General features: G+C 41.2%; 1 long non-coding RNA gene across 1 annotated transcript; it reads left to right on the forward strand.

Moving 5' to 3' along the window:
- The first annotated feature begins 25553 nt into the window (after positions 1–25553).
- Positions 25554–44277, forward strand: LOC124987294 (uncharacterized). The gene is made up of 3 exons (XR_007109162.1): positions 25554–25747; positions 43011–43149; positions 43882–44277. It is a non-coding gene; the product is annotated as an uncharacterized LOC124987294 (long non-coding RNA).
- Positions 44278–72089: the final 27812 nt, after the last annotated feature.

The raw sequence follows: 72089 nt of genomic DNA on the forward strand, positions 1-72089 counted from the left end.
TGGGTGGTGGCTGTTTTATTAAAGCAGTCTCCAGTTCAGTTGATTGTTGCAATGTGGCAAAGCATCTGACTACCAATGTTGGTGCAAACCTGAGGACGCTAAGCCTGCTTTTAAGGGACAAACACAGAAACAACTGTACCCTTCAGGTGGTTCAGACCGAGCTCGGGGTGATCATTTCCAGTCCCTAGAGGAGCACTGTTTGGGGATTCCAGTGCCAAGACAGTGAACAGGTTGTCTACGGGAATTTATCTCTAGTCCTTTGATGAAAACCTCCCTAGAAACCTGAAACAGCTTTGTAGTTCACCAGTAAAACTCTGCTGTCCTTTAAAGGCTCCTGGTCAGCTTGTTAAAAATAGCAGAAGCCGGGTGTGGTGCATACCTGTAATCCCAGAGACTCTGGAGCCTAAGACAGGAGGATCCCTAGTTCAAAACCAACCTTAGCAACTTAGGGAGATCCTGTCTCAAAAAAAAATCATAAAAAAAAATGACTGGGGATGTGGTTCAGTAGTTAAGAACACCCCATCTTCAATTTTAATGCCTGGTACCAAAAAAAAAAAAAAAAAAAAAAAAAAAAAAAAAAAATTAGGAGAAAGATGCAGATTATGGTTGCTATCATCTGGAGGCAGGCATCTTGATACCTTTTCCTTTCTTATATTTCTAAACTCCTCTCAGACAGGTGGTAGATGGCAGATGCCCATGTCCTAAATGAATTATTTGTGATGGTGCCGGAATACACTCAGGGAATCACAACACATTCCATGAGCATTGACTAGGAAGCGTGATGACTTAGTATGAGATACTTTCAGTGATACCATGTTTTTAAAATTTTGTGTTTATATTACTTTTTTTCTCAATGTACAATCTTTTTGAAATTTGAAAAAAAAGAAAAAGAAAAAGAAAAGGGACTGGGGTTATAGGTCAGTGGTAGAGCGCTTGCCTAGCATGTGTGAGGCACTGGGTTCAATTCTCAGCCCCACATATAAATAAATAAATATCCATCAACAAGTTAAAAAAAAATTTTTTTAAAAATAAAGAAAGAAAGAAAAATAGAAGTTAAATACATAGTTTGCTATCACAGACTTTAAAAGAAACCAACCAACCACAGTAACTGGTTTAGGAGGGGGGTTTGTAAGTGTGTTTAAGTCTCTTCCTTTATCTAAATCCCACCATTGCTAAGGGTTTAGGCAAGTGTCCTTCTGTAACTTCTTCCCTTCATCAGTACAGTCTTTATTTGTCTTTTTTCTGAACTACCATAAAAGTTGTAGTTAATGTCATAAAATTTAGTCCTTCATTAGAGACTACCTTTTTTAATTTTTATTTTTATTGTAAACAAATGGGATACATGTTGTTTCTGTTTGTACATGAAGTAACGGCATACCATTTGCGTAATCATACACTTACATAGGGTAATGGAGTTTGATTCATTCTGTTATTTTTTCCTTTCTCCCACCCCTCCCACCCCTCTTTTCCCTCTATACAGTCCCTCCTTCCTCCATTCTTGCCCCCCTCCAACACCCCATTATGTGTCATGATCCGCTTATCAGCGAGATCATTTGTCCTTTGGTTTTTTGAGATTGGTTTAGCTAACTTAGCATGATATTCTGCAATTTCATCCATTTGCCTGCAAATGCCATAATTTTATTATTCTTTAGAGCTGAGTAATATTCCATTGTATATATATACACCACATTTTCTTTATCCATTCATCAATTGAAGGACATCTAGGTTGGTTCCACAATCTGGCTATGGTGAATTGAACAGCTATGAACATTGATGTGGCTGTATCTCTGTAGTATGCTGATTTTAAGTCCTTTGGGTATAGACCAAGGAGTGGGATAGCTGGGTCAAATGGTGGGTCCATTCCAAGTTTTCTAAGGAATCTCCACACTGCTTTCCAGAGTGGCTGCACTAATTTGCAGCCCCACCAGCCATGTATGAGTGTACCTTTCTCCCCACATCCTCGCCAACACCTGTTGTTGCTTGTGTTCTTGATAATCGCCATTCTAATGGGGGTGACATGGAATCTTAGGGTAGTTTTGATTTGCATTTCTCTTATTACTAAAGATGGTGAACATTTTTTCATGTTTGTTGATTGCTTGTAGATCTTCTGTGAAGTGTCTGTTCATATCCTTAGCCCATTTGTTGATTGGGTTATTTGTATTCTTCGTGTAGAGTTTTTTGAGTTCTTTATAGATTCTGGAAATTAGTGCTCTATCTGAAGTATGAGTGGCAAAGATTTTCTCCCACTCTGTAGGCTCTCTCTTTGCATTGCTGATAGTTACCTTTGCTGAGAGAAAGCTATTTAGCTTGAATCTGTCCCAGTTATTGATTCTTGCTTTTATTTCTTGTGCTATGGGAGTCATGTTAAGGAAGTCTGATCCTAAGCCAACATGTTGAAGATTTGGACCTACTTTTTCTTCTATAAGATGAAGGGTCTCTGGTCTGATTTCAAGGTCCTTGATCCACTGTGAGTTGATTTTTGTGCAGGGTGAGAGATAGGGGTTTAGTTTCATTCTGCTGCATATGGATTTCCAGTTTTCCCAGCACCATTTGTTGAAGAGGCTATCTTTTCTCCATTGCATATTTTTGGCACCTTTGTCTAGTATGAGAAAATTGTACTTATTTGGGTTTGTGTCCGTGTCCTCTATTCTGTACCATTGATCTACCTGTCTATTTTGGTGCCAATACCATGCCGTTTTTGTTACTATTGCTTTGTAGTAGAGTTGAAGTTCTGGTATTGTGATACCCCCTGCTTCATTCTTCCTGCTAAGGATTGCTTTAGCTATTCTGGGTTTCTTATTCTTCCAGATGAATTTTATGATTGCTTGCTCTATTTCTGTAAGGTACATAATTGGGATTTTAATTGGAATTGCATTGAATCTGTATAGAACTTTTGGTAGTATGGCCATTTTGACAATATTAGTTCTGCCTATCCAAGAACATGGGAGATCTTTCCATCTTCTAAGGTCTTCCTCAATTTCTTTCTTCAATGTTTTGTAGTTTTAATTGTAGAGATCTTTTACTTCTTTGGTTAGATTGATTCCCAAGTATTTTATTTTTTTTTTCTGAGGCTATTGCAAATGGAGTTGTTTTCCTCATTTCCCTTTCAGATGTTTCATCGCTTGTGTATAAAAATGCTTTAGATTTATGCGTGTTGATTTTATAGCGTGCTATTTTGCTGAATTCGTTTATGAGGTCTAAAAGTTTTCTGGAGGAGTTTTTGGATCCTCTAAATATAGAATCATGTCATCAGCAAATAGTGACAGCTTAAGTTCCTCTTTTCCTATTCATAACCCTTTAATTTCTTTAGTCTGTCTAATTGCTCTGGCTAGAGTTTCGAGGACAATGTTGAATAGAAGTGGTGAAAGAGGACATCCCTGTCTTGTTCCAGTTTTTAAAGGGAATGCTTTCAGTTTTTCTCCATTAAGAATGATGTTGGCCATGGGCTTAGCATAAATAGCCTTTACAATGTTCAGGTATGTTCCTACTATCCCTATTTTTTCTAGTGTTTTGAGAATGAAGGGATGTTGTATTTTGTTGAACGCTTTTTCTGTGTCAATAGAAATAACCATATGATTCTTATCCTTAAGTCTATTGACATGATGGATTACGTTTATTGATTTATGGATGTTAAACCATCCTTGCATTCCAGGGATGAACCCCACTTGATCATGATGCACAATTTTCTTAATATGTTTTTGGATACGGTTTGCCAATATTTTGTTAAGGATCTTTGCATCTATATTCATCAAGGATATTGGTCTAAAATTTTCTTTCCTTGATGTGTCTTTTCCTGGTTTGGGTATGAGGGTGATATTAGCTTCATAGAATGAGTTTGGTAGGGTACCCTCCTTTTCTATTTCCTGGAATACTTTGAGAAGTATTGGAATGAGTTCTTCTTTGAAGGTCTTGTAGAACTTGGCTGAGAATCCATCTGGTCCTGGACTTTTCTTGGATGGTAGGTTTTTAATGGCTTCTTCTATTTCACTGCTTGATATTGATCTGTTTAAATTGTGTATGTCCTCCTGGTTCAGTTTTGGAGTAGCATATGTCTCTAGAAATTTGTCAATGTCTTCAGTAGTTTCTATTTTGTTGGAATACAGATTTTCAAAGTAGCTTCTCATTATGTTCTGTATCTCAGTGGTGTCTGTTGTGATATTTCCTTTTTCATCACGAATTTTAGTAATTTGAGTTTTCTCTCTCCTTCTCTTAGTGTGGCAAAGGGTTTGTCTATTTTGTTTACTTTTTCAAAGAACCAACTTTTTGTTTTGTCAATTTTTTGAATTGTTTCTTTTGTTTCAATTTCATTGATTTCAGCTCTGATTTTAATTATTTCCTGTCTTCTACTACTTTTGCTGTTATTCTGTTCTTTTTCTAGGGCTTTGAGCTGTAATGTTAAGTCATTTAGTTGTTGACTTTTCATTCTTTTCTGGAATGCGCTCCATGCAATGAATTTTCCTCTTAGTACCGCTTTCATAGTGTCCCAGAGATTTTGATATATTGTATCGTTGTTCTCATTGACCTCTAAGAATTTTTTATCTCCTCCCTGATGTTTTTTGTTATCCATGTTTCATTCAATAGCATATTATTTAGTCTCCAGGTATTGGAGTAATTTTTGTTTTTAATGTTGTCATTGATTTCTATTCTCAGTGCATTATGATCTAATAGAACACAAAGCAGTATCTCTGTTTTTTGCATTTCCTAAGGGCTGCTTTATGGCATAACATATGGTCTATTTTTGAGAAGGTTCTATGTGCTGCTGAGAAGAAAGTGAATCCGCTCGTTGATGGATGGAATATTCTATATATGTCTATGAAGTCTAGGTTATTGATTGTGTTATTGAGTTCTATGGTTTCTTTGTTTGGTTTTTGTTTGGAAGATCTATCTAGTGGTGACAGTGATGTGTTAAAGTCACCCAGAATTATTGTGTTGTGGTCTATTTGATTCCTGAAATTGAGAAGGATTTGTTTGATGTACAGGGATGCACCATTGTTTGGGGCATAAATATTTACTATCGTTATGTCTTCCTGATTTATGGTTCCCTTAAGCAGTATGAAATGTCCTTCTTTATCCCTTCTGACTAACTTTGGCTTGAAGTCCACTTTATCTGATATAAGGATGGAAAACCCCACTTTTTTTTACTGAGTCCATGTGTGTGGTAGGTTTTTTCCCATCCTTTCGCCTTTAGTCTGTGGATGTCTTTTTCTATGAGATGAGGCTCTTGCAGGCAGCATACTGTTGGGTCTTTTTTTTTAATCCATTCTGCCAGTCTTTGTCTTTTGATTGATGAGTTTAGGCCATTAACATTCAGGGTTATTATTGAGATATGATTTGTATTCCCAGTCTTTTGGGCTTATTTTTGGTTTTTAAGATGGCTCAGTTTCTCCTTTGAGTGGTTTTTCTCTAAGGTAGTTCCTCCCTTTGCTGACCTACATTGTTGTTTTTCATTTCCTCCTCATGGAATATTATGTTGAGAATATTCTGTAGCGCAGACTTTCTATTTGTAAATTCTTTTAACTTTTGTTTATCATGGAAGGATTTTATTTCATCTTCAAATCTGAAGGTTAGTTTTGCTGGGTATAGGATTCTTGGTTGGCAACCATGTTCTTTCAGAGCTTGAAATATGTTGTTCCAGGCCCTTCTGGCTTTTAGAGTCTGGGTTGAGAAGTCTGCTGTTATCTGTATTGGTTTCCTCCTATATGTAATCTGATGCTTTTCTCTCGCAGTCTTCAAAATCCTATCTTTATTTTGCATGTTAGGCATTTTCATTATAATGTGCCTTGGTGTGGATCTGTTGCGATTTTGTGCATTTGGTGTTCTGTAAGCCTCTTGTATTTGATTTTCCATTTCATTCTTCTGGTTGGGAAATTTTCTGATATTATTTCATTGAATAGGTTGTTTATACCTTTGGTTTGTATCTCTGTGCCTTCCTCAATCTGGATAATTCTTAAATTTGGTCTTTTCATGATGTCCCATAGTTCTTGGAGATTCTGTTCATGATTTCTTACCATCTTCTCTGTTTGGGCAACTTTATTTTCAAGATTAAATATTTTGTCTTCATTGTCTGAGGTTCTGTCTTCCAAGTGGTTTAGTCTTTTGGTGATTCTTTCCATTGAGTTTTTTATTTGGTTTATTGTTTCCTTCATTTCAAGGATTTCTGTTTGGTTTTTTGAGAATCTCTATCTCTTTGTTGAAATGATCTTTTGCTTCCTGCAGGTGCTCTTTCAGCTTATTGGTATTATCATTCATTGCCTGCATTTGCTCTCTTAACTCATCCTTTGTTTTGCGAATCATCTTAATCATGTATAATCTGATGTCCTTTTCTGACATTTCTCCTACCATACTGTCATTGGATTCTATTAATATAGAATCTAGATTTGTTTGGATCATTTTCTTCCCTTGTTTTTTCATGTTGTTCATGTATCTTCCCCTCTAGCAGTGCAGATCTGGGGTATTACAGATTTCCCCCTATAGGCTTATAGTGGCCCTATAGGTTTCCAGAACCTTTTCTTTGAGGGGAGATCAATATTAGCAGTGCCCAATTCAGACACTATGCAATCCTAGACCAAATAGCCCCTATGAGGACAATAACAAAATTGTCATAATAAACAGAATGAGTTCAAATATTATCTTCAGTAAAACAAACAGATTTGCAATAAGGTCTGCAGTTTCTAATGGAGGACAAAGAGGATGCAGAGGGAGGTAGAATATGGCTGTTAATGGGATAAGAAAAGAATACACAGAAGTTCTAGAAAATAGAATGGGTGAGAGTATAATCAAAAGAAATTGGATGTTAGCATACAAAAAGGGAGAAAGAGACTCTGAGGGAACAAGTAAACAAAAGGAAAAGAGAGTCAAAAAAAGTAAAGAAGTAAAAACATAAAATTGTTCAATAAGGAGAAGAAAGAAAATCTATAGTATAACAGTCATATAGTAATGAAACCTCCCAGTGTTCAGTAGCCTGATGCATGAGAGGTACCTGACAATGAGCTTCAAGTCTCCAGCAGGCGTCTCAGGATGGGATTTGCCCCACCCAAAGATTGGAGCTCCAGCTTCCAGGATTATCCAAGATGGCCGCTCTGGCTTCCAATTGTGTTGGCAAATGGGGAGTTGCAGCTCGGGGTGTGGACGTGGTCGGCTGGAGGTCCTGGGGGCAGGGTGTGGTTGGTCAGGTAGGGGTCCTGGAGGTTGGGTGTGTTTGGTGTGGTTGCAGGATCCTGGAGGCCGGTTGCAATCAGTCAGTCTGGGGTCCCGGTGATAGGACGCAGTCAGTTGGTCTGGGGGTCCTGGCGGCAGGGAGCAGTCAGTCGACGTGAGGGCCCCAGAGGCAGGGAGTGATTGGTTGGGCTGAGGGATCCTGGAGACGGGGCTCAGTCAGTCTGGCCAGGGGTCCTATGGGGCCTGGTTGTTGTCTCAAAATGGCGGCAGCCACGTGTAACCAAATCTGCAGGTACTGTAACAGTGAACTTCCAGGCAGCAGCAGGCAGCTGGTGCTCCACTGGCGGTCTGCGGTTAGTCTGCTGGCAGCGGTCGGATGATCGGGAGGTGAACCTCGTGCGTTGGGTGATGGATAGGTGTAAGGCAGGCGATGGACAGGCGAGAGGCAGGCAAATGGCGGATGATAGGCACTTGACAGTGAGCAATCTGCACTCAAAAAAGGCGTCGATATGCTGGAAGACTGCAGGTGATCGCAGTAGACAAATGGGGTAAACAGTGGGGGATCGATAAGCAGCAAAAACTGCCTCACCAAGAAATAGATATCCTCTGCTTGAAACCATAGTTACGGAGCGACAAGGAACGCAACCTCCCTCTGGTCCACCATCTTGGATCCAGCTAGAGACTATCTTGAATCCACCACCATTACATATTTTTCTCACCCGAGTGTTAAGCTATTTTAGAAAGCATGGCTCTTGCTACACTTTGCAATAATCTGCTAAAAGCTGAACCGAGATAGGAAATGGATAACATGTACTCAATGAAAGCATTGAGCATCTAGCTGGGGCTCATTTCAGGAGCCAGTTCTAGCTCTGTGTCTTCCCTTCACTGCTGGAGGAGCTCAGGCTCTGCATGACCCCAAGCTTGCCACAGGGAGAAAGTGTGTCATGATGAAGTCCATCACTTGTTGACAGCCATGAGTAGCTGTGGAACGAGGAACAAGGGCCTTGGTGTCAGCATACCTGGACCTAGAGTTTGCTTTCCCTCTTAGCTGTGTGGCCCTGGAGAAATTATTTTATCAAAGCTTAGTTTCTCCATGTGTGAATCAGGAACCTTCTAGAACTTTTTGAGAATTAAATAATAAATAAAATAAATTATATAGAACCATATTTCCCACTTGCTCAGTTGGGTAAGTAATGTAGTTCCACTGACTGTGTCTGAACATGCCACTTGAAAGCCTACGTGCCTGGATTAGGAAGGTCCATAATTCTGTTCTTGTCCTGAATGAGAGAAAAGAGATCCTTGTGAATCTTTCCCAGCATCCAGCAGAAGCCTAGAAGTGTATCCTCAGTGTCAAGGTCAGTTCCAGTTCCTCTCACTTTGCTGGGTGTTCCAGGCTGCCCGGAGAATTCTGCAGCAATCACACTGTTGTCAAAGCCAAACGTCATGGCTGCGATACACCACAGGAGTGCAAAGCAAAGCTGAGCCCAGCCCCTGCCCAACCATTGCCAAGCCAGCAGTGATTCTTCCAGTCAGGAGAAGGCTGTTTCTGAGTTGCCAGGATCATAGCTCTTTAACAGAACTTTCCCTAGCTGCTTGGGTTTACTCTGGGTGAAGAGGAATCATAGATCCAGGTATCACCCCCAGAGTGCTTATGGAGACTGGTGGAGAGACACCTCAGCTAAAAATGCATCCTGATGCAACGTAAAAAAGCTTTAGTCAGAATGTAGCTTCAGTATGGCCCCTAGGGTTCATGACCTTGTTTTACAGGCCAACTTTTGGTGCACCAAAGGCCTGTGGATGGGTTTTGAACTCAGAAATAGGAAATAGAAAGTGAGGCTTACCTTGCTTAATTGAAAATAAGAAAATCAGTATAGATCACATGGCATTTAGGCAAGATATTTCTCTTCCTTCAATCTGGGAGGTTTTTGTGCACCCCAGGGTGTTAACCACCAGAAGGACAAGCAGGCATAGCTTGGCCTCACTCAGATGGGTGGTCTTGGAAGAAGACTAAACCTGCAGTTGGAATACCTACCCCTGGCTGTCCTGTGGAAATGCCTCTGTGTTATTCTAGATAGGATTATTTGGGTCTATGCACATCTTTGATTATGTGCCTGAAACCTCCGTTATTTACTCTGTGATCAAAGCATAACATGAAGGTCAAAATGTAATACCATGATTTGCATGTCCTGACAGACTGTGGGAGGCCTGGGGTGGGGCACTGGCAATGCAGAATCACATGGTGGGGATCGAATTCTGTGCCTCTAGAGCAGACTTTTGAATTGGCTGGATGGGGTGGGTTGGGAGTCACAGAGTCCTGGTCCACCCTGTTGGTCTTTTGTCCCACTGGGTGCCGTGACCTTTGATAAAGGGACATGGACTTCCCTGGAGTTAGATTCACACTGGGACTGATTTGCTGGGCCTGGTTTGTATGGGGTTGGCGGGGGAGGAGCATAGTGAGTGTAAACTGTGGTGAGTTGGTGGCTGTAGTAGCAGCACAGAGACCTGATAGCCAAGCAGAACCTCCTAGCTGGGGAGCTGGTGGGCTGGATGCTCCTTTCCCAGCACCCTCCGTGGCACACAGTAACACACAGCAGAGGGTTTCCAGAGCCCACAGGAGGACTAACCTCTGTGGACAGAGGATGAGCTACTCCTAAAGAGAAACCTTCTAAGGTTCCCTCTCTGAGAAAAATGGCAAATGGCCCTCAAGACAGGAAGCAGAATTAGGTATTGGGGTATTTTAGGTACTTTGTTTTCCTTTCCCTTGGATTCTGGAAATGTCCAAATTTAGTGCCAGATTTTAAGTTTTGCTCCTACATTGTAATGTTCTTTAGCAACCCCCCAAAATTCTTTACCTCCAACTGTTCACATCTGCAGCCTGTGTGGTGCTATTGTGGGGAAATGAGGAACGGAGCCGGTTGAGGGGGTGTAGCTTGCACCCTCCCCTTCATGAAGACAGCAGGGACGCCTCTCTACTGTCACAGTGAATTTATACACCTGCAAACCATTGCCTTACCTGTCACAAGTCTTGCTCCAATGCCTTTCAGTAATTTTGAATCATAAAAAAGACGGGAAGCGTTGGCTCATAAATAAAAATTGGCATGCAAAGAAAGGGGTTAGGGAATGTTATGGTTTGAATGTGAGGTGTCCCTGCAAAGGCTCATGTGTGAGAGAAGGCAAGGTTCAGAGGAGAAATGATTGGGTTGTGAGAGCCTTAACCCAATCAGTGAATTAATCTCCTGATGGGATTAACTGAATGGTAACTGGAGGCAGGTGGGGTGTGGCTGGAGGAGGTGGGCATTGGGGGCATGACTTTGGGGTATATATTTGTATCTGGCAAGTGGTGATCTCCCTCCCCCCCTCCTCTCCCCCTCCCCCTTCCCTCCTCCCCTCCCCTCCCCTTCCCCTTTCTGATCATCATGTGAGCTGCTTCCTTCTGCCACACACTTTCACCATGATGTTCTGCCTCACCTGGAACTCCAAGGAATGGAACCAGCTTTCAATGGACTGAGACCTTTAAAATGGTGAGCCCTCAAATCAACTTTTCCTCCTCTACAATTGTGCTGGTCAGATCTTTTAGTCACAGTGGTGAAAAGGCTAAGACAGGGAAGCACATCCATAGTATATAAATATTAAGCTCTGGCCAAGATGAAGATATAATCTATGACTGTTCTTCACTCAAATAGTGACTAGCTCTTACCAGAACAAAAAGCTGTGCTCTAGAGGTGAATTAATGTTTCTGACTGTACAGACTTGAAATTCCAATTGTGATGGGTTGACATATTTGACTCCATGGAAATGTTATAGGCCAGGCTATATGGGCAATGACTAAACAGACTCCACTTTACCCTGAGACTCCATGTTATGTAGGAAATGCTTCTCCCATGGGAACGCCCCACCTCTGTACCCATCAACAGTTGCTTAGCATGACTTATTTGGCAATACAAAATGATGACGAAATGACAATTCTCGTATAATGAAAATTGTTCTCTTTCTGATTTCTAGTTTCCTAAACAACGTACCATGTTAACAATGATGTCAGTGATTGTTTAGATGTTAGTAACCATTCTTTAGTTTGTACCTAAGTAAGGTCATTTTGACCCACTTCCCCCTCTGCTAATGATTTCAGAGCCCATGATGTTAGTTTGTAGCTTTGAATCATAGCAACAGACACTTATGTTTGATGTACTGATTTATGGTATAAAAACCCCTGAAATCCTATGTTGGGGGCTGTTCTCCCAATAGCCATTTTGGGGGCAATTGTGTGAGACAGTCAGCCGGCTAGCTTAATAAAGACTCAAATTTGGACTTCTCAGTGGTGATCGGTCTGTTCTTAAGTTGCACCCCATAACACAACAACCCCCCCAAAACAAACAAACAAGCAAAAAAACAAGCAACAGCAACAAAAAACTCTTAATGTCCTATAGCCATATGGTGTCTGAGCACATGTATCTGCACATCGTGCACACTCCTCAATGTGGCCAGTGCTCCAGCCCTTTCACCCTACTCCCACAGCTCTGTCTGCTGCTGTTCTTCATTTCATTTGATAATCCATGTTATTATGTCCATAACACCAAGTACTTATTAAGAGTGCAAGAATCATCTGACCTGTGGTAGAGGCCCCTTACAGCCATTGTCTCATTTTGTGGATACTAATAAAATTCCCGATCGTTTTCTGGGCACGTGGCCACTTAGGGTACATTTTGAATTTTAATGCCTTCCTTACAGTTAGGCATGGCTATTCAGAGTTCACAGTGGATTGTGAACAGATGCAATGAGCCCATCTGCCAAGCTGTATTCATAAGAAGAAGGAGGGTGCCCTCTCTGGCCCTTCTCTTCTCATGGAAAAAGGAGAAGTCTGGAAGAGGGCAGAAGTTCCCAGATGTTTTTGTTCACAGCACAGTCAATGTCTATAATGTAATTTTTTTTTTTGCCTCTAGGTCAAAAGCAAAGCATAAAAATTATGTTTTTAAGTAGTTGCATTCAAAAAATTTAATATTTTTATTATCCTAGTGACTTAGAAGCCCTTTGAAAACTAAACAAATTGAAAGAAGGAGTATTAATTTGTCACCTATTAGACATCATGCAACTTCTCAAATTCACTCACCTTTTATCAGAGAACCATCAAACCCATCCCATCACAAGAGAACGTCACAAGATCTAAAATTTAATTCTGAATCAACTCAAGCTAGTACTTCCCTCGATGTTTAACCAATGTCGAGTATTGTGGTGTTTTCTTCACGTTGACTATGGTACCCTGTGGTGCCCTGGTGTTTGGTTTGGGAACCATTGCAAGGGAGTATCCCTGCTAGCCCTGAACGGCTGATACCTCTTACATGAGAGAAAAGTTAGCTTCTATTGTCTTTACCCACTCCGATTTAAAATCTATTAGCGCATACAAACATTGGTCCTACCTAATCGATGGTTTAACATTAAAACAAAAGACCTACATAAGCCAGGTGTCATGGTTACAGCTACCAGCTACTTGGGAAACAGGAGGAATAGAAGTTCCAGGTCAGCCTGGGCGACTTAGTAAGACTCTTGCCCAAGAATAAAATGAAATAGAAAAAGGGCTGGGGGTATATCTCAATGTCGAGCACTTGCCTAGCATGACCCGCGCCCTGGGCTCCATGCCGAGCCCAGCATGATCAGCAACAAGCCACAGGGCTGTGACGAGGCAGTTTGATCACACGTGCACACCCTCCACTTCCTGCCCTGCTGCTGCCTTCTGACCCCACTGCCCCGGGGCCATTCTTAAAAGTTGTTTCCCTTTTCTCCTCATTTTTTTTTCTTCTGCCGGGTAATTTGCTCCATTTCACTAGCTGCCGCTGCCTCCCGGGATCCCTGCCACCTTCTCTTCCAGGGACCGCCGGGGGTCTTGTTCCTAGCAGTACCCTGCTGCAGGGGCCGTGGTTTGTATGGAAAACACAACAGATTGTGTGGAAAGCCCTGCAATACAGCGACTGTTTTTCTCTCACCACCAGAGGAACAGTGCTTTCCTCACTTCAAAAGAATCTTTGAAAAATTCTAAAAATCCCATTTTCCTTCAGGGAGCAATGAAAGAAGTGTGTGAACAACAGTGCCAAAGCAAGACATGTGGCTCCACACAGCCCGCACCCTCTAAGCCTCCTCCAGAGGAGCAGCGGTCCCCAGGGCATGCGAAGCTTCAGGTAAGAACTCCCGGCCAAGCCCAAGGACCGGAGTCTGAAGTTTGGAGAAGGCTCTTCCTCCCAGTGCTGCCCTTTCAGGGGCCGGTGCTGCTCCTCCCTGCCTCCCCCACCCCCCAGGCCACAGCCGGAGGGAAAGACGCCCTCTGGAGGACTCCACCACCGGGTGTGGCAAAGCCCGTGACCTTGGTTCCTCCCAAGGCCACAGGAGGTCTTCTCTCCAGTTCTAAGGTAAATTGCAACCATCACCACTGTCTTTTAAAAAAATTATGGGTGCATTATAATTATACATAATAGTGGGATTGATTATGACATATTCATATATTCACATAACATAATTTGATCAACCTCATTCCTCTCCCCTCCTCCCCTCCCCTCCTCCCTCTCCTGATCTGCTTGTTCTACTCTACTGATCTCCTTTCTATTATTATTATTATTGAAATGAGTACATTATGATTACATATATAAATAGGATTCATTGTGGTATATTTGTACATGGACATAGCACAATTTGATAGATTTTATTCCCCAGTACTTCCCCATCCTCCCCGTTCTCCTTCCCCCTTCTCTTCAATTCTTTTGGCCTCCCTTCTATTTTCTTGAGATGATCCACTCCCCCCCCCCCCCCACATTTTATTCTCTCTCTCTCTCTCTTTCTTTCTCTCTACCTTCCACATATGAGAGAAAACATTGGACTCTTGCCTTTCTGAGTCTTGCTTATTTTACTTCCCTTTCGAGGTCAAACACATGTGGTCTTTTCTAGTTGGCTTCCCTCATTCATGCAGTTAGAAATTCAATGGAATAGTAACACGGTCCCTTGGACGCTGGCTATTAATGCCCAACGGGGTGGTTCTGTTTCCTTCAGGTGTGTCAGCTTCTGTGCAGAAGATGAATCTAGCAGAAGGTGCTTTACTTACTCAGTTCTAGAAGCAGAGCAGTACTAGTAACAGAAGTAACTGAGAACTTTACTCTGCAACACTTCTTCAAACCTCTTTTGCTTCATTAAAGCAAAAGTCACATATTGGTTTCTTTTGAAGAGGGGCTTTGTGGCAGATCAGGCCCCTCCCAAGCTGGAGGTATATGATCATTTCTGTTGACCCTTGGCTACGTGAGTGTAGGTAGTGTAGGTGAGGTGGTTTTCTCCTTGGCTAGTAACAATCCCCTGCTTATATCTGGCTAACTGGCCCCCACTTCCACCCTCAATCTCTGGTCTTTGTTTAAAAAATGTAAACCTATTTATATAACAAGCTAAGAAGATACCAAATGGGAAGGAAAACACACTTTTAAAAAATTTGTTCTAATTAGTTATACATGACAGTAGAATGCATTTTGACACATTATATGTAAATGGAATACAACTTCTCACTCTTCTGGTTGTATACAATGTAGAATCACATGAGTCATATAATCATATATGCATGAAGGGTAATAAAGTCCAATTTATTCTACCCTTCCTACCCCCATATCCCCTCCCCTCTCTTCACTCCCCTGTCTAACCCAAAGTACCCAAAGTACCTCTATTCTTCCCTAGCCCCCACCCCCTTTTTTTGAATAACCATCCACATATCAGAGAAAATATTTGGCTTTTGGTTTTGGGATTGGTTTATTTCACTTAGGATGATAGTCTCCATAACCATACATTTACCTACAAATGACATAATTTCATTCTTCTTTAAGACTGAGTAATATTCTCTTGTGTGCTTGTATCACATCTTCTTTATCCATTCATCTGTTGAAGGGTATCTAGGTTGATTCCACAGTCTAACTATTGTGAGTTGAGCTGCTATAATCATTGATGTGGCTGCATCACTGAAGTATGCTGATTTTAAGTCCTTTGGGTATAAACCAAGGAGTGGGATAACTAGGTCAAATGGTGGTTCCATTTCAAGTTTTCTGAGGAATCTGCATATCACTTTCCATAATGGTTGTACCAACTTGCAGTCCCACCAGCAATGTGTGAGTATGCCTTTTTCCCCACATCCTCACCAACATTTATTGTTGCTTATATTTTTGATAATTGTCATTCTGATTGGAGTGAGTTGAAATCTTAGAGTAGTTTTGATTTGCATTTCTCTAATTTTTAGAGAAGTTGAACATTTTTCATATATTTGTTGATCAATTGTATTTCTTCTTCTATTAAGTGTCTGTTCATTTCCTTAGCCCATTATTTAGTTATTTGCTTTTTTGGTGTTAAGTTTTTAAAGTTCTTTATATATCCTGGAGATTAATGTTCTATCTGAGGTACATGTGGTGAAGATTTTCTCCAATTCTGTAGACTCTCTCTTCACATTATTGATTGTTTCCTTGACTGAGAAGAAGTTTTTTAGTTTGAATCCATCCATTTGTTGATTCTTGATTTTACTTCTTACACTTTAGGAGTCTTGTTAAGAAAGTCAGTTCCTAAACCGACGTGGTGAAGATTTGTGCCTACTTTTTTCTTCTGTCACAGGGTCTCTGTTCTAGTGCTTGGGTCTTTGATTCACTTTGAGTCGAGTTTCATACAGGGTGAGAGATAGGGGTTTAATTTCAGTTTGTTACACGTGGGTTTCCAATTTTCCAAGCACCATTTGTTGAGGATACTATCTTTTCTCCAGTGAATGTTTTTGGAAACTTCATCTAGCATGAGATAACTATATTTGTGTGGGTTTGTCTCTGTGTCTTCTATTCAGTACCATTGGTCTGTTTTGGTGCCGACACCATGCTGTTTTTGTGCCAATACCATGCTGTTTTTGTTACTATTGCTCTGTAGTATGGTTTAAGATCTGTTATTGTGATGTCTCCTGCTTCACTTTTCTTACTAAGGATTACTTTGGCTATTCTGGGTCTCTTATTTCTCCAAATGAATTTCATGGTTGCTTTTTCTAGTTCTATGAAGAATGTCATTAGGATTTTAATAGGGATTGCATTAAATATTTTGGTAGTATGGCCATTTTGACAATATTAATTCTGCCTATTCAAGAGCATGAAAGATCTTTCCCCATGCTTCTACGGCTTTCTTCAATTTCTTTCTTTAGCGTTCTGTACTGAAAAACACACTTTTAAAAATTTACGATGGGCTCAGTGGTAGAGCACAGAGTTAGTATGCAAAAGGCCCTGGGTTTGATCCCCAGCAACTCCCTCAACCCCCTCCCTTAACGTTTTTTAAAGTTATGATGATATATTTCTAATCCAAGTACTTTTCCCCAGAGAATCTCCTACTTTGGCAACCAGTGCACACAGCTAGCACCGAGTTCACTGTTTTTCTGACTAGTCTACCTTTCTCACCAGATCCTGAGTTCCATAAGGGATGTCACAGTGGTCTCTTGCCCAGTGGTACTTGGTGAGTGATCAGCACATGTTCATTTGACATGGATGTTTCTGTCATTGACCTGGGTCAATGGAAGCTAAAGAAACAGTGAAGTAAGTTACCTCCCCAGGCCCCCTCACTTCTCATTTCTTCTTCCTTCCCTTGATGTCCTCATTTCCTTTCCTGTCTCAGAGGCAATAACCAACTTGTACAGTAAATAGAATAAACACCTAAACTCGCCATTCTTGGCTACATTTGGAGGTAGATTTGATTTAGACCTTTAAATACTAGTGCTGAGCACAGGGTCATACTAGCGAAAGTGAGAAGTAAGCCTTATCCCAATTTTGGTAGAGTTGTGAGCATGCACAAAGATGGCTCCCTTTGGCAGCTGTGGTAGAGTAGACATTACTGATAGTTCCAATTGTTTACTGGTACACAGAGAATTATCTTTTCCTGCCCTCTTGAAGTTGGGTATGGCCGTTTGACTTATGTTGGCCAATAAATGTGGAGTATAAATATTAAGAGCTGGTATGTGATTTTCCATACACATTTCCCCAAGCATGAGTATCATGGCCATGTGTAGAAGAATACATTTAGATAGGGGTGCCACAATATTGCAAAAAGTCTGGATTATTGAGTTGTCATATAAGGAGAGTCACCCAGATCCACAATGAACTTTATATATGTAAGAAATAAATATTTGCTCTTTTAAGCTATTAGGAGATTGGGGGATTATTTGTTGTGGAAACATATCTTGGCCTATTCTGACTGATACAACTACCTTCTATCCTTCTATGCTTTTCTCAGACTAACCACTTTTTGATTGCTTATTAACACAAGATGTCCTTTGAAAGCAAAAGTTAGACTAATGGCTTTTTTTCTGTTTTTTTTTTTTGTGTGTGTGTGTGTGTGTTTGTGTGTTGTTGTTTTTTTGGTACTGGGGATTGAACTCAGGGCACTCAACCACTGAGTCACATCCCCAGCCCTACTTTGTATTTTATTTAGAGACAGGATCTCACTGAGTTGCTTAGTGCCTCACCAATGCTGAGGCTGGTTTTGAACTCAAGGTCCTCCTGCCTCAACCTTCTGAGCTGCTGGGCTTACAGGTGTGTGCTATAGCATCCGGCAACACTAATGGCTTTTTAATTATGATCTTCACAAGTATAATGACAACATATTACTTTCAGAAGTATTTTAAAAGCTTCACTTGGGAAAAATACCACAGGGAACAATTGTTTTCCTTGATCTGCCCCCAACTTTAACCTTGCCTCCCACTTTTCCTCAGATATTTAGGCCCTCTTGCACCTGGTGACCCAGAGCACTTTATGTGGGATCCACTAATTTGGCCTCAGAAAGATGGTGATTATGAGATTCAATGCAAACAAAGTGATAAATTTATGGTCAGTCAATAATTCAGCCTGCAATCTGCTCCAGAAGAAATTTACTCACTGACAATTTTGTTTACATTAAATCACCAATATCTTGTTCTCTAATTCACTATATAAGAGATGAGATTTTGACTGATCTTGGAGATTGAAGTGGGGAGCAAATTAAGAATAGAGTCTGGATCTTAATAAATGTAGAGATATACTATGTTCATAGATTGAAGGATTTAATATTGTTAAGAAAGCAATTCTCTACAAAATGATCTATAGATTCAACAAATTTCTCATTAAAATTTCCATAGGTCCTTTTGTATAAATTTATAATTATATTATAAAATGTATATGAAAATAGAAAGAACCTAGAAGAGCTAAAGCAAATTTGAGAAGGATAAACAGAGTTGGACCAATTATACTGTCTAATTTCAAGACTTAAAACTACAGTAATCAGGAGAGTGTGATATTGGTGAAAGGACAGACACATATGGACTACTGAAAAGGCTGTTATTAACTTGGACCTAGTCCTAAATTGTTAACTGATTTTGACTAAGGTACCAAGGGAAGATGGAGTCTTTCCATGAAATGGTACAGAAACAACTAGATATCTATCTGGGAAAAAAACAAATCCCATCTTTTTCTATTATACAAAAAAATCACCTTGAAATGGATCATAGATCTAATTATGAATTAAAACTATAAAACTTCAAGAAGAAAAGTTAGCAGGAAAACCTATGATAGTTGGTTAGATGAAGATTTCTCAGCTAAACAACAAAAGCTTAAAACATTAAAAAGAGAAGATAAATTTGTTATACAGATTGCATGTGTGTTTATACAAAGGAATACTGCTCAGCATGGCCAAGGAACAAACTATTGAGACATGCAACATTATGGTAAATCTCAAAATTATGATACCAAGTGAAAGTCACCAAGTATTAAAGATTACATGTTATGCTATTCCATTTATATGAAATTTTGGAGAAGGCAAAATTATTGTAATTGAAAGCAGATCAAAGTTTTCTTGGGCCCAGAGCAAGAGGACTGACTGCAAAGGGGCACCAACAAACTTTTCAAAAATACGTTTTGATTGTCGTGTTGATTACAGAATCAGACTGTACACTTATGTACAGAGCAGAATTAACAAAGCAGTCTAAGACAGTTATTCTCAAAAAGATCTGGTTGCAAGAAACCTGGGATCATAGGTTTCTGGAAAGTTCTCACTATTCCCTCACTGAGCTGGGTGGTTTTCAGGGCCTAGACTGTTTGTCCAAACAACATACTTTATGATGAACACTTACTTGCTTTCCTTCTACGAGTCTGGGATGTTGGTACAGGTTAGGCTGACATGCCTATATGACCGGCCCCCAGGGAAAACCTTGGGTGCTAAGTCTTTAATAGGCTCTCTGGACAGAAACATTGCACATATTTTACTTGTGTCCTAGGGCTACTGTAATACATTACCACAAACTGGATGGCTTAAAACAATAGAGATTTATTATCTCACAGTTTTGGAGGCCAGAAGTCTAAAATAAAGGTATTGGTAGGTCTGAGCTCCCTCCAGGGTCTCTAGAATGGATTCTGTTCCTTGCTTCTTTCAGTTTCTGGCAGTTTCCTGAGCTGTATCACTCCAGTTCGTTTTCACTGGTCACATTTCCTCCTCCTCTTCTCCGTGCCTGTCTCTCTTCTACATTATAAGGACACTTGTCATGGTATTTGGGTGCCATCCTCACAATTCAGGATGACCTCTTCATCTTGATTGAGTTAATTACATCTACAAATACCTTTTTTTAAAAAAAATAATTTTTAGTTGGACAGATGGACACAATACTTTATTTATTTATTTATATGTAGTGCTGAGGATCCAACCCAGTCCATCACTTGTGTTAGGTAACCATTCCTCCGCTGAGCCACAACCACAGCCCTACAAAGACCCTTTTTACAAATATTGTCACAGTAACAAATTCCAGAGATTCGGACATGGATCTATCTTTCGGGGGTCACGCGCTCACACATACTACACATTACACATATATCGCTGAATTTTTGTTGCTGGGGAAAGAGCGTGTGGTAGGTAATGGCTCCTGGGAGGGAGAGAGCAGAGGAGAGTTTGGCAAAAAGAAAGGAAGACAGGGGCAAGGCTGCGTATGGATTCCTCCAAATTCCTTCTGATTTCCCCCCCTCTTGTGCTCTATCCCTATAATCAAGTTCCTAGCTTGGAAGACAACTCTAGGTCTTCTAGCCAATCTCTTAATGTGGATACGCCTTTGTTCCTCCTCACTCTGACCTTAAAGTGAGGAATTTTGTTTGTGGCATAAATTATACCTCAGTAGTGTCATTAAGGAAGACAGTGTGTGGAGAAAAGAGACAAGTGCTGGCCCTTTTCTTAGTAGTTCCATTTAATATAACCCTAACTAAACCCTCAATACCTTGACTCCTGAACTATAGAACTTCTAATACCCTGCTCCTCATTCTAGCCAACCACTATACAAACCACATTGTAACACTGTATTTATTACTTTGAATTACATACATTTAGGCATTACTGTTTTAAGGTATATTTGCCAATGACTTAAAATTGTAGAAATGAACCAGTGACTCCCCTTGGCATTTGGGCTGTCAAGAGAGAAAACCCCAAAGTCCAGAACAGGTCCAGGGGCAGATTGACCAGATCTTTTGGGTTCCTTTGAAGTCAGGTTATTTTTTGGGATATGACCCAGCTGGGTACTCAAGGGCATCTCCAAGAATTACAGCTTCTTAACTTCTGAAGATAAGTGGGTCAATTCTTCAACTTGGCAAATTAGCTGGCTTGTGAGACTAAACTATCCTAATAAAACCTCTGGTTGAAATTTAAGTGACGCAGACCAAGCTGGCAGCCAACTTTATGCCAGTGAAATATTTATCCCTGTGTCATATTTGTTGGCAGCACATAGTACTACAATCATAGCAAATTTAATAACAGATCTTGTGAGGCAGCTTGAAGAAAGAGGAGAACATTGGCCTATGAAGCAGGCAGCAAGGGACATCCAGATGGCCACTGGCATGAGGTGCTGACATGCTTGTCTCAGGCTGGGCATGGACAATGGGTAGGGAGAGACAGACTATCCTCATATGGGTGTCTATCTAGCAGGGATTGTTCCCAGTTCCAAGAGAGGACTTTCTTAGCACTAGGTCTCCACCCAGCTCTGATCAGGAGCCAAGAATTGTGCAAAGGAACTAGTCACTGGTGTGGGGAGAAAAGATAAGACACAAGCAAACAGCCTTGGAAGAGCTGAGGGAGTAAGGCTCTGTCACTCGGCATCAATCCAGAAGAAATCAGTTGCTCATGGCCTTGTTCATTTTTTTCTCTTAGCTGAGTGTCATCAACTTTAGTTTTGATTTCAAAAAGTGCGATGCATCCTTTGATGTCTCGAACGGTTTTTTGCTTTTCCCCTTTTGTTTTCTTCCCTACTCAGGATCCATGTGAGAGAGATCAGGTAGACAAGATGACCCCCGAGAGGTGGGTACAAGAACAAGCTTCTTCCCTATCTTCACTCCCAAATCTCTTCTCAGTACTAGACTGACCTTGTGGTCAGAGTAGGTGACAACCACCAGCTGGAAAGATCTCTGGTTTATGAATCCCCTTCTTATTCTGGGGTAATGCCAAAAGCACTACCATTGGACATGATTGTTCCAGAATCTTGGTCTACCCCTTTAAAATTCAAAAACCTGTGAAAAGGAAGATAAAATCACCCATACAGTATTAGAGTTTTTTTAGACGTAGTCCTACTTTAAAAAGGAATTGCAGGGCTGGGGAGATAGCTCAGCTGGTAGAGTGCTTGCCTTGCAAGCACAAGGCCCTGAGTTCGATCCCCAGTACCGCCCAAAAAAAAAAAAGGAATTGCATAACACCGTGAATGAGGTTATTGGTGGTGTCCCCCTGTCTGAGGGCCGGCCCTCAAGCTCTCTCCCCCCATCTTTACCAAGCTGACTCTAAGGAGTTAAGAAAGCAATCCTGAGGGAGGCAAAAAAAAAAAAAAAAAGGTGTGTGTGCTGGAGCGTGGGGATTCATTTACATTGAGATTTTGTTCAGGACTGGTCTGTTTGGCTAATATGATTGCTATATGCCCACCTCAGGAAAATGAGCAGTAAAGAGCTTTTCTCCAGTTCATCAGAGGGAGCCTTTCCAACTTGTCAACTAGAGGATTCATAAATGAAGACGTGAAGTTCACCCTCACTGCCAGCTCTGGTACCATGAGCCAGTGGAGGCCAGTATAGGAGAATAGTCCAGTGAAGGCACAAGGTGACCCGGATTCTAAGACTTTCCACAGCCACCAGCTGACTGTTCTATGACCTTAGAAAGTCACATTCTGTTTCTTATGTCTTGTTTCTCTTATTTTTCAATAATATGGATAACACTTACTCTATCCTTTTGACAGGTTTTACAGTGAAGGAGCTTAGCTTGTGTTAGAATGACTATGCTCCTCTCTCCTGCCTTTCCTACAGTGGTTTCTTGGACGTACTTGCATGTACTTGGATGTTAGTGAGTAGCAGGGACTGGTGACCATAGAGATCCCTAGACCATATACAAGTGATTGGATCAAAAAAGATGAACTATGAAAATTTCCCTTTATCCATCAGTCGTCTATGCATCCATCCATTCACCCATCCAGCCTAGTCAATGGTGTGCTAAAACACCTCTTCCCAACTCTGCATCCAATAATAGCTTGAAATTGTTCATGGTGGGAGTGTATGCATCATGAAAAACAATTTGCAACAATTATAAATCAAGCTTTCTTTTTTTTGGAGAGTTGTCTGTTACGCATTTACCAACCTATCACTGATTTTGACTAACTACCTAGCTATCTGTCTGTCTGTTCATTTGTCTGCCCATTCATAAATCCATCCATCCATTCATGCATCTACCTATCTACTTGCATATCTCTGTGTTCACTCAAATCATATTAATTGGGTGCCCAGGATGCACCAGGTGTTCTGAGGCTCTTTGCTATTGTCTGCTGGATCTGAGTGTCTGCTGGACTCGAGCAGTGAGAGAGCATGAGGATAGTTTTACTCCTTTCTTTAGGAAGATCTGGAAGATATTTCTATTCTAATCATTAGACCAGAAACTATGTGAAGCCTGGGGCACGGAGCCATCTGGTCTGCACAGAAGAGCTCTGACCACCTCTTTTTATCTGCTCACATTAGATAGGCTTTGCTCCAGGACAGTACCAGCAGCAGCACCCAGGGCAGGCCAGGAGTCAGGTGTAATCAGGATTGCCTGGGGAGGGGGGATGGCAGATGACGCTTCTTCCTGGCTTTTCAGCTCCATTAGGCTTCTGTCTCTACCTTCCACTCCTCTTGACCCTTCTCTCTTGCTTGCTGAATTCCTCCTATTGGTCTGGTAGTGGAAATGTGGTTCACTTGCTCTTCCCTCACTTCTCACTTGCCTGTTCTGCTCCACAAAGTAATAAAAATATCAAGAATGGGGAAACGTTACAAACTAATTTTTAAAGAAATTAGAGCACATTATAAACTAGGGAACAGATTTGGGGTGTGGTTTTAGAGCATGTCTGGAGTTTTCACAATTCTCTATTTTTTCTGTTTCACTATTTGAGAGCTTTCTGAAATTAGTGTTTTCTTTTGATAGGCAATACTCTCACACCCCTCCTTATACCCAGGAGTCAGTATTCCGGAAGTGAGCAAAGCCCACCAAAGATCATGGTCCTACTGGAATGACTGTCACCTGAGGCCGAGCTCTGGCAGTGATAAAACCTTGTCACTGGGGTTCCATACTCAAAAGCTGAAGACCTGAGGCTGCTGGTTTGAGAATCACACAGGTGGCAGAATATGGAGGCAGAGACGGTGTTGAGGTTGGGCTTCCAATAGAAAGGGAAGGCAATGTCTTGGAGGTTAAGTGACTGCCACTGGGAAAATGAGTGACAGCAGTCTGGTAGGTTTTAGAAACTTGCCAATGCTGAGATTCGAGGAGGTTCTTTTCACTCTCCTTTGCTTCAAACACTGCTGGCAGAAATGAAGAGTTTTCCTAATTGTAAAAAAGACTGGCAGGACTTGGGGAGAAAACCCATGGAAATCATTCCAAGTGCCATTTGGGCATGCTTTACCTGGGGTTTACCATCTCCATTCAGCTGCCAATTTATTGCACTTAAAATGCCATAGATAGTGTGTGTATTTTTTACCTTATATAGGCATGTTTGACCAGAATTATTAGACTCAATGCAATCTGGGAGTCATTTAAAATTTAATCCAAAGTCTATCGACCTAAAATGTTAAGAAGATTTGAGAGATCAGAACTTGTATTTTATCTGAATCTAAGGCTCCAATCCTAATTGCTTTTTGGTCAAATCCAGAGAGCATGCCTCAAATCCCAGAGACAGATGATGTAATATAACAGGTTTTTCAGCTGGCTGTGCTCCTTTCAGCTTTGGTTTGAGCAAATCCAGAAACCAAGGGAAAAAGGGTAAGAGCCAAAGAGCAGAGATGCCTGGAGATAACTGTCTTGTGGAATTCACTGGGCATTTTCTTTGATTACTGTAAAACCAGAGAAAATCCCTCCATTCTTACTAATTAATAATCATCAGGTTGACCCTACCACACCCAGCCGAGTAGACCAGACTCCCAGCAAAGAATGGGATTTTCTTCAACTCAGCAAGGATTTACTGAGTACTAGTGTGCTAGGGGCTGGGATTACACAGGTGAATGAGGCCTATGTCTCCCCTCAAGGAGTTTGCAATCTATTTAAGGAGAACAAACTGTAAAGGGGAAGGAACATTAACAATAATCAAGGATCTACTTTATTTCTTTGTCTATGAAAAGTTTCTGAGTCTTCATTAGGTGAAAACATTATTTTAGATGCTGATATAAGAATTGAAAAGACAGGTGAGGTGCCTGCTCTCCTGAAGATTTCTTTCCAGGGAAGCAGACAAACACATTATTAGAATGCTATGCAGATAGTTCAATGCTTTCTCAAAAAGTTAAACAGAATTACCATACAAACCAGCAATACCATTTCCAGGTATATAACCAAAAAATTGAAAGCAGGGATTCAAACAAATACCTCAGCACTAGTGTTCACAGGAGCAGCATTATTCACCATAGCCCAGAGGTGGACATCACTCAAGTGTCTGTCGATTTCATGAATGGATAAACAAAATGTGGTATGTTCATAGAATGGAATGTTGTTCTCTCATTAAAAGGAATCCAGTTTTGATATATCCTATAACACAGATGAACTTTGAAGACATTATTCTCAGTGAAATAAGTCAGATACAAAAGGACAAATGCTGTATGTTTGCAATTACATGAGGAACCTTCAATAGGCAAATTCATACAGACAGAATGCTTAATAGAGGTTCCCAGGGGCTGGAGGAAGGGTTGATGGGAAGTTGATCTTGTTTCACAGGTTCAGGGTTCAGTATGGGAAGCTAAGAGTCCTGAGAATAGATAGTGGTGATGATTGTGCAAGATGATGAGTGTGCTTAAAGTCACTGAATTGTGTGCTTAAAGTCACTGAATTTTGTACTTAAAAATGATTAAAATGGTTAATTTATGTTATGTATATTTTACCTCAATAAACAAACAGCAAAGCCTTGATGAGAACTATCGGAGGGCAGGAGGACGACTGGACACTGATTTTATATTAGGTGGCCAGAGACAGCCTTTCTGAGAAGATGCCATCAAAGCTGAGACCTGAATGTTAAGACTAAGAAGCAAGTAATAGAAAATCAGAAGAAAAAGCACTCCCAGAAGATGGGACCATTAAGGTAGGAACAGGATGAACCAGAGGAACAGAAAGTCAGAGGGTGGAGAAGGTGTGAGGGGGCCAGTGGTCAAGACGAAATCTCGGTCGTAAGCAGGGGACTTCTGAAGTCAGGCTGAGGGTTTGGGCTTTATACTACTGTAACTAAAGTTCACTGGAGCTTTTTAAAGCAAGTAATATAATTTGATTCACAATATCACTGGGGGCTACATAGATAACAGATTAGTAAGACATGAAACCAACACTGAAACTAGTTTGGAAGCTATCATCATGGTGTGGGTACACAATAATGGTGACTGGGCCCAGAGTGAATTTGGGATAGGTTAGGAGGAAGAATTGACAAGACTTCCTAATGAGTTGAATGAGGACAGGGTAGCGGGGGAAAGAATCTAGGGTTGATCCGTGATGTTTCAGACTGGAGCACCACGGTGGATCATGGCACTGACAATTGAGACGTTGAGATGAGAGGCATGTTTGAGGCAGGGTGAGAAATCAAGAATTCTATTTTGACCTGGTTAAGTTTGAAATTAGGCAAGTAAGTGGATGGACGTGTTGAGCAAGCAGTTGGATATGTAATTTCGAAGTTTAAGAAGAGGACAGCAGGGCTGGAGTTTGGGTCAGTGGTAGAGCACTTGCCTAGCCCATGTGAGGCCCTGGGTTCGATCCTCAACACCACATAAAAATAAAATGAAGATATTGTGTCCACCTATAATTTAAAAATATACATTTAAAAAAATATTTAAAAAAAAAGAAGAGGACAGGAATGTGGCTGTACCTTGGGGAGTGCATAATATTTGAGTGATATTTCCTTAAAAAATGGGAGTGAATGACATCACCAATGCGGACAAGTGCAGATGGTCTAAGCCTGTGGCCCTCCCACCATGTTTCTGAGTCTTTAGGCACTACACACAATCCATCTTAGACAGAATGACACACCTGAGTAGGTGGACAACAACTAAAGTAAAGATTTAAGAGACAGAGAAGAAAGAAATATATTTGACTTAAGAAATTTTAGGTGAATTCATGGAGGTAGCATTTCACCTAGGACTTAAGTCTCCCGGGAAAGAAGGTCAGCCAAATTGTTCTAGGTGGAAGGAGGAGGAGGAGGAATGTGAGCAAAGACTGAGTTATGAGTTTAAATGTCTTTTTTGTAAAAGGAAGATTTAATTTGAAGTTCTTAGAACCTATAGAGCCATACTCCACAGGAGGGTCCTAGGTACCAGTAACACATGGACCCTGAGTAGCCATTTTCCTGAATGTCAATTTTGCTCAAATTACTTAAAATGTTCACATAATTGTAACTAAAATTTTTAATTGAAAATAACATTTTAAAAGCTCAATCATATATTTTTTTTTCAATCATATATTTTTAATCCAAGATATTTAGAATACTGTCATTTAACACATAATGGATGTAAAAATTGAAATTTTTGGACACTTTTTTATTCTCTCACTTTAACAGTCTCCTCCTCCTCCTACTATTCTTCTTCTTCTTGTTGTTTTATCTACTTTTCCTCTTCCTTCTCTTTTTCCTCTTCTCCTTCTTTTTTTGAATTGTTGTAAAATATGTTTAACATAAAATTTATTTACATATTGAAAATATATAAAATAAATGTATTGAAAACAACATGTTTATAATGCAACAAATGTAGATGTCTATTTAGTATAATGTAGCATGTGGATAGTTTTTCCAGGTTTTTCAGGTATTTGACCACATACTAAACTCTATCCACAGATATGTGTACCTACTTTATCCTATTATTAGGGAACATTTCATTGAAAAAGTTTGAGAATGACTGAATTATAGATGACATCCCTCATAGATCACTATCAGATAATCCTATGGGAGCCTCCTTTTGCTATTGATACATAGATCATAAACATGATCAGTTTCAAATTGTTAGAAGGATTTTTCTGAATTTTATCTTACTTGTCTCTGTACTTTTAAGTTAGTACTCTTAAACATAATTACCATTAAGCCTTTGGTCTTAATGGTAATTATGATGTCTAGCCCATGACTGGCCATTACATTGTTGAAGATGACTTCACGGGACCAGGAGGTGGCAATGGGCCAACTGGCCCAGCCCAGAGGCTCTTTCTCTTACCCCAGGGTATTGTGTAATACAAAATCAACTCCCTTTCCCTGATCTAAGCATTTTTCCAAATTGAAATTTTTAATTTACATGATTTGTAGATTCATGTGCAATTTTAAGAAACTATACAGAGAGATCCTATATACCGTTTATCTAGTTTCTCCCAGTGATAAAACTATAGTATATTCTTAAAACCAGGACATTACGTTGACAAAAATCCATCCATGTTTTTCAGATTTCCAATTTTAACTGTTTGTGCGTGTATGTGTTTTTCATGTTTTATGGTCTATGTAATTTTATCACCTGTGTAGGTTTGTATATTTACCACCACAGTCAAGATACTGACCATTTCAACAAATACAAGTATCCCCCACATGGCCCATTTATAACCATCTCACCTCCCTCACTCCACCCTATCCTCTAGCAACTTCTAATAAATATACCCTCCATTTCTAAAATTTTGTCATTGTAAAAATGTTACATAAATGTGGCACATATTGCTGTCCTTTTGAGATAGGCCTTTTTGCTCACCATAGGTAATAAAGTTTGACTCCATTTTAAAATATTTTCTAATAACTTTTAAGCATCACTCTTCTCTCTTTGCCTTCTGCCCCACATCTGGGTAAGTTGATAAGGACACCTGTGTTCTCCTTCCTTTGGCATAGGTGAGAAATGCACACAAGTGAGCTCATGTCCCAGCCCCTAACCACAATGAAAACCTTGTCTGTTTCCTTTTTCTGCTCTTGAGAGCCATTTTTGAACCTGGTTGGGAAGCCTACCCAGCTCTCTGCTGAAAACCTCATTACATGAGTAAGAAACTTTTCTGTTCCCTCTGGATGTGAATGCAATGTCATTAGTACTGACATCCAAACTAACTTTTGGGCAGCAGTCCTACTCCTCCAAGAGGGCCACAGCAGTGGAACTCCTTGGATCCTCAGTTGAGCTGCAGGGATCGATAGCTGTCTCCTTTCATTTGCTGAATAGTAGTCATGGTGTATATCTCACAATGTTTAACCATTCATCTGTCAAAGGACATTTTGGTCTTTCACAGATTTTAGCTCTTTTGAACAGAACAACTGTGAACTTCATGTGCAGGTTTTTGTGTGAACAAAGATTTTTATTTCTCAGGGATAAATGCCCAGGGATACAATCATGTGGTACTTACCACATACTTGCTTATTTGTTTTAAGAAACTGCACAGCTACTTCCTAGAGAAGTACCATTTGACATTACACCAGCACCAGGTGAGTGATCCAGTTTCTCTGTATCCTCACCAACATTTGGTATTATTGCTGTTTTTATTTCAGCCTTTCTAAAGCTGATTTTATTTTGCTTTCTTCTACCGGCTAATGGTATTGATCAGTTTTTCATGTGCTTCTTTGTCCCCTGTATGTTTTCTTCAGTGACATTTCTCTTCATATCTCTTGCTCATTTTCTAATTAGAGCCACACTTTTTTAAATAATGGGGTTCTGACCTGCTTGTGTACTGACAGTACTTATTGGAATATGAAAATAGCCTGAGCTCTTTAAATTCCCCTTGTCTGTTGTGAAATCAGTGTTGAAATGAACTCAGTTGAAGAAGGAAGAATGACTGGCAAGTTTGTGTGTGGGTATGACCGGTGTATGAATGGAGCGGATTTGAATCTTAGTTCCCTATATTCAAGTGTGCAGAGATAGCTGCTTTTCTTTATTTCCTTCAAGTGATCTGGGTGACCATCCTCTTAGACTCATGGGAGGTTCAGATTTCTACTGGCGTCAGCTTTCAGACCTCCAAGTATAAGTGTCCTTGGTTCTTTTTTTTTTTTTTTTTGCAGAGGTGGGAGGTTACCAGGGATTGAACCCAGGAATACTTAGCCACTGAGCCACATACTCAGCCCTTTTTATTTTTTTATTTTGAGACAGACTCTCTCTAAGTTGCTTAGGTCCTCACTAAGTTGCTAAGCCTGGTTTTGAATTCACAATCCTCCTGCCTCAACCTCCCAAGTTGCTGGGATTATAGGCATGTACCACCACACCCAGTGGGTCCTTGGTTCTTATTGAGCCTTCCAACTTAGGAGAACTCACTTTAGCAGATGTGGGACCATACTGTTTTCCACTGAAGCACTGACCCATTGTCCCAATCTTTCTGTCTCATGCTGGGCAGCTCAGCTGCTAATTTCCCCTTCTCAGAGCAGGGGATCCTTGAGTGAGGCTGGAGGGTCCACCCCACTTCATGACTCATTGCCACACAGCCTCTGAGGTCTTGCCCCCTTCACACATTCCATCAATACTCCCCACATTGAAGGCAGTGTTCTCTAATTTATCCATCCAGTACAGTGGTCACTAGCCTTACATGGCAACCCAGTGCTTGAAAAGTGGCTAGTGCCATGGAGGAACTAAATTTTTATTTCATTTAAATTAATTTAAAATTTAAAAATCCCACATGGAAAGTAACTACTATGGACTGGGCAGCACAGCCTGAGGCCACTGCCACGCATTTGATTAGAGTTTCTCCTTTTCTTTCCTGACAGAAAAAAAAAAAAAAAACTTTCTTCTTTATTTTTGTCCCCCAAACATTTCTTATCTCTCCTTGGGAACGTCTTCTGCAATCTCTATGATGGTATTTATTTTTATAAAGGACTGAAAGGGCCTCAAATCTGTTTACTCCACCCTGCAGAAGTGTTTGAATGCCAAGGGTTTGGTTACTACCATGACACTGAGAAGAAAAAAGTCTAGGGAAAACAAGCCCAAGTTGATATTTGAAGACATTGCCATGCCACGGCAATGTAATATGGTTTAGGGTAGGAGCCTGGACGTGAGCCTGAGGGATTCCACCACCCTTACATCACAGCCGTCAAGAGCTTTCATCTACGTGTATGCAGTGCTCTGCGGTTTCCCGAACCTCAGCACTGCTGAATACGTTGGTACACTGCTCTGTTCGAGGTTGGCAGTGGTTAGCAAAAGCTTGAACAAGTGATTTACAGATTTGGGTGAGACTCGAATCTGCGTCACAAATAGTTTGCTGGGTTGCATCCTCTTCTGGGTAGCTGGAGTGTGATTTAGAAGTACAGCTTGCCTCTTAACCGAGGTTGGAGTTTCAGATGCTTTCTCTCTTGACCATGTTCTTAGCCATCAATAAGCATATAACCAAAGGAATGATTTGCATAATGTTGTTGTTCCGGTGTGTTATTGTCTGGGTCTGTTTAGTAATTAGAAACATTTATTACTCAGTTAGCTCTTCCTTTACCAGCAGAAGAATGTGACTTTAATGTACATGAACACTCTAGGTTCTCCAAGCAAACAGGAATGTGCAATAGGTAGGTGGTTAATAATTCTGTTGAGACCCTAGCAGAGAAGACTATATAGACACAAGCTAGTTAGTAGTATGATTTCAGTATTTGAGATGCTACACTTAGTCAGATATATAAACTTCCCTGCCAGGCACGGTGATGCATGCCTGTAATCTCAGCAACCAGGGAGGCTGAGGCAGGAGGATTGTAAGTTCATGACCAGCCCAGGCAACTTAGGAAGATGCTGTCTCAAAATGAAATAATAAAATGGGCTGGGCATGTAGTTCAGTGGCAAAGAGCCACTGGATTCAGGTCCTAGTAACAAAAATAATTAAATATATAAATAAGCAAATTTCCCTAATATTGTCTGAGTCTTTCTTTGGGAAATTATAAAACCAGTTTTTGGTCAAATTTACTACCATTGTGATAAGAGCCACTTCCCCAGGAGAGATGCATTTTGCATACCTCAATTCCTCCTAGTTTTTAAGACCATTCTGCTGCCCTTTGAGCATTCTTGCATAATTCTAAACCTACTGCACTGGCCTCCCTCAACAGAAGGTGCAACCAGAGTTGGGAGTCAACTGTGGAGCGTTGTGATTTGTTCCTTGGTCCTTGGGTGTAATTGTCTAAGCTTAGGCAATTGCACTGGTGCAGACACAGAAGTATACAATGAGGCAGATACCAGTTAGGGCTCATAAGGCAAGAAAAGGAGAGAGAAAATGAGATACACCCCAGAGAGAAGGGCAGGCAGATGGGCTAGGGACTGAAATGCATCAAAGTAATGAAGCTTTGGCCTTTTGTTAGGATAGAGGGTGGGAACTTGTATTGGCTTAAAACCTTGGCCATGTCTCTTTGGGCCTGGTGCTTGGGGGAAGTCACACATCTGCACTGTTAAAATTGAGGGCATGCGTCTGCGCTCTGGGGTCATTTTACCCTTTCTCCCATGGCGCCACCAGCAGAAGCTTGGAGCAGCTTCTCGGTGCAGGCATGACCTGGGGAACATGATGAGTTTCCATAAATTCCAAGGCTATGGCGTTGCACCTCTTTTAGGAATGTGGCAGAAGACTGGTCCTCTGGATCCATCGCTGGTCGGAGCTCTTTTAGTCGCTCCCCCCTACCTTTCCTTCCCCATTCCTGCTCATCATCTAGCTAGCCACCTTCTGCTAACAGAAACATGACACCTGAGGTGAGAAGAAGCCTGAGGGGTCACAGGACTTGGGGTGAGGCAGGGACCCTGGAGCAACACATCCATGCTGAAATACAAAAGCAAAGCTTTGATCAGCGTACGTATTTATCACTGGCAGCCAGAAACCAGAAGTCTGCTTGCTCTTATTCTGTTAATCATTACTCATTATTGATATTATTATTGTCAGTCATGAGTCACTCCTAAAAAGGACTCAGGTTATAACCTTGGCAGAGGAACAATTGAAAACTCCACCACCACCACCAACCCCCCACCCCACAATGTCCACTTAATTTCCAGGCTGCAAGGAATGGTGCAGCTGATCTCTGCAGCCTCAGGTCCTTCCTCATTCTTCAGTGTCATGGGAGCCGTGGCGAAAGGATGTCTGTTACCAGGAGGAAGCACTGACTGGGGTGATGACAGGCAGCAGCTGTAATGGTGTTTCTCAGTTAGAGAAACTCCCCCTGGCAGCGTCCCTCTGGCCTTCCACCGGGGCGCTGCTTTCCCTACCCCATGCCATCTCATCCAGACCTACCATCAGAAACCCTTTCTCTTCTTCTCATCCCACTCCACATTAAAATTTCCATCATGGAGCCAGATGCAGTGATGCACACCTCTAAGCCCAGCAACTCAGGAGTCTGAGACAGGAGGATGGCAAGTTCAAGGCCAACCTCAACAACTTAGTGAGGCCCTAAGCAACTTAGGGAGACCCTTTCTCAAAATAAAAAAATATTAAAAATTAAAAAAGGACTGTGGCTGTGGCTCAGTGCTAGAGTGCCCCTGGGTTCAATTCCTGGTATTCCCACTCACTCTGCCAAAAAATACTTCCATCATGGATTAAACATCCTTGGCTTGCCAAGTAACTGGCTAACTGATAAACTGCCAGTAACATGGCAATGGGTTCTAATGACCAAAGCCCAGATGCCACCAGGGGCAGGGGAGGGGCAATGTCTGATGCAGGTATGTGACATCTATAAATAGAGATCACAGGCCAATAGCAAGTTAGGGAACAGCAAAAGAATCAACCATGGGGATTTAAAATTGGATTCAAAATGCAGATGTTTGTGACTTGCTGCCCTTGATTAAAGTGTTTGCCTTTTTAAGGAAAGCAGGAAGTAGCTATTTAAAATCTATGTTCAGAGTTGTTTAAATAATCTGAAAAAGAAAATGGTGAAGGCCTATATTAAGAATCCGCATTTGGATTTTGAGGGGAGAGGTCACAGCAGATGAGAATACAGAGGGGAGTCTTTCTGGGAGAGATCTCCATGGAAGACGCTGCTAAAGCTAATGAAGTTTGATTAGCAAAAGAGGCGCTTCTCTGTAGGAAGGTTTGTCAAGGGTCTTAAGATGGTAGAAGGTGGCTCTGGCAGGCCATCAAGGTTTTCAGAGGAGAAGGGCTCTTACATACACAGACAGAGAACGGGCAGAAGAGAAGCTTGGCCTTGGAATCTACAATTCTCTTGTTGATTCTGGGACTAGAAATGGAAAACTATGTGCTGTTGGAAACAAAAAGATAGCCTCACCCTGATAAGACCAGTGGGCAGATAAAGAGTGATTTGTGGAGTTTTATTAGGCTCAGAAGCCTCAGAGCTAACCTTTTAGACTCTTTAAAAAAGACTGAGGGTAAGATTTATGGCAAAAGATCACTGATCGGTGATCTCCAGTTACAGTGAGATAAATTACTACTTGTAGAATGTAGATCTTATTCTTTCTAAGAATTTAACAGGGGGAAATGGTAGTAAAGGTTTCAAAGACATAAATACTAAAAATAAAATTAGTAGCCAGGCACAATATTAAACATCTATAATCCCAGCAACTCAGGAGGCTAAGGCAGGAGGATCACAAGATGGAGGTCAGCCTGGGCAACTTAGTAAGACCCTGTTCCAAAATAAAAAGGATTGGAGATGTAGCTCAGTGGTAGCGTGCCCCTGGTTCAATCCCCGTACTACAAAAACAAAACAGAAACAAAAATAGAAAAAAATAACTGGTTTAAATTCAGGTTACTTCAGATGGCTTTTGGTTGTAAAGATTAAAGGCAGAAAAACTTCATTGTCATGCAGATAGAAATCTGCCTGTTTGAGAAATGAAGTTATGTTTTCTGACTTCTCCAATAACAATTTAGTTTTGGTTTGGTGACATAGAACTTTAGCATGAATGACTCCATTTTGATTTTTCGCTGGGGTGATGTCCACACTATTTCCCTTTGCTGGGTGGACACTGAGACTGCCTAACTGATACTTCCCCACCCCCTTTTAAAAACTTACCTTGGGTCATCTCTGCGAGGATATTCTTGTTCTTGTCCTCTCACTTCCAAGTTTGGCAAAATTAATAACTCTCTTCTCTGTGTTATCATAACTCCTATGCACACTTCTCCTAAAGGCATTATTGCATTGTATCTGTTGCAGTCTTTACAAATCTGTTACTTATTTTAAAACACTTCTGAATATACAGTGTCCCACCAAGATTAGGCTCTAACCAAATGTTTCTAGACTAATCAAGAATTCACAGTCCGGAGACAATTACTTCTGTTCCTCATAACTCCATAATAATAGTGTTTACCAATTACATAGTTAACATCAGAATTTTTTATGGTGAAATTAATGGTATGTTGATTGACACAAAGAAAGTTGGAAATAGGATCTCTTTGGTGAATAAAAAGAGTTTGAGATAAGTGGATTAGTCTAAATAGTTTGGAGACGTTCCACTCTTGCATGAATAGGGTGTCCAGCTAGAATTATAACCTGTACCTGTAGAATGATACCTCTTCCTGGTCTCAGGTCCAGCCAGGAACTCTGGAAGATTCTGGTTGCCCAATGCTGGCTGTCCTGGAATAAACTCCTGCCCCTGGAATTGTGCAAATGTCTTGAGAGAACCTCTCCAGCAAGGTTGTACAAACTGCTCTTTTGCTGGCTTACAAAAAAAATGTGTAGTTGGGAGGCTTTTGCCTACCAGCAGTATTTGGCTGGTAGCTTGCTCTGGTGATAACTTGAAACACATTTGTGGAGAAGAGTAGCTTGTGGCCCTCCCTTCATCAGTTTTCGGTGGCTGCCATTTGTATATGAGCTATCAGGCTCAGGGCAAGTTTCTAGCCCCACTCACTGCATTTGTGCATCTGTGAATTGGCTGAAGGGGAAAGGTATCCAGGTGACAGTTTAAATGTGAAAATATCAGCATTTCAGGGACTATAACACAGCATAACTGAATGCAGAAAAGATGACCAATGACTGCCATACGTAATGGGATCTGTTCGCTCCCCAGTGTCATGTCTGGTTCTAAATTGCAGATTCGGTGCCTGTGAGGACCTGACTGGATGTATCCTACAAACCCAGCCTTCTGATGTTCGTAAATGGGAACTCTTGAAGCAGGACCCCTGCTCAAAATTACCTGGGGAGCTTGTCTCAAATACAACTTCCTCGTTACTTTCCAGACCTCTATTGATGGCACTAGTTCTTATGGGGCCCTGGTGTTTTTATTTAATAAGTTTTCCATGTGTTTTTTATCTATTTAATAACAACCTAATTGCTCAGAGGAAATAAGGAAGCACTATTACTTCAACTATTCACATTGACTGTAAAAACACATCCTAAGTTTGGATCTGGAATGTCCTCCAAGTGCTCCAGGGTTGGTCCCTAGGGCAACAGTGTTTAGAGATGGGACTTTTGGGAAGTGATTGGCTCATGAGGGCTCTGACCTCAAATGTGGACTAATCCTCTGATAAGTTTATAATTTGATGACATTATTTTGAGGTGGTGGAAACTGTAGTAGGTGGGGCCTAGTTGGATAAAATGGAAGGTGACCTGAAAGGGTATAGTCCCCAGTCCCGTCCTTGCCCAAGCTGCCCTTCCATCCCTCCACACCCAGCCCTACCCCCACCGTGAAGTGAGGAACTTTGCTCCAGCACATCCTTCTGCCATGATTCTCTGCCTCTCCTCAGGCCCAAAGCAATAGAGCCAGCCCACCTTGAACTGAAACTTCTGAAACTGTAAACCAAAACAAATATTTCCTTCTCTAAATTGATTTCTCTAAGGCGTTTTGTCACAGCAATGAAAAGTTGACTAATACAGAAACAATAAAATGTGGAGGAAATACTCATCTTAAAATAAAGGCAGAAATACCTCTGGTTCAAACTGTGCCCTCTCTGTTGTAACTCAGTTGCAAAGAAAATGTGGGGCTTCATTTGCTGTTCTGGGACAAGCCGGTGGGAAATATTTGGGGGCAGGGAAGTCTCTCCAGAGTTCCTTATATTACAGCAAGCTGATTTTATCTCCAAGTCATAGGCTTAACTTTACTTTTCCCCATGAGTTCCTTAGACCTAAAAGAGTTCTCTTCATTTTTAGCTATAAATACCAAGGCTTAGAATGAAAGTAAACAACTTTGCAAAAGCTCCATCTAAGAAATTCAGTGGTGAGGCAAAACCCGAATGTAGTGTTCGGACTCTCAATTCATTTACCCCAAAGCCTTGAGGTCTCTTCTTCCCCTGCACTCCAGCACATGGCCTTTGAGAGATGAATTCCTGACCCAAATGATTCTTTTCCTTTAAAACCCATAAAGGCACAACCGAACAGAGCACAAAGTACCAATTAATCTATCCACTGTTGACTCTTACACCTCCTTTTTGGTTCCTCGGGGCGGGGGGGGAGGCAAAATAGACTTTTTGTTATTCTCTAGAAAATATTTCTTTAAAAATTAGGGTAGGTGTGGTGTACTTCCCGTTCACAAGCAAAACTTTTCAGTTTCCACTTTTGTTATTCTCCCGATGAGTCAGTGGCCTCGTGAGGATGTCCTAGTGCAGCAGAGACCTGAAGGAGTGTGAGGGGAGGGGTGGGGAAGAGGAAATCCAGGAGAAACAGCAAACGTGGCTTCAATTCTCAAGAAAGAGAAATCTTAGTTTTGGAGACCAAAGATCACTAGATCACCCAGTGAGATTCCAGAAGGCATTTGCTCACATCTCTGCTAATTGGTCAGTAACTGTGTCTCACAGTTGGGTCAAGTCAGTCATGCAGAAAATGCTGGAGGAGCAATATATAACTCAGGGAGCATGGGGGGACAGGGAGCAGCACTTCAGGGGTACCAGTCCAGACTCAGGTGGAGTGAACAGGTCAAGGGCAGCAGGCACTGGGCATCCCAGATAGCCTGGGTCCCACCCTTCACCACTTCTCAGGGGGATCATGCTAGATTATCTCCATGAGCCTGTCTCCTTGGCTATCCAGATGGAATCATTGGATCTGCTTCTTAACATTGCTCTCAGAATGAAATAAACATAGCATGCAACACCTGGCAAATAGTAGACATTAAATAAACAGGCAGTTTTCCTTAAGAATTGAGAGTGTGAACTTGGTGAGAGAAGGGGTTGAGGTCACTGGTAAAAGGAAAGGGAACCCCAAATGTTTAAAGTTTGTATCGCTCTTGAGAGTTTAAATTCACACCACAGTGAGGAACTTTTAGGACTGGGCTACATCAGACCAGGAACTGCACTTCCCCAGGTATAATTTAGAGTATGTGATAAAAATAATCAAATAAGTAAAAAAGCATATCTCAGTGCCTAATAAAGATGATAAAATCTTGTAGTCCCTCTTCTATAAGCAAAGCATCAGTGCAATTAATTCTAACTCAATATCTGAAAAGTAAAAAAAAAAAAAAAAAAAAAATGTCAACTGGAAACTCATTGAATTCTGAAAGAACAAAACAAAACTCATTGCTGATCATGGTAATTCTGAGTAGTCAGAATCATCAGGCAAAGACAAGTTTCAATTAAAAAGCTGATGCTGGCAAGTGGCCTTAAAGATTCTAAGATACATATAAATAGGCAGCAACGATGAAAAGTGATCCCCAAAGGAAATAAAAAATGACTACATTGTTTAAGTAAGTGATTTCTGATGACAGATGGCACGTAAAAAAAAAAAATCAAAAAACTCTCATTTGACATGTACTTTCTGTTTTAGGGCACAATGCACTTTGGATGCTCTGTGATTCTTTTTCCAGGTAGAGGAGAAAAGGTTTTATCCTTCATTTTTTTCCACCTCTGTTTCATTGAGATCTCTATCACTGAGGGAAGCAGTGGTCACAGCAAATTGCAATGATTTGGTCGGAGTTTATTTACAGAGTGGCTGTTGACAGAAGTATGAGCATTGGAAGCACAAGAGATAGAGCACAGGGTTAGCACCCGCAGAGCTGCCACCATCCCGGGCAAGGCTTGGAGAGGAGAAAGAGCAGAGTCTTCTCTCAAGCAGAGTCCTCTGTAGGACACTATCCTACCGGCTTCTGCTTGAGAGAAGATGTAATCTTCTGCTGGGGACACAGTCAGCTCCAGTGGCCTTGCAGGAAAGGAATTCAGGTGAATAAATATGTGATGTCACTTTCTCCTTCCCTCTGCTTTTCCTGGGATGGTGGGAATTTCCCCTGCCAAACCCAGTCAGAAGGCAGAGGGTAGAGAAGCCCCTTGCTGCAGCCCATCGAGCCTTCCAGGTAGAGAGCCAAGCAGAGAGTGGATCTGTGAGGGCAAACAGAAAACATCTGACGAGAACAGAGGAGTTGGGTGGAGGCTGAGGCAGGGGAAAAGAACAGCTAGAATTCATTTGGGTTATTAGTCTGCTCAGGTTGCCATAACAAAACACCACAGGTTGAGTGGCTCAAATAATAAGATTTTATTTCTTGCGGTTCTGTAAGCTGGAAGACCCAGACCAAGGTCTCAGCAGGTTTGCTTTCCTCTGAGGCCTCACTCCTTGGCTTGCAGATGGCTGCCTTCTCGTTGTGGACATTCCTCATGAACGCACATCCGGATGTCCAGCCATATGGGATTAAGGCCCCACACTTCTTATTACCTTCATTTAACCTTAATTACCTCTTTCAAGGTCCCATCTCCAAATCCAGTCACATTGGAATGTAGCGGACACAGTACAGTCCATAATAACAATTGGCTGTCTACCATGCCCAAGGTCCCAGTTTGATCGCCAGTACCACAAACAAACAAATGAAAAAAAAGAAAACACACACACACACACACACACACACACACACAGGGAAACAATGAAAACAACAATACAGTAGGCCATAGAATTTGCACCATCAATAAGCTCTTTAAATGGTTGCCATGAGGATGTAGTTAAGTAGAGTAGCCAGGAAATTTTCCAAACTTCTCATTGTTTCACACACATCCCTTTTCTGGTATGGGGGTGGGGTCATGTCTACCCTTCTGACCAGAAGGACCCTGAGACACAGAAACTCTGACCTGGATCATTGATTTCCAGGTGTCACATCCAGAGAACTACATTCTAACCCAGAGCTTCATTCAATCCTGCAGCTGTATTCTTACCAGCAGCATGAATCAACAAATTCCTTTTATTCTGATCTAATTGGAGTTGGGTTTCTGCCACTCATGGCTCTAAGTCCTGCTTAGTCCTAGCTAGAAGGCTTGTCAGCATTCATTTGAGAGAATTTTGTTCGTGATGTGATATTGGGAAAAAAATTTAAATGTTATTTTTAATTGAGATTTGGAACTAGCTTTATAAAATAGTAATTACCCATGCCGATCCTTAGCAGATGGGTCTAACCCTTGAAGGGTCTGCAGAGCCAGGGAGGGGGCACAGCACCCTCTACCTGCACCCCTACAGCCAGTCATTCTGTTTCTCAACATCACTGTTCACATTTGGAAAAAAGAGAAAGTGTAATGAAAGCAACTTCACAGCGTGGCTCAGGTATCAGAGAAGGGTTAATGAAAGATCCCTCTGGCTGCTCATTTAGCCCCACTCCTGTTCCTGATGAGATGGGTGGGCTGAAGCCAGGATGCTCTGGAGACAAGAGCGCCTTAGTCAACCCTCTAATAAAATGCCTTGAATACGTTGCCTCAGAGGCTGTCGACAGCTACTGTGCTAAATTATTCACCCTGACTTTTACTGGGTACCTTCCTCCCATTTCAATTACTTGAGATTTTTATAGAAAATTGGCTGTGGGAATTTGACCCCTCCAACTGCCTGGTAATAATCAGATCTGAATAGCAGGCGCAGCATGGGTCGATTCTGGGATGAGCCAGAGCATTCTCAGAAGGATTTGAGAGGAGTTGCCCTGAGCTGCAGAGAAAGCTAGGAATCTGTTTATGCTAAATGATGCTATTTGTGAGAATTTTGTACTCTTTACATAGTACTAGGAAAAAATGAGAAGTGTTAGTCTTACCAAGATTTGAAGCCCAGTTTTTAAAATAGCAACCGGCCTTGTCGGAAATACTTTAACCACTGTCTGTTGGGGCTATGAAAATGCTTTTGAACATCTGTGTTATAATATAAAGAAATCCTCATGCATATACCCACAGTTACACACATAATCGCTAAAAGTTAGGCAGGTGCTGCTTTGTTCCAGGTACCGTGTCCTACTTAAGTTCATGACTTCATGCAATGCTACTGACAATCCAGTGACTGTGTTATCCCTGTTTTGCAAATGAGGAAACTGAGGTTCTGTGAGAGTAAGTGACCTGGGGAACTGAATGCAACTTCTAAGTAGTGGTTTGATTTCGGTCTGGTTCTTCATTACAAACTAAAAAACTTTAAAGTTAGACTATATTTGAATAAGATAATAATAAATATTAGATTCTTTAGTTTGTGTTACGGTTTGAATGGTGAATATCCCCTAAAGGCCCATGTGTTGTAGTCTTGACCTCAGCCCAGGGCACCATTGGGAGATGGTGAAACCTTTAGGGGGTTGGACCTAGTAGAAGGAAGTCAGGTCATTGGGGGTGTGCCCTTGAGGGGATATTAGGATCCTTTTGGCTCCCCAGTCGCCATGGAGAGAGCAGGTTTTTCCACAATGCTCTCACCACAGGCCCAAAGCAACAGGGTCAACTGGGGAGCTGGAACCTCTGAAACTGAGAGCCAAACTAAATCTTCCCTCTTTTTAAGTTGATTATCTTAGCTTACTTTGATACAGCCATGCAAAGGCGACCCACACAATTTATTCCCATCCTATCGTCAATGCTAATGATGAATTGAATTTTTCCTTGGTATCAGTAGTGCCCACAAATACAAGAGCATTTCATATTGTAGGCTCAGTTGTACTTGATTCTTATCTATAGTGGTTTCCCCAGATGTGGGAACTGGGTCTGTCTAAACTTTTGGCCCAAACTACATATCCTAAGTTTTCAGACATGTCTGATGGCCCGCTGGGGGGCAAGAGTCGCCTTGAAGGCAGAGTCCTTTGTACTGACTTCACTGAAGGATGGGAGGCCAGCATCAGAGGAGCGCAATTAGAGTTTTGACCTTTGCTCTTTTTTTTTCTGAATTCCCTAGGACATGTGCCAGAGCCCTGAGGAGATGAAGTAGTGAAACTAAAAAAGCCAGGAACCTTTCACTCGTCTCCATAAGAGCTCAGTGACCGCAGGCAGGGCAGCTGACACTGCTGTGCTTCAGCGAGGACATGGGGGGCACATGCCACAGAGACCAGCGTGGCTCTGGCACCGGGCAGGTGGGGGGAAGCCAGTTGTCCGGCCCAGATGTGCACTGAGGTAGTGGTCTCCAAAGCACAGAGAGGGGCCTGGCAGGTACCACTTTGCAGCTATAAGAACTTACAGGAGGGGATGAGGCTCTCTGTTCACAGCCATGCCATCTCCATTTCCACCCTCAGGTGATATATCCAGGGACTCCTTGGCTCCTTGGGAGGATTTTTGGAAGTGAGACTAATAAAAAATGCATGGGGTGAGTGAGTTAACGCTGGGTAAATACTGTCCTGTTGCCATTAGTGAGATTCTGGTGACCTAGGGAATCACAGGCCAATGAAAATAATTTTTTTCTTTGTTTCACTTTTGAAGATTTGGGATAGAATTATGCAAAGAAAGACAAATAAAACTTTCTAACACGAACCTCGGTTGGAATCTTCAGAGTCTTGTCTCTCTAGGGGTCTCATTAGATGCTATGATATTTTTCTCCTCCATGCCTGCAGCATTTAGAATTCTCACTATTTTTTGACATAGACACAAAATAAATGATTTTTTAATCTCAGTTATGAGTAAGCAGATCTTTAAAAATGTACCCAGTTTATTTTAAAGAAATGTGGTTAGTAAAGATCTCAACGCTTATGGAAACATTACAGGTATCTAGTAGCCCACAGAGCAGCTATTAATCTGAAAACACACATGTAGTGAATCCATCAATGTCACTCTCTGCATCTCATGAGATCGAATCACCCTAAAAATAATCAATCAATTGCATGCTATATAGTATCAGCCAAATACCACACTACATAGTGGCTGTGTAAACTAATATACTCTCCATGGTCCTAAGTAAAAGCATCCGTGGTACTCAGTTCCCTTGATACTTATTTCCTAAGTTCTTTCTGCTCTGTGACTTTTCATCATTCCTTTAGCGCCAGTGGGTTATTGTTAACAAGCCGTGTTCTCCTTAATACTTAATGGAATTTTCATTCTTTCCAGTGATCATGTACTTCCCAGGGGTTATTTTTCCCAGTATATTTGCCACCAGCTGGGCATGGTAAGTGGAGATAGAGAAGCGATCAAAACAAGAATTCGGTCTTCCATATTGCACATCCTGGAGCACCTGAGGCAATTTGGAGCCTACATGTCCTCATTTTAGTGCTTTAGGAACCTTTTGGAAGAAACATTTTAATCAAGAGCTCAGTGCTAATATTTTAAAATTGAACTGCAAATGCATAATACTGTGGCAAAAGAGTCACAGAGTTCAACTTTTGCTTAGGCTGTTCAATTTTCTGTTTAATGGGAAGGGTAAAGAAGTTGGCCCTGTCGACATGGAATACTTTCAAGGTTTATGTAATAAAGGAAATGAAAACTCTAAAGTGGATGGCTCTAAAGCAATAGAAAGGCTCCTCTTGAACTTGGTTTGAGCAGTTCCCCTCTCAGAAGGTGAGTAGAGAATAAAACCGCTGCTGACATTGTGCCCCACCCCCCATTGCCCATACTATGTGACTTGACAAAGTTTCTTGTGAGCCAGATTAATACAAATCTATTCCTGATAAGAAAGTCTACCTTTTCCCCCTATGACTGGAGTTTCAGACAAATGCTTTTCTTTTACATTTGGAAACTTTTATATTTAGTCAAAGGAGTCTAATTTGAATACTGTAACGAATATGAGTCATAATGAACATGTGCTTTAGTACAGCAGTCCCCATTCTGTGTGTGTGTGTGTGTGTGTGTGTGTGTAGGGGTAAGGGTTGTGTTAGTTATCTATTGTTATAACAAACTATCCCAACACTTAGTGACTTAAAGCAACAAATGCTCTCACAGCCTCTGTGGGTCAGACCTCTGTGGGTCAGGGTTTGCTGCATGCTTTTGCCTCAGGGTCTCTCACAAGACCACAGTTAAGGAGTAAGCCAGAGTCATAATCATCTTAAGGCTCACCTGGGAGCAGAATTGCTATTGGCAGTTCTGGGGTCCTTGCTGGATCTTGGACAGAGCTATCAGTTTCTTGCCACATCAGTCTCTCTGTAGGGTGGCTCATAATGTGGCAGGTGGCCTTCCTTGGAAAAAGTTCTCTGGGAAAAAGAGAGATAGGGTGTGCAAGATAGAAGCCACAGTGTTTTGTAATCTAACCTCAGAAGTGGCATCCCATCACTTTTGCTACTTTCTGTTTATTAGAAATGTGTCCAGTCCACAATCGAGAAGAGTAGAGGACAGATGGCATGAAGACCAGGAGACAAGAACCAACTGAGGCCATTGTGAGTCTGTCTGCCAAGGGGAGTATGACAAACCAGAGAAATCACCTGGAATATTCCATTTTTCTGACTATAGTTACTGGCTCATGGATGGTCACATGATCTAAGTCAGGTCCATGAGGGTGAATCCTGGAAATTTGGCTGGAGAACTTCTCTTTCTATTGGAGTTTCTGAGGGTGTCAACCTGGGACCTCACTAGCCCTCTCTGTCACCATCTGGGGAAACGGCCTTGAAAATAGGCCAGCATAGAAGAAAACAGGATGAAATGATGAAGGTGAACGCGTGCCATTGTGTAAACACCTTGATCCTGGTATATTTAGAGCCAATTCTATCCCTATGTTTTTCTGTTCCATGACCCAATAAAAAGTTTCTCCTTTTTGCTCAAGCTACCTGGAGTTGAATTTCTGTTGCTTGTTACTGAAAGACTGCTGATATGTAGATACAGGATCATAAAGACATTGTAATTATTTTTTAAAAAATAATGTCTGGTAAAAAAGAAATAGCAAAAACTTTGGGGTGACGATAGACCAAATCACTTATGTTCGTAGTAAACTATCTGCCTAAATTCATGAGACCTGTACCAAAGAAAGAACTTCATATCACTGTTGTAGGTCCTTGTCCCATTACATACAATGGTACAACAGCTCCCTGTTGCCCTTCACATGCTCAGCTGGCATCTGTGTCTATCTGAACTTGAATTTGAAAGCCAGTGTTTCTATCACTCAGTATTTCTCAACCGGAGGCAATTTGGCAATGTCTGGAAACATTTTGGTTGTAAGAACTGAGGTGTAAGATGCTGCTGTCATCTAATGGATAGAGGCCAGGGATGTTGCTAAACATCCATAAGGTGAAGGACTGTCCCAACGACAATGAGTTCTCCAGTCCAAGATGCCATAGTGCTTAGGTCAAGAAATGGGTCTCTAAATCATCTGTGGGAAGTGAAATACAGTGGGAGTTTGTGTTGCTTGTTTCTGTTAAATAGCAATATAATGAAGTTCAAGTTTGAACGTGTTAGAACATGTCAGTTTGGAAGAGAACTTGTTCTTCTACACATGGTAGGTCCTAAAACTTGGAAGGGGTCACAGCAAGGAATGGGTTTTAATGTTTTCTAGGAGCCATTCGAAAAATAGATTTCTGATATGTATTCATTCATACTCTCTGTCCTGTTCTTAAAGAACAAATGTCATTTCAGGATGATCTGAGGTGCTGAGTAAAGAAAGAATGTTTTAGGATCCTTTGATGGGACCTGGTTTAATACCATCCTTATAAACGCAAATACACATGCAGTTCCTGATTTTAAAGATGGAAGGTCTTATCTTCTAACTGGAAAACAGGTCAATTAACATATTAATCTATGACATTAACATCTGAGTGGAAAAACTAGGAATCAAAAAATACAAACTTACTCTTGATTAGCAGAAAATTTCAGGTTTTGCCTGAGCACATAATGTTTGGCTTTCCTGCTTCCATCCTTGCCTGGGATGTGTTTTGGGTCTTCCATAGGATTGCCGTTAATGCAGGCATGTTCTTTTATTTGTTTATCATTTATTCAATAATTGTTTATGTATTCCCCCACAGTGGCCTAGCACGAGGTGAGTATTCAATCCTTTTTACATTGTTCTTTGTTAGAAGATATTCTGCAATCTCCAAAAATAAGTTCTCAAGGCGGCCTTTCTGTGATGCCCGCCCCCCCACAAGGGGTTAAGGGTTGTTAAATGAGGCCCAGGACCGTTTCACACAGTGGTTGCAGCTGTTCCAAGCCAGAGGGAGCACATGAGGGCACCAGAGGGGCTCAAATCCAGCCCACATCACTGCTCTTGCACTCTGCGCTTGACCCAGGGGATGCATTTACCAAAGACACTGACCATTGGCCATGCTGTGTTCCTTGTGGGACTTTATATCTCTATAACAGATGTTCTTGCCTCATAAGGACATTTACCTAAAAGGTCTAGCTGTTCGGCAGAGATTATTTGCCTTGTCCCCGAGTCCCTAGAGCCTTATTGCAGGTTTCCAGTACTCACACCTCAGACTTAGTTCAGAGGCAGTATAATTATCATTTCAGCAAGACCCTATTAAATGCTACTACCCAACCATGCAAATGCAGCAGATTCTTATTAGACCCTGACACACACCCAAAACAAATTACATGGGCAATGTGCAAGGAGAAGGCACCTGTCTTTCACTTGGCATTTGTTTTGCCTTTATGATTTATTGTGGGGTGATCATTTGGGAAACAAAGTGATATGTTAGGCTTCCCTTTTTGCAGTTAATTTTTTATCTAAGCCACTTGCCAGTGAAAGGAAATAACCCTGAATCAAAGATTGAGACCTGAGACATTTGTAATGAGCCAGATCCAAGAGAGGTGGCTGTTACCAACACCAGCACATTATTATCTTCCTTCTTGGTTTCCCTTTTCAGTGAAGGGCAACTATTCTCCCCAGAGGTCAAGCTGAAAGACTGGGTGTTACCTCAACCTCCGTCTTTTTCTCCCTCCAAACCTGTAGAGTGGCTGAGGAGTGTGATGGTGGGTGGCTGTCAACGCTGACTCGTCCATGTCTCTCACATCATCTCCACCTCTTCCCCCTCAAGACTTGCTGCTTTAGTCCAGTGGACACCATCTTGGTCTTGGTGGGGTGTCTCCCTGTCTCCACTCCCGTCTGCAGGCAGCTTCTCCAAAGGAGGTGAAAGCACAAGTCTGAACATATCATTTCCCGGCAGGGACAGTGCCCACAATCGGGCCTCTGCACAATCTTCCTGTCTCAGCAGCCACAGAGCCACATTCCTAGAGTTTGGTAATGGGAAATACCCTATAGTTTTCTGAATCAGCCAGGTTATTTAATAGCTCTGGGATTTTTAATTTTTAAAAATTTCTTTTTTTTTTAACTTGCTTACTTTTCTTTTCTTTTCCCTCCCTCCCTCCCTCCCTTCCTTCCTTTCTTTCTTTCTTCCTTTCTTTCTCTTGTCCTTTCATGAATTTACGCTAAACTCGTGCTGCTTCTTTGGCCTGAACTGCTTTCTCTACTTGTTCTGATGAGCCTCCAGCTGCTTAGCTCTGAGTTCCCTTATGGGTCTTCCAGAATTGATCATTTCCTGCTGTGTCCCAAGTAGACTTCCTCAGTACACCTGCATTCCCTACGTAAAAAACTCCTTTGAGGTTGGGACATCTTCACCCTGCAGTGTCCAGCATGGCCACTGGGGCTTAGTAAATGCCTCCAGTCTGTCTGATGCTGGCTTATATTTCACAGCTCATGAAGAATTTTCAAAAACGCTCTCACCTGAAGTTTATTTTATTTTTTCTGAGACTTGTACCCTGACCCTTTGGCAAGCCCCTTGATCTCCCTGTGCCTGTGTCCTTATCTCCCAGGGTATCACCATTCTTACTCATGGATTAAGTCTCCTGCCCTTCTCCCTGATCTACAGCTGCTTTTCCAGTGTGAAGAGAGAAGCAAACCTTTATATGATATCTGGCAATACTGTCTGGCAAAACCCAAACCTTAACATCCCCATTAGCCATAAATTTGAAAGACAAATTTAAATTTTAGTTTTTACTTTCCCATGTCTTTAGATTTTGGTGCTGTGTAGATGATAAATCACTGTGGAAGTACTTAAAGTGAGAATATTTTAGATGAGTAAGATTAGATCACATGTTTGTGATTTAATACATCTGAAGGCGCTCTGGACTCCTGTCATTTGTAAAAATTTTCATGCAGGTCAAGCCAATTGTGAATGATTAGAACCCTTGTGCCCAGGGTGCCACATTCACCTTCGGTGAATCTCTTTCCTGCCAAAGTCAGGAAATTTTTCAATTAAAACATTGATTAAGTGCTTATTGGGTATTTTCCATAGCAACTAACATAGTGCTCTGTACAGAGTTGCTATCTGAGTTATGGAAGTTGTGGTTCTCTCTGGAAGAGTCTGTGAACCTTTCATCCCCCTCACAGACTAGAACTAAAATACTAGTACAAATAATACAACCATTACTAACAGAAAGGTCTAGAATCTAGGAGCACAGAAAGGCAAGGTTGCACGTTGACTTAGGAACTGACTTCCTTAACAAAATCCCTAAAGTGCAAAAAGTAAAATCAAGAATCAATAAATGGGATGGATTCAAACTAAAAAGCTTCTTCTCAGCAAAGAAAACAATCACTAATGTGAAGAGAGAGCCTACAGAATGGAAGAAAATCTTTGCCACATGCACCTCAGATAGAATATTAATCTGCAGGATAGACAAAGAACTCAAAAAACTTAACACCAAAAAAACAATTAACTCAATCAATAAATGGGGTAAGGAACTGAACAGACATTTCACAGAAGAAATATGATCAGTCAACAAATATATGAAACATGTTCAACATCTCTAGCAATTAGAGAAATGCTACTCTAAGTTTCCAACTCACTCCAGTCAGAATGGCAACTATCAAGAATTCAAGCAACAATAAGTGTTGGTGAGGATGTGGGGGAAAAGGCACACTTGTGCATTTTTGACAGACTGAAAATCAGTGCAACCATTATGGAAAGCAGTATGGAGCTTCCTCAGAAAACTTGGAATGGTACCACAATTTGACCCAGTTATTCCACTCCTCAGTTTATACTCAAAGGACTTAAAATCAGCATACTACAGTGACACAGTCACATCAATGTTCATAGCAGCTCGAGTCACAATAGCTAAACTATGGAAAAACCTAGGTGTCCTTTGACAGATGAATGGATAAAGAAGATGTGGTGTATGCACACAAGGGAATATTACTCAGCCTTAAAGAAGAATGAAATTATGGCATTTGCAAGTAAATGGATGGAGCTGGAGAATATCATGCTAAGTGAAATAAGCCAATTCCAAAGAACCAAAGGTCAAATATTTTCTCTGATATGCAGAGGCTAAGCAGGGAGGAAATAGGGATTAGATAGAGGGGAGTGAAGAAAGGGGAGGGGGTATGGGGGTTGGAATGATAGTAGAATGAATCGGACATTATTACCCTATGTGTATATATGGTTACACGACTGGTGTGATTCTATATCTTGTACAACTAGAAGTATGAGAAGTTGTACTCCATTTATGTATGATGTGTCAAAATGCATTCTACTGACATATATACCTAATTAGAACAATTAAAAAAAATAATTTGCTGGGAAATAAAAAAAGCAAGATTGCTCCCAGCTGAGAGAGCAATCCATCCTTGCATTAGGGAAAGTTAAACTTCTCTTTAAGATCAAGTTGGAAATAATGTAGGCTGGCGTTTATTAAGCTCTTGCAATGTTAGACACTTTACAAGGATTATTTCACTTAATCCTTTAGAGTTCTATGAGGTTGAATTTATATTCACATCTTATAAATGTTGAAGAGGAATAAATTGAAGCACAAAGAAGCAGAGTCAGAAGAATGGCAGCCACAAGTGGATCCAGTTTGGTTTCACATTCCATCCAATTTACCTGTTGTCCACACAGCACCCAGGAACTTCTCACAGCTGCTTCTGGAATCATCTCTGCAGACAAGTGGTTTGACAAGTCTGCTCCAACTCTGTTGTAGTCCTTGACTCCCAGGCCCTGTTTTGTGTGGGGGAATTGATGGAAAAGTCTATATTAGCATTCCTCCCAAAGTTAGAAGTTCCTGGACTACTTACAACGACGACTTTGGGTTTTGGAGAGAAATGGGCTAGACCTTTGGATCTGTGTCCATGTGTGAATGTGGTGAGTGGGGAGCCAGGATAGAAACACCGTGGAAACTCTCCAAAAGCTCTTCCTGGAGCATCTTCTCATTTTGAGAGCTGACTCACCATCTCACTAGTCAGCCAAAAGTACCATTTCTGGTCTGGATCCATTGACTATCCTGAGAGTGAAGTGCAAACTCTAACTCCTTGCCCTTGAACTCAGGACCTCACAGACTCTGGGAAGACATGCAGCCTACATCTGGGCAGTCAGTACAAGATGGATCACATGGCTTCCAAACCTCTCTCCACTGAACCTGCGATTTATTGGAAAATTCTGTCACCTATAAAGGCAAAAAGTAATGTCAGAAGGCTGTAGTCATTCAAGGCAAAAGAGAACAACTCTCTCCCTGGGGGTATTTTTATTACGCTTCTGATGAAAATAAGATGTCACCATTTGGTGACATCATATAGCAAGTTTATCTCATTCTGCCATCACCATTTGGAGACAGCTTAGGGCTTGTCCCTAGCCAAAAGCAACAGGCAGATTCTTCTGCAATGTGAAAAGCCCTTTTATTTGGTGCTGAGAAATTTTTTCTGAAATTGTTTCCTAGGCCTATGCTCAGCATCCTGCTCTTCTGTAGGTAAACAAATCCAGGACAGTTTTGAGAGGGATCAGCTACCACAGAGTCAAAGTTTCTGCTACTAAATAAGGCTATCATTCCAGTGGATATTACACTTAGTATATGCTTGTAAAGTGTCCAAATACAATAATTATTTTTTCACTGATATGTCTGTCAAAAGTAAATGCTGAATATTATAGTCCACATGACTTTTACTTTCCTTCACACAAAGCTATTATTTGTGTAACTTTTATTGGGGACTTCTGGTGTATAAGCCTCTATTCTGGGTGCTGTGGCAAATGTAGAATTGGAAAGACACTTTTCCCTCTCTATAAGAAATTTGTTTTCCAAACTGCACAATTGCTATTAGTTGAAGGATATTTAATGAGTCAAGAAGAGAAATAATCTTAGAGGACAGAAATTTGAACTGCACTTGAAATTATTTGCAAGACTTTCCTAAGTAGGTACAATATAATAAGAGTCAAATATCATTGATTAATTTGAACATGTGATTTGGGGAATAACCACATTCTCTATAGCCATTCTTCTATGGTTTCAATGTCCCCATTAAAGCTCTTGTTAAAATTTTAAACCCTATTGTGAGGTATTAAGGTTTGAGACCAGGTAGGACTTTTAAAAAGTGGGTCGTGAGCTCAAAAAAGTGGGCTCTGCCCTCAAAAATGGATTTGTTCATTCATGGATTAATGGATTATTGTGGATTAATGGGATATTTTGAGAGGCTCTTGTATGTGCTCTTCTTGTGATGTGATATCCTGCACTGTCTCAGAACTCTGTGGATTCCCAATTAACAAGGAGGCCTCACCAGATGTGGCCTTTCAAACTTGGATCTCTCAGGCTCTAAAACTGTAAGCTGAATAAGACTTTATTCTTTATAAATTACCCTGTGTGTGGTATCCAGTTATAGTAAAGACAACAGACTAAGACACATTCGTTGTCAGTGAATGCTGTGGTCTGTAAGTCTCAGCTCCACTGGAAACTCACACAGGGCCAGAGCAGATTACCCTGTACATTGACCCTCTTTGACAGAAACAGAGAGACCCTCCTCGTTCCCCATCATTCTGCTGAACAGAAAGGAGTTAAACAGCGATTCCAAGAAGCCTGGCAAGTTCTTGTTCTGACTGGCAGTCAGATTTCCAAGAGGTTGGGGAGTTCCTGGCAGTCTGTGAATGTGCTGGTCAGTGGTCCCTGGAGCTCCTTTTCCTTGAGGAGTCCTGCATTCAAGAACCCTGGCTCCCCTTCTTCCTCCTGGCCCACATTTCTCTTAGCGTAGCTTCCCCGGGATGTGCACAGACCAAGCCAGTGGATCCAGTCAAAACATGCCCTTGGCAAAGATGCCAAGATGAAGCCCTAGAAAAACAAAGAAAGTCTAGCAGATAACTGGTTTCCTTTGAAGGAATCAGGAAGCTTTTGAGGGCCTGCAGTGAGCTGTTGGCACCAGCGGGGGATGGAAACCAGGCCTGGGTCCCCGCTTGTCTGTGCACCCTGGTGGGTTGCACACAGTCAGGCCACACTCTCTGTCTCCAGTTCACAGGCAGGTTAAGTGGAGACTGGATGCAGGTTGCTGCAGGACTCCCTCCCCGTGCTGTAGTCTTTTCTAGGAGCCCAGCCAAGCCATTGAGAAGGGGGCTGAGTCCCACATGTGGAGCTGTGGACTCTGACCACCAGAAAGGCCTGCTCCGGGCCAGGGAAGGATGAGGGGATTTGTCCCAGTTACTTTAAAAACAAAACACAAATTCTTTGAATTTAGCCAAGCCTCAGGCAGATAAGAAGTATTTCCTTCAAACACAAGGCAGTGTCTGTCTTTCTGATACTAGAATCAAGAAGTTTGCTAGCTTAAAAAAGGGCAGATTCCTGGGTAGATTCCCCAGGCTTGGTAAACCTGAATCTAAGGGTGAAGCCTGGGAATTTGCATAGTTGAACAAATGCCCCAAGTAAGTCCTTGTCCTAGATCATTGCAATCCTGCCTCGAGTTGCTAATAGAAAGGGTGAAGGACTGAGAAGCTTGTGTTTCCTCTCTTAAGCTGGGGTGGATTTATAGGAGATTTAAATGGAATTCAAGACATTCAGTCACTTCCAAAACATATTAGAGTCTGAAGAGAAGGTGCTATGATAATTTATGTCGTAAATAATTAAGTAACCGCAGTAGCTTCTCACCTAAGTTGTTGCCTGATCTTGGGCAAGTCAATTAACATCTCTGAGCCTCTGTGCATTTTGAAATGGTAGAGTTGGATGGTTGGATAAAGTTGGAAACAAGAGTTTGTCTGGATTTGCCGGATTGAACACAGAACCCCACAAGGGAATGGACTCCTGGAACCAGGTACCCAGTGTCTGTTTTTATGCTGCTGTGGCTTAGTGATTGAGAACCTGGGTTTTGATCTTGTTTGAATACAGGTTCTGACACTGCAGCTATAGGGCTTTGAACAAGTTGCCTGACACCTCTTTGCCTCAGTTTCTCTATCTAAAATGGGTATAATAATAGTACACACATTATAGACACTATGAGAACTTAGAACCATTCCTACCTAGTAGAAGCACTTCACAAATGTTATGTTATTGTGCACTTTGCATTTTCCTGATGATCTGTAGAAGACCTTCCAAAAGAAGGTCTTAATTACCAAGAACTCCCTGGGGCTTGAACATACATTTAACTACACAGGTCAGATGGCAAGCCATGATCTTTTAGAATCAACAAATATTTATCTGATGAAAGGCAGCAAGTGGGAAGGCATTTACTCTGTTTTCATGAAGCTACTCTTCTTGTTGGGAGATGCTGATTTCGCTTCAGACATGCATAGTGTTATGAGGAAGAGAGGTCTCTGTTAGTACCTGGAATCCTTTCTATTTTGCTCTCATGACTAAAATCTCATTTTAATTCTGACAACAGCAGTGTGCAAAGCAGGCAGTATTTAAAAGGGTTTTCAATACTGAGTGACTTTGGGGGTTCTTTGTAGGCCCTTAGAAGCCAGTGAGGGTGGCAGATGAAATAGATTTTAAGGGTCTCCTCCCCCTCCACCTGACACACACAGACACCATTCCTTCTGTCAGATGCCGCTCTTCTAGTGTGTTTTATTTCATGAACTTCCTCAGAAGGCTGAATCAAGGTTCTGGTGGTGTAGAGGGTGGGGTGGAAAAGATATGCAGGATCTGGCTTTGTCCTGAAGAAGTTAGGGCTCTCAAGAGGGTGTCCTTGCCCAGAACTGATAGGCTTAGGAGAGGGAGGAAGTGCCTAAGGCTTTTTCACAGGTAAGTATTTGGTTCCTACCATCCCCTCTCTTTTTTTCTGAGTAGATAGGAATCTATCAACAATTTTTTGTGTGTGTGAGAAGGTTTTTTTTTTTTTTTATTAAAATATTTTTTTATTTTTACAGACACATTTTGGTTCATTGTATACAAATGGGATACAACTTTTCCTTTCTATGGTTGTACACAACATCTACAATTCACACCATTCATACAATCATACATATATATAGGGTAATACTGTTTCATTCTACTGTTTTTCCATCCCTACCCCTTCTCACCCCTTTTATCGCTATACCATCCAAAGTTCCTTCATTCTTCACTCCCCCCCATAACCCCCCGTGGTTATATATTGTCATGCACTTATCAGAGAAAACATTCAGCCTTTGGCTTTTTGGGCTTGGCCTATTTCATTTAGCATGATATTTTCCAACTTCATCCACTTACCAGCAAATGCCATAATTTTATTCTTCTTTATGGCTGAGTAATATTCCATTGTGTATATATACCACAGTTTCTTTATCCATTCGTCAATTGAAGGACATCTAGGTTGGTTCCACAGTCTGGCTATTGTGAATTGAGCAGCTATGAACATTGATGTGACTGCATCACTGTAGTATGCTGATTTTAAGTCCTTTGAGTATAAACCGAGGAGTGGGATAGCTGGGTCAAATGGTGGGTCCATTCCAAGTTTTCTGAGGAATCTCCATACTGCTTTCCAGAGAGGTCATACAAATTTGCAACTCCACCAGCAATGTAAACGTGTGCCTTTTTCCCCACATCCACGCCAACACTTATTATTGCTTGTGTTCTTGATAATAGCCATTCTAATTGGAGTTAGATGAAATCTTAGGGTGGTTTTAATTTGCATTTCTCTAATTACCAGAGATGATAAACACTTTTTTATATATTTGTTGATCACCTATATATCTTCTTCTGTGAAGTGTCTGCCCGTTTCCTTAGCCCATTTATTGATTGGGTTCTTTGTATTTTGGGTGTAAAGTTTTTTAAGTTCTTTATAAACTTTGGAGATGAGTGCTCTCTCTGAAGTGTGTGTGGAAAAGATTTTCTCCCACTCTGTAGGCTCTCTTTTCACATTATTTTTTCTTGTGCTGAGAAAAACTCTTTAGTTTAACTCTATCCCATTTATTGATTCTTGCTTTTATTTAGACCCTAGTCCAGTAGGGTAAAGCCATTTCTGAGAATCTACCTTTTCACTCATAGATACACACATAAAATCTACAAACATCATGATGAAGTGAGAGAATAAGATCCCAGATTAAAATGAAATTGAAAAAGATGTACTACAAATCTGAAAGATAAACATTTAAATCCGTCTTATAAATACATTCCATTTGGGAATACTAAAATCAGTTGAGGCTCTTATTCCTAAAATAAGCACTTTTAGAATGATTAATGTTTATCAGTATACTTGTTTCAGTGCATTGGTAATTTATTAATTGAATTTACTTTAAAAGTGTAAAATGTTTGTTACAGAGCTATAACTTACTGAACTTTAAATTGTGCAATTTTAAAGTAGCCAGAAAATAATTTTATAGTGATTAATTTCTGAAATTTGTGTCCAGAACATCTTTTTCTTCCTTCTTGGTAGACACAAACACAGTTTATATTTTCTAGAGTCTCAAAAAATACTTATGTTAGTTTGGATCATTTGGTGGAAAGTCAAGTCAAGGTATGTTTATTGTAATCATTAGTCTGAAGTACTATTAGAGGAATAGTAATATAATATCATCCTTATCCATTTTATATCTGTAATCTCAGAAATTGAGGCACTGGACTATAAAATAGATTCTTTAATCCCCTGCAGGCTAAGGAATGATTCCCTAATTTGGACAAGACAGAGGCCTTAATTTGGACAAGACAGGGGTTTGAGAACTGAGACCCTCAGTAGTGAGCATGAAGGGTCCCTGCTCCAGCCCAGCTATGCCCCTGACCCCAAGGCTCTCCCAGCTCCAATCCACTTGCCACTTCCCTGTCATCCTGGAAGACTTACTGTTCCCCTGTCTCTGGAGCCCAAAAAGGACAGTAAGTTGTTCTTTGGTTTTCCTGTTGCAGAAAACTCTATCCTTGTCCCTGAAGCCAATCCATAACAAGGACATGGTTTTGAGAAAAAGAAAAAATAAGGCATCTTGCTTTGCTAGCAAATGAGAAACACAAGGACTCCTGTCCCAAAGGCTGTGATTCTACTGTAGCAGGAACATGGGGCTTTTAAAGAGGTGATTCAAAGACCACAGTCCACGTGTTCTCAGTTGGAGTTGTAATTCACGTGTTAATTTGGGAGAAAGTCATTTCTGAGACCTTCTGGTACCATCCCCAAAGTATGGATTACTTCGTTCCTATGGTGGGTGTGTGCTCAGGGACAGATAACTCTGCCTAGGACGGGGAAGAAAGGTAATTCTGTTTCCCCTGAGATTAGGGATGGGGAGAGATTAGGGAGGAGCAAGGAGAGAGGAAGAGAAAGAAACATATTCTTTTTAAAAATAAGTTGCAGCGGCAGAGCAGCAAGGGCTATATCCAAAGCATAAAGTAGACCACTGTTATGTTCCCATCTTAGTCTTTAGTAGATCTCATTTTGAAAATACTAGCTCCTCTTTTTTTATAAAAAGGGAAAATAAAGACAATTAAAATATCAGAAAGGTCCCCAAGTTTCTCTAGCTCCGCTCCCTGTAAAATGGGTGCTTCCCATCTCCTTTCCTGCAGGCTTTGAGGAGTGGCACCACAGTCCCCAGCACTTTTCCTGGTATTCTGTTTCCTTGATGTTTGCCTTGTTTTATTTTACTGCAGTGACCTTGTCACGCTGCTCCCAGTAGCTCAATCAACTGCGACATCTATTTCAGGAATGGAAAATCACTGCCATCAATGAGTGGGGGTGGGGCATGTAGTAGATGCTGCTGCTCAGTCCTAGAACTCCTTCCAGGCAACGCAGGCACTCATGTCCCCAGGAATTGGAAGTTTTGCTGGCCAGAAGTTCTGGGATGGGTCCCCCTGGAAACAGACCTTGGTCAAAGAGAGCCACCTTGTCCAAGATCACACAGCTTGCACCCAATGGCTCTTGGATGTGCAATGGGGCAACAGTAGAAAGGACCAGGCCCTGGCTGCTGTAGGGCCAATCTCAGCTCCAAGGCTTCTCATGGGATCCACCGAGGTCTACTGAGGTTGCTTAGTGCATACGAGTTCAGCTTCTCCCCTTGCTCTGCTTTTCTTCCCTCAGCTCCTTGCAGATGTGTTTCTGAGGCCACCGTCCAGTGAGTCTCCTGACAGCAATCTCAGGCTTTTGGTATCTATCTCCCAGGAACTAACTGATCTAGGGCAGACAGGGTTGACTTCACGGGCTTACCCACTGCACAGAGAGCCTCGCACGTGTCCTGAAATTCTTACAATTTATGAACCATCACTCCTACCTTTCCACCTTACATTGGCCCTACGATTGCATCTCCAGTCCTGCTGTCAGTACTCAAGGGGAAACCTGTCAGGTACATCATGTGCAGGATCTCAGGTGTTTCCGAGTCCTGCAGAAATGCATGTTCTGATCTAGTGGCTGTTTACCGAGGGTGTGGGCTGGGGTGAGGGTGGTGAGAGCACTAAATGCTTTCCATCCCTGATTGATGGGGGCAAATGCCAGCTTCAGAGCAAGGTGCAGCTGGGTGTTCCAGTCCTCTTGGACTTCTCACTTATTTCTGATCTGGGAGATGCCAGGCTGTGGCCCTGCGAAGCCTCTGGAGCTTTCTAGACAGCTCAGTCAGGGGCAGGCTCTCCTCCCCCATCCCTTTCCCCTGCAGGCAACTTCAGATGTGAGCCTGAAAAGGGATGAGAGCTTTTAAGCCTACTCATTTCACATTTTCACTTTCACAATGTAATAATACTTGCCTGCCAAATAATCAGGCACATGACCTTCTGATGAGGTCTTCTTGGTGTAGCCATTTTGACTCTGGAGCATTTTATCATGAAGAAGAAAAGTGGAATAGTAAAACTTTGATGAAAAAAAATCTGGGTAATATGCATAACCGAAGCATCATCTCATCTCTTCTATATTTTAGTGCCCAAGAAAGCAGGTACATTGTCCATATCTGAGCCAGACCCAATCTCTATACCTTTCCCTATCCTACTGTTTTTGCTATAAACCCACCTTTCCAACCACAATTTCTATGCTTAGAGTTGCATCAAAAATAAGAAAATTTTAAAAAAGAGAAAACAACTGCTATTACTAAATGGAATGTAAATGGAATGCCTACTTAAACAGGCAATGTATCAAATTAATCTAATTAATTAATTAATTAATGTATTTTTGTGGTGCTGTGGATCAAACCCAGGGTCCATTTTCAGGATACAGTATTTAGCCCTAATTAGGATGTACCAGCCAATAGTAGCCATTTTAATTATGCCCCTTTCCTTTGCCCACCCCAATTTTAAAAATTAGCTAATCATGTAAATTGTAACCCCAGGATTCTCCAATCAGAACAAGGGGGAGCGCTGTTAGGGATAAAAGCAGACGGACTCTGGCCCTGGTGCACTTGCTAGCCAGGTTCAGTAGTACACCTTCTGGAAGAAGTGAAGTTCGGCTTGCCTTGCTGGCCACCTCTGAGCACGTTTGAATTCTTGCATCACCTTGGTATTTCTAATGTAGAGAAACATTTCCAAATCCTCAGCTTTTGCATCTATAAAATGGGTATAATATTATCCCTTATACTTAAGAGGCACTTCGACCAGCTGAAGAGTAGTATATGGAATTTTAAAAAGGTACAGTGAAGAATTCTCCTTTGGGAGAGTACCTGTGTCTAAAGGACTGCTGATGGGGAAACAGATGAATGATGAGCACTGGCAGCTAAGATTTATTGCACACTTACTAATGTTTGACACATATTTCATTTTAGCCTTGTAACAATCTTCCAAATTAGCTATTGTTGTTATCCATCTTCACAAATAAGGAAAACAGAAGAGTAGAAAGAATTGTCTCTTAGGGTCACCCAGGAGGAATGGTTGAAGCTGGGATTGGAACCCTGGCCACCCACCTTTGGAGCCTGACTTCATGACTGAGGTAGATCATCCTGGGAAGGCCCGAGATCAGATCCCCCCAGAACCAGCTACCAGAGCAGTTAATTCTTCTCAGACATAAGACTTCGTTCTAAATAACTTTTTAAAGAGTATCTTTTATCCTTTTATTATTCCATGTATCTCACTTTAGGCAGTTTCATCTCAAAGAGGGGAACATAAATGTGGAGAAAAATCATGTCTAAATTTTTAAAAACCTAATTAGAAATAAAAAAATTAAGAGCCTTTCCATGAGTTTCCTAACTTAGTCCATAGGAGGTTGATGGTAAAAATTTGCTGTCAGAGGTAATGGTAGGTTGATTGACAGACACTTTCTTTTTCTTCCTTCCTTCTCTCCCTTCCTCCTTCCCTTTCTTCCTTCCTTCCTTTTTTCCCCAATACTGGCGATTGAACCCAAGGGTGCTCTACCACTGCTAGATCCCTAGCCTTTTAAAAAAATTTTTATTTTGAGATAGAGTCTTACTAAGTTGTTGAGACCATTAACTTGGGATCCTCCTACCTCAGTGTTCACTGCTGGGATTACAGGCATGTGCCACCATGGCTGGCTACTAAACCCTTTCTTAACCCAGGAAATCTGAGTTTAAAACCAGAAATCTGAGCCAGCATGGTGGCACATGCTTATAATTCCAGTTATTTGGGAGCCTGAGGTAGGAGGATTACAAGATCCAGGCTAGCCTGGGCAATTTAGCAAGACCCTGTCTCAAAATAAATAAATAAGAAGGACTGGGGGCAAGACCCAGTGGTAGAGTGCTTGCCTAGCATGTGGAATGCCTTGGTTTCAACTGCTAGTATGGCAGGAAAAAAAGGAACCAGGAATCTGGGAAAAAGAATATTTTAAAACTTCGGAATTTTTGCAGGACTATTAAGTTAAAACAACAACAACAACAACAACAACAACAAAAAACTTCAAGCTGGGCACATGCTTATAATCCCAGAGGCTCAGGAGGTTGAAGCAGGAGTGCAAGTTCAAAGGCAGCCTCAGCAATTTAACAAGGCCCTAAGAAACTTAGTGAGACCATATCTCAAAATTAAAAAAAAAAAAAAAATAAAGGACTAGGGTTGTGGCTCAGTGATTAAGTGCCCCTGGGTTCAATCCCTGCTACAAAACAAAACAAAAAATCTTTCAAAAAATACATGAGAATCAAATTTATCTTTATAGTTTATATTAAATGACTGACTATAATTTGTGGCTGATCAACATATCACTATAGCTGGCATATCACAGATATTTAGCAAATACATTTGAAATGAACAGAAGATGAATGAACTTGGTAATGCCAATGTCAATTCTAGTACTTGCCAAAATAATATCTAACACTTATTATGTACAAAGTATAGTTTAAATATATGGCATGCCTTCACTCTTTTAACCTCCAAACAACTGTAGGAGGTTAGTATGATTCTTGATCATTATTCTGCATATGTGAATACAGGAGCAGAGATACTCAGTAACTTACCGAAGAATCAAACTGAGTCCCTGTGGCACGGGTTCTATGCTGGAAGCCCTGGGGTAAGGTCTGTTCAAGAAACAAAGCTCACTGGGACCAAACAAGCAGTGCTGAGTTGTTCCTGGAAGACAAGTGGTGTGCAGGTTTCCTGGAGGGGCCTCTTGGAGCCTAGTGGTGAGGCTGTCCAAGATTACACAAGAGTATTATCTCTTGGGAAAGGTATATATTATATTTGTATATGTCTGTATACATATACAATGTCTGTATGTGTGTGTGTGTGTGTGTGTGTGTGTGTGTGTGTGTGTGTGTGTACGCACTCATATTCCCAAAATTCAGTGACTACAAGGACACCAGCACCTTTCAAAAATAAGAAAAAGCAGAATTTTTGTTTTTGTTGTTCTGGATTTAGTTATGTCTGGAACAGGTTAATAAAGAAGGCTTTTCTCACTGAAGTGGTTGGGGGCAGGGTTGGAGTTATCCTGCAAGAAGTAATGGAGAGGAGGTTGCAGAGATGGGGGTATCTTCCCTACAACCCCAGAGCAGAGCACCTTACTATTACCATATGCTCCTGGGTTTTGAGGGTGCACTGAGCAGGTTTTCACAGATCTTATTTAACTTTCATTTTCTGCAGTGCAACAAAGACTTTTATCCCCTGAGAACAGTTACATTGTAGGTGGTAGGGAAACTACAGAGTCATGTTGATGGCGATGCTTTGCTACACTTCCCCTCCCTGCACACTCCTTGGCCTCAATTCACGGATGCCAGGGGGGTCTGTGCATGTGTAGCTCAGGGAGCCCTGCCTAACCTCTCCCACCAAGAGCAGCCATGCCCCAATTTACTGCCAGGTTAAAAATATTCTTTTACATGCTTACTTCCAAAATGATGGGTGGCCACTTACTTTATATCTCCTTAACTAAAGAGGCCATTCAAGGATTTCTTGCAATCAAAGAAGGTGACTTTATGATAAAAGACTGGCTGTGTCTCTGGGATGGATCTGAGTGGCTACTAGGGTCAGCAATGGAGGATGTGGATGAGGCATATGCTGTGGGCAATGCTACAGTGGCAGAAGCACAGCTGCTAATTCACCAAATACCAAGAACTATGAAAGGTCTGAGATTTTGCCCTTCCTGCAGGGTAACAAGTTAGCTAGTGCAGTCTCATGAATGCTGACAAAATGAGGCTCCTTGGTCAGAGGGAGTGAGTTTTGGAAGTGCAGGCATTTTTGACTCTTTCATTTGTTGTTGTATTCTAGGCATCAGGAAGTGCTTTTGCAAAGGGTACACCCTGAATAGCTGGTTTATGGATTAATGAAGCATCCTTGACTCCTTTGTGAAACTTGGCCCATGGGGACAAAGGAAACCAGGTATTAACTTCCTTTCAATTTTCAAACTCTTAAGCTTTTTGTTTCTCATCTATGGGTACCATTGTCAGGGTCCGCATTCTTCAAAAGGAACCACACAAAAGGGCCAAGTTCTAGAGTCAACTTAATACACAAAAGCCTAAAATAAATTTTTAGAAATGTTATTGCCCTGATATTATAGAACAGAAAGTCCCAACATGTTCAAGTATGAGAATTTCTTTTTGATATTCAAAGTAGGCATAATTTCACATAATGGTTATTATATTTTTAGTATCCAGTGATTCCTTTTTGCCATACTATATTTTTTAATTAAAGATTTAGTCACATATTAAGACAAATTTGCATTTTATTAATCAGAATTTCATCTGTAGGATATAAAATATAGTAATAAATGTATGTGAAAAGTACTTATTCCATTTAGAGCAATGCTTGGCATATGCATAGATTTATGGATTACCCTTGATTCCCACCCAGATCTGATGGTTGAATTCATATAGATAGATCATATTGCTTCTAAAAGATTTTGTTGTTGTTGTGGATGGACAGAATACTTTTGTTTAACTTATTTATTTTTATGTGATGCTGAGGATCGAACCCAATGCCTCACACGTGCTAGGCAAGTGCTCTACCAATGAGCTACAGCCCCAGTCCCCTCATATTGCCTTTTTTTAAAGTTATTTTAGGTTAATTTACATAAATTACTTTCAAGGAATGAAGTCCTACTAGTGATAGTTGAATATACTATGTCTATTGACTGTTTAGTCAGCTTTTTCACTGCTGTGACTAAAGGAGCCAACGAGAACAACTGTAGAAGAGGAAAGGTTTATCTAGGAGCTCACGGTTTCAGAGGTCTTAGTCCATAGAAGGCCAGCTCATTCCTTGGGGCATGAGGCCCAAGGTGAGGCAGAGCATCATGGAGGAAGAGTGTGGTAGGAGGAAGCAGACCACATGGTGATCAGGAAGCAGAGAGAGAGACTCCACTGACCAGATATAAATATATACCCCAAAGCCACACCCCAATTCCCACCTCCTCCAGCCACCCCATCACTTCAGTTACCATTCAGTCAATTCCCATCAGGGGATTAATTCCCTGATGGGGTTAAGACTCTTACAACCCAATCATTTCTCCTCTGAACCTTCTTGCATTGTCTCACAAGTGAGCTTTTGGGGGACACCTCACATCCAAACTGTAACAACTGACCATCCACAAATTGTTTCTCTTTCAGATGGAAATGTTGGAAGAGTAAATTCCTTGAGATGAGAGCAGAAGGGAAGGAACACACGTGACTGGCTTCTTGCCTGTTGTTTCTGATTTTCATGTTTCCTGTCTTCCACCTCAAGACTCAGGGTGCAGGGAGAGTGCCCTGGTGAGCACCTGCCTGTTTTCTATCATTGTCCACGAGAGCAGACAGGTGCCATCACTTAAAAATCCTCCTTTTTAGGAATGCATATTGCATCCCAGCCTCTGCCTGCTCTCTGGGAGAACTGGGCAAATATCCAGGAAAAGAATATGATTTCTCAGGCTGAGATCAATGGGCTGGGATTGTTTCTTCACCTTGGGTGACTCCAATGCTACTCAAGGAGTGAACTGATTGGCACAGAGCTGGGGAAACAGCACATCCCTTTTGGACACATTCCCTTATTTATAAGCCATAACCTCAGGGACAAGAAGTTGGAGGCACTGCCAGCATCCTTGAGCCAGGATCTCAATTGATGTCACAGTAACAGTATTTCCTTGGCATCTGAGAACCCAAGGATGCAAATAAAGTCTGAACCCAACTAAGCATTGAACATTAATGTCATTAAAAGAGGGAGCAACAAGCTATGAAGAGCTGGTTCTCCCTGTCTTCCCTCAAGTTTTGGAGCCAAGAGTGATAGATGGCTTTACTCAAGAAGGGAAGTCAGGGGCCCTATGAGATAGAACTTGCGGCAAAGATGGCTGACCTGTCTTGTTACCTTAGCAGGGTAATTGTTTTCTCTTTGGGAATGGGGCAAGGTTCAGAGGTGATTGAATTGAAAGCCAAGGGCGATTAACAGGGGATTCACAATAATCTCTTTTGACTCAGCACAGATTACTACTGTTTATCTGGCATTCTTTCTCCCCTTCTTCCTTACCAAGTGAACCTCCATTCTGTGTAGTCAGCAATGCACCCCAACTAGAAAACCACAGTTTCAAACCTTCTTTTATATAGCAGACTGAATTTTAGACAATGAGATGTAAGTGGAAGTTATTAGGTAGACTCCACATGAAAGCTCCTTCAGAAGGGGCTGACCCAGCCACTTGTCCATGATGCTTTGTCCTCTGCTGATCACAATATAGATAATGGCAGACGCTGCCTTGGTATAAGAGAGGATCTTGAGGTTGTAAACCATATCCAACACAGTGAAGCAGAAAGAGCCCCTGATGGCATGGCAGAACCCCCATATCAACCCTCGACCAGTAATCCTTAACTTATGTCTCACAATTCAGTTTCATCTGTTCAAGCCACTGTTTGCAGACCAAAAGCATTGGCATTACCTGGGAGCTTGCAGGAAGGACAGATTCTCAGGCACCTCTTCAGACCAGCTGAATGACAGTCTGCATTTTCGCAAGATCCCCAGGTGATTGGAATGCACATTCAATTGAGAAGGACTGGCATGAATGTAGTGAGTTCCCTGTTTGTAGTATTGCTATCTGAGCCTGGCATGGTGATGCACCCCTGTAATCCCAGCAGCTTGGGAGGCTAAGTCACGGGGAGCACAAGTTCAAAGCCAGCCTCAGCAACTTACCGAGGCCCTAAGCAATTTAGGGAGAGCTGTCTTTAAAAAGGTGGGTACAGGGGGCTTGGGATGTGGCACAGTTGTTTAGAGCTCCTGGGTTTAATCCCTGATACCAAAACAAACAAACAAACAAACAAACAAACAAAAAAATGCTAACTGATATTTCCCAGGGAATAATGCCTTCTATCTGCTAGTATAAAACAAGATAAGAATGATATAATCATAAGGCAAAACAACAAAAGGAACTGGAGTTCTTTAAACACAAAGAAAGAAAGCATCAATGTGCACTAGTTAATTCATGCTCTGGCCACTACACTGGCACCAGGGAAGTAGATGTTCTTGCTCTGCAGTTCAAAAATCTAAGGAGGGAGACATATACATGTGATGTATTTTATTATATTGCAGTTTTTATGCAATAAGAGAGATATGCCCATGTATTTTTGAAAAAACAGAGCAAAATTCACACATTTGGATGACATTAGGGACCTAAGCCTTCCCTCTTGGTCTATAGGTCAGGTTAGAATAAGCTTCTTCGAAGTGATGCCACCTGAGTAGTTGTGGACTCTCTTGTTTCTTTTCCTAGCTTCAGGGGCACAGAGGCCATCCCCTGTGGGTTGGTTTCAGCCTGCTAGTCTCCCTCGTTGACACTTGAGTTTTAAGAGTTGGTACTTACAAAACATAGGTGAAACAATTAATGCCACCTTTAATTTCCTGGTTCATGATGTGGGGTCCTGGGCTCCGTTCTGCAGGTGAGGGAGTGCAGACACTCCAGAGTGAATTCCAAAGAACTCAGTAGGTGAACCATTGGTGGATTTTGAGTTCATTGATCACAAACATCCTCTCCTTTATTTTGACAACTCTGAGTTCTGAATTCTAACTTTGATTAGCTACTCTTTCTCTTCATCTGTCTTCTCCAAGCAATCTACAATTAGAAATATTTTTGACAGATATTTAGAATAAATTAAATACGTCTTTCTCTTCAGATTTCTGTTTGATATTCTTCAGCTCATTATATTATTAAAAGTGAAGTCACATTTTTGAATGCTTGTGGTTTGGCCGGCTGACTGGGAAACTGCTTTCTGGCATTCATTAATGCTTTTTTCTTTCCATTTAAAGCACATTTACTGGATTTGGTACTTGAAGAAAGAAAATGCCAAATTAAGAAATGGGAGAGAGAATAAATGCCCTGTGCATGTTGAAGCCTCAGGAAGAACTTTTTCTTCTAATTTTTATAACTCTAATGATGTTGGGAATAGGAATGTTATTTCAAACAAAATCCAAATTTTTATTTCTCCTTCATGGAGATATGGGGTGTGCACACGCACGCATGTACACACAGAAAGAAAGGAAGAAAAGAAAAAAATTTCTTGATGCTTTTCAGAAATGTTTTTCTAATTTCTGATTTTCTTCTTCCTGAAAATAAACCAAAAATACCCCTGTTGGTGAATACCACTGATGGAAGTGAAACAATGTCTCTGTTTGCCTCAGACTCTGGTCTGTCAGTTTCTCTAGGGCCTGGTGCTCAGATCACAGCTTCCCATCGCCCTAAGTTAACTGCAGTGGAGGGAAGACAAGAAAAAGCTTGAAGTCTTTGTACATTCTTCTCTCTTCTAAATAACTCACAAGTTAGCAAGCGCTCAACCTGCAGTAACTAGAGGATATTGCCAAGTATAGCAGACTCCATGGAAATCAAAAGGGCCTCGCTCATATGGAGATCCCAGCAGAAAACGATGCAGTAAAAGCAGTCCCCAGCCTTTGATTGCCTGCTACCCAAGTTATTGTGCCAAGATATGTGTTTCAACAGATCTAGGATGCTGTCACATTTTCATGTGTTTAACACCAGGTTTTCTATCACAATCCTCTCAACTGAGAATGTGTTGTTTGGCTCTCACAAATGCAAGAGGAAGTGCCCTTCCCTGAACAGAAATCCAAACACAGGCGAAACCACAACTTGTTTTCAACAGGCCTCCTGTTGTCAGGCCTCCCAAATGTGCTGCTGCATTTCTGCAAGTGAGCAAGAACTGCTGTAAATGGCTGAGCCTCTTCCTGAGGATGACTTTAACGAGGGTCTCCAGAGCAATTAGTTATGGACTGGGGGTTTACCAGTTTGTCTCCCTGAGCCAGATCACACTTTGTCAGATGTGAAATTCTGGTGTTCTAACACATGTCTCATTTGTAAACTGTGCCTTAAATAAATATGTTCATGATATTTAACAATGTAGTGCTCTGAACAGTGCATCATTTATGCCTTAGTTTATTCAATAATCATTTATTAAGTGACATTACGTGCCAGGTCCTATGCCAAGTGAAGCAATTCTAAAGCAGTAATGAGACGGTGTTACCCTCAGTGGTCTATGAATTCAGATCTGCATCTCCTCTTCCCCTACTACACTGTAAGTTCAATCAGTGGCTGCTCCTGCCAGTGAAGTACAGTTGGGATGCAGAGGAAGCAGTGGCGGCTCCCATCTGGGGAGGAGTTTTGTAGCTAGCACACACAAGGCTTTTTGTAAATACAGGACCTTCATCATTTGGGCCATGCACCCCTATATCAGAGTACCCAAATCCATGAGCAGGGAGTGAACTGTGGGACCCTCACACCAGCTTCCTCGTCAGAGCCGTTTGCTTTAAGAGGTGATGCTTGGACTCAGTCTTGAAAGATATGGGGGTGATCACCGAGAGGACAGAACATTCTAAGAAAAGGAGACTGAAAAGCCAAGACAGAGAGATATGACGCAGACTGGCACATTCTGGGAACCAGAAGCAGTGAACTTAGTGGAGGAAGAGGGCATGAAAAGGAGAGGTAGGCAGAAACCTGCCTCTAGACTCTGTATTTCAGAGTCTTCATCCTGAAGGCGGTGGGGCAATACTGAAGGAGTTCCCAGAAAATGAGCAGTGGTCACATGAGCGAGATGGTCATATTATTCATTACTATGACTTGAATGTTTGTGTCCCTCCAACATTTGTATGTAGGAACTTAAATGCTGAGGTAATGATATTAAGAGGCAGGCTCTTGCCTCTACAAAAGAGCCTTCAGAGAGCTGCCCTCTACTTCCGCTCTGCTGGCATGTGAGGACACAGCATTTTTACACAAAAAAGTGCCCTTTTAAGAAGCAGAAAGTAGAGCTCACCAGACACTGAATCTCCTGGTGTCTTTGTCTTGGACTTCTCAGCTTCTAGAACCATAACAAATACATTTCTATTATTTCTGAATTCCTACTCTTATGGATTTTGTTACAGCACATGAACAGACAGCTGCTCATTTTTGTGGCAGCATCAAAGTGGACTGCAGGGATTAAAAGCAGTGGTAGGTTAAGTAGGAGACCTTTGGAATAGTCCAGGTGTTAGAAAATGAAGGTCTGAAGCTTCAATAGGCAATGGGATCAGAGGTAAGAATAGATTTGAAAAATGTAAAGGGAATAGAATCTGCATGACTGGGAGACTGATTGGATTCTAGAAGATTAAGGAGGTAGAGGTGCCAAGGATAATGACTCCTGGCTTTTCTGGGAGCCTGGATGGATGCTGGCTCCTCTCACTTAGAAGGGGTGCTCAGTGGTGTGTACGCTTAGAAAAAGGATGCTAGGTGCCTGCTGGCTAATGGCTACCATGTGTTTTTGACACTGTTCCAGGAGCAAGGAGGGGTGTGGCAGGTCAAGAGCATGGTAGCTTATCAGTCACAGCTTCATGTCATGGTTGACTAAAGAACCTTTACCCAGATCAAATCCAGAACTGAAACCACCTTCTTTAACATCACAAAGAGAAAAATGCGTTCCCAAAACTGTGATGCCATTGGCTCTGACCCTATCTGCAGAAGCCAATGAAGCCATCAATCATACAGGATGGTGGAGCCTTGCCTAACACAACATAATGCTGAAAGAAAAGCCATGGAAGTACATGATTTGACACATGTCGATACTATAGACTTACTCTGCAAAATGGGAAGTCTACACTTTAGCACCAATAAAATGTGCCACTCTTCAGCTACAAAGCATGTACACACATAGTGAAAAAGTGGCTTGCACTAGGGCTCTTACTGGTGGCTAATAAAGGTATGTCTCTTGCAAAAACCACTTTAGATATATATACACACATTTTATATACATTGCATATGCATTTATATGCATACACAAAATGGTTTATATAAATTGATTTATATGTACATATGTATATATAAAATGATATATACAGAAAAGGTTTTTTGGAAGATATATATATATGTGTTTGTATACATAAAGTATATACATATATTTTATATATACATATATATATATTTATATGTTCTCAATTTAATGAGTATATTTTTTTAACTTTCCATTATGGAGAATTTCAAATGTTTATGAAAGTAAAAGATAGAGTATATGTATCTATCCAAAGGTCTATCAGTCAATTTCAACAATTTTTGTCTATTAATACCCCCACCAATATCTCTCCTTACCTCCCAGATTATTTTAAAGATTGTTTGAAAGCATGTGTATGTATTTGCATGTGTGTAAAATAATTTTTAAAAATCTTGGAATAATAGTATATTTAAAGAATTATTGGGAAATGCTAAGCCCATGGCCAATATCATTCTAAATGGTGAAAAACTGAAAGCAATCCCCCTAAAAACTGGAACAAGGCAGGGATGCCTTCTTTCACCACTTCTATTCAACATTGTCCTTGAAACTCTAGCCAGAGCAATTAGACAGACCAAAGAAAGTAAAGGGATATGAATAGGAAAAGAAGAACTCAAACTATCCCTGTTCGCTGATGACATGATTATATATTTAGAGGAACCAGGAAATTCCACCAGAAAACTTTTAGAACTCATAAGTGAATTCAGTAAAGTAACAGGATATAAGACCAATGCTCATAAATCTAACGCATTTTTTTCAATAAGTGATGAATCCTCAGAAAGAGAAGTTAGGATATCATGCTAAGTAAGATAAGCCAATCTCAAAAAACCAAAGGACGAATGATCTCGCTGATAAGCAGATGATGATACATAATGGAGGGTGGGAGGGAGGCAAGAATGGAGGAAGGAGGGACTGTATAGAGGGAAAAGAGGGATGGGAGGGGTGGGGGGAAGGTAAAAAAGTAACAGAATGAATCAAACACCATTTCCCTATGTAAATGTATGATTATACAAATGGTATGCCTCTACTTCATGTACAAATAGAGAAACAAGTTGTACCCCATTTGTTTACAATAAAAAAAATTTAAAAAAAGAAAATAAATTCTCACTTAAATACAAAAAAAAAGTGAAGTTAGGAAAACTACCCCATTCACAATAGCCTCAAAAAAAAAAAAAAACAAACCAAACAAACTTGGGAATCAACCTCACAAAAGAGGTGAAAGACCTCTACAATGAGAACTACAGAACACTAAAGAAAGAAATTAAAGAAAACCTTAGAAGATGGAAAGATCTCCCATGTTCCTGGATAGGCAGAATTAACATTGTCAAAATGGCCATACTACCAAAAGTGCTATACAGATTCAATGCAATTCCAATTAAAATCCCAATGACGTGCCTCACAGAAATAGAGCAAGCAATCATGAAATTCATCTGGAAGAATAAGAAACCCAGAATAGCTAAAGCAGTCCTTAGCAGGAAGAGCGAAGCAGGAGGTATCGCAATACCAGAACTTCAACTATACTACAAAGCAACAGTAACAAAAATGGCATGATATTGGCACCAAAATAGACAGGTAGATCAATGGTACAGAATAGAGGACACAGACACAAACCCTAATAAATACAATTTTCTCATACTAGACAAAGGTTCCAACAATATGCAATGGAGAAAAGATAGCCTCTTCAACAAATGGTGCTGGGAAAACTGGAAATCCATATGCAACAGAATGAAACTAAACCCCTATCTTTCACCCTGCACAAAACTCAACTCAGAATGGATCAAGGACCTTGGAATCAGACCAGAGACCCTGCATCTTATAGAAGAAAAAGTAGGTCCAAATCTTCACCTTGTTGGCTTAGGATCAGACTTCCTTAACATGACTCCCATAGCACAAGAAATAAAAGCAAGAATCAATAACTGGGATCAATTCAAACTAAGAAGCTATCTCTCAGCAAAGGAAACTATCAGTAATGTGAAAAGAGAACCTACAGAGTGTGAGAAAATCTTTGCCACTCATACTTCAGATAGAGCACTAATTTCCAGAATATATAAAGAACTCAAAAAACTCTACACCAAGAATACAAATAACCCAATCAACAAATGGGCTAAGGAAATGAACAGACACTTCATCGAAGAAGATGTACAAGCAATCAACAGATATATGAAAAAATGTTCACCATCTTTAGTAATAAGAGAAATGCAAATCAAAACTACCCTAAGATTCCATCTCACCCCAATTAGAATGGCGATTATCAAGAATACAAGCAACAATAGGTGTTGGAGAGGATGTGGGGAAAAAGGCACACTCATACATGGCTGGTGGGGCTGTAAATTAGTGCAGCCACTCTGGAAAGCAGTATGGAGATCCCTTAGAAAACTTGGAATGGACCCACCATTTGATCCAGCTATCCCACTCCTTGGCCTATACCCAAAGGACTTAAAATCAGCATACCACAGTGATGCAGCCACATCAATGTTCATAGATGCTTAATTCATAATAGCCAGATTGTGGAACCAACCTAGATGCCCTTCGATTGATGAATGAATAAAGAAAGTGTGGTATATATATATACAATGGAATATTACTGAGCCATAAAGAATAATAAAATTATGGCATTTGCAGGCAAATGGATGAAATTGGAGAATATCATGCTAAGTGAGATAAGTCAATCTCAAAAAAACAAAGGACGAATGATCTAGCTGATAAGCAAATGATGATATGTAATGGGGTGTGGGAGGGAGGCAAGAATGGAGGAAGGAGGGACTGTATAGAGGGAAAAGAGGGGTAGGAGGGGTGGGGGAAGGAAAAATATAATAGAATGAATCAAACACCATCACCCTATGTAAATGTATGATTACACAAATAGTATACCTCTACTTCATGTACAGAGAAACAAGTTGTACCCCATTTGTTTACAATAAAAAAAGAATTATTGGGAAGATGGTACAGAGTGTTTTTATTCCACACTGAGTTCCTCCTATTATTAATATTTTACCTTATGGTATGTTTGTGACAATGAACCAATATTGATACATTGTTATCAAAGTCCACATAGTTTGTATTTTATTCAGATTTTCTCAGATTTTCCATAATACCTTTATTCTGTTTCATAAGCTAACAGGAGGTGTATTTTATTCTGCATTTGAAAGTCTTTACGGACCTAAAGAGCCAATGCTCCCTTTCAGTCCTGATCTCTGTAAGCTCTTCCAGGCCAGGAAGCCCATGTCAGGTCACGCGTTCACGTAAGACTTCCTTCCCGCTTCCCTCCCTCTCTTCCTTTCTCTTTCTCACGCTGTAGTGCGGGAGCACTACACACACATGCCCAGTGGCTTGGGAGCATGACGCCTTTGCCACCCTTTGGGCTCTTTGCTGAATTCCTTGTAAAGTGCCACTTTGAAATCAGTGCCAGGACAAACTACTGAATGTAATTCTGAAGCAAAGAAATCAGAAAAAGCCACTATAACTTTTAAAATGCACTTGTGAGTCTACCACATTAACTAAATGAGATAGAACTAATGGTTCCCAGGCTGCTTGGGTCCATTTCCACTTTGGCTGCTCACACCATAGAGGCAATGTGGTCAGAGGCTCACGGGAGGCTCAGGGGGTGCTACTCACTGGTGTCAATCATTTTGCCCTTCTACACCGAGAGGCCACCTGGCAGAGGCCACGTGCTCTCTGCTGGTGTCACAGGAAGCCAGCTCTCTCTGGAGTCGCTTATATGGGTGCGGTCTGTGGGTCCGGGTTCTGATGCCGTGCCTGCCTCCAGTTGAACAAATCTAAGTGCACTGGGCGGCTGACTCAGGGCCAGAATGGCGTCACTGCCCATTAATAGAAGTTGATGGAACTCACAAAGAT

The sequence above is a fragment of the Sciurus carolinensis genome, chromosome 6 (assembly GCF_902686445.1).
Source record: "Sciurus carolinensis chromosome 6, mSciCar1.2, whole genome shotgun sequence".
Classification (NCBI taxonomy): domain Eukaryota; kingdom Metazoa; phylum Chordata; class Mammalia; order Rodentia; family Sciuridae; genus Sciurus; species Sciurus carolinensis.